The sequence below is a fragment of the Coregonus clupeaformis genome, chromosome 35, assembly GCF_020615455.1.
Source record: "Coregonus clupeaformis isolate EN_2021a chromosome 35, ASM2061545v1, whole genome shotgun sequence".
NCBI classification, from domain to species: domain Eukaryota; kingdom Metazoa; phylum Chordata; class Actinopteri; order Salmoniformes; family Salmonidae; genus Coregonus; species Coregonus clupeaformis.
This window is the reverse complement of record NC_059226.1, coordinates 19,480,469-19,550,625: the sequence shown is the minus strand read 5'-3', so window position 1 is coordinate 19,550,625 and position 70,157 is coordinate 19,480,469. Positions and strand designations below refer to the sequence as shown.

The 70,157-nt window shown below is 44.4% G+C and overlaps 5 protein-coding genes across 8 annotated transcripts in view; 2 read left to right on the top strand and 3 right to left on the bottom strand.

The window, feature by feature from the left end:
• LOC121550571 (histone-lysine N-methyltransferase EZH1-like) overlaps positions 1-16,103 on the bottom strand; it is a 19,145-nt gene extending 3,042 nt beyond the window's left edge. For both annotated transcript variants that reach the window (XM_041862895.2, XM_041862894.2), the window contains exons 1-14: positions 15,832-16,103; positions 14,684-14,873; positions 14,457-14,582; positions 12,999-13,121; positions 12,603-12,720; positions 12,131-12,343; positions 11,269-11,371; positions 10,366-10,529; positions 9,180-9,271; positions 8,903-9,065; positions 2,633-2,814; positions 1,535-1,626; positions 1,300-1,328; positions 1,084-1,209 (exon numbers count right to left, since the gene is read on the bottom strand). In XM_041862895.2, the coding sequence (XP_041718829.1) occupies positions 1,084-1,209; positions 1,300-1,328; positions 1,535-1,626; positions 2,633-2,814; positions 8,903-9,065; positions 9,180-9,271; positions 10,366-10,529; positions 11,269-11,371; positions 12,131-12,343; positions 12,603-12,720; positions 12,999-13,121; positions 14,457-14,582; positions 14,684-14,869 (1,717 nt within the window). In that variant the 5' untranslated portion in view covers positions 14,870-14,873; positions 15,832-16,103. The remainder of the gene's footprint in view (positions 1-1,083; positions 1,210-1,299; positions 1,329-1,534; positions 1,627-2,632; positions 2,815-8,902; positions 9,066-9,179; positions 9,272-10,365; positions 10,530-11,268; positions 11,372-12,130; positions 12,344-12,602; positions 12,721-12,998; positions 13,122-14,456; positions 14,583-14,683; positions 14,874-15,831) is intronic.
• A 9,334-nt stretch (positions 16,104-25,437) lies between these two features.
• On the top strand, positions 25,438-31,843 carry LOC121550570 (receptor activity-modifying protein 1-like). 2 transcript variants are annotated; one of them, XM_041862892.2, is made up of 6 exons: positions 25,438-25,623; positions 26,464-26,526; positions 26,873-26,923; positions 29,001-29,036; positions 29,280-29,451; positions 29,712-31,843. In XM_041862892.2, the coding sequence occupies exons 1-6, from the start codon at positions 25,557-25,559 to the stop codon at positions 29,959-29,961; spliced, it is 639 nt and encodes a 212-aa protein (XP_041718826.1). In that variant the 5' UTR covers positions 25,438-25,556; the 3' UTR covers positions 29,962-31,843. The 2 variants fall into 2 exon arrangements, with proteins under 2 accessions (XP_041718826.1, XP_041718827.1); XM_041862893.2 differs by lacking the exons at positions 25,438-25,623; positions 26,464-26,526; positions 26,873-26,923 and adding an exon at positions 26,953-28,691.
• A 14,907-nt stretch (positions 31,844-46,750) lies between these two features.
• On the top strand, positions 46,751-49,506 carry LOC121551735 (keratin, type I cytoskeletal 47 kDa-like). Its single transcript, XM_041864473.2, has 6 exons — positions 46,751-46,921; positions 47,255-47,337; positions 47,524-47,680; positions 48,036-48,200; positions 48,580-49,008; positions 49,428-49,506. The coding sequence occupies exons 1-6, from the start codon at positions 46,751-46,753 to the stop codon at positions 49,479-49,481; spliced, it is 1,059 nt and encodes a 352-aa protein (XP_041720407.2). The 3' UTR covers positions 49,482-49,506.
• A 2,148-nt stretch (positions 49,507-51,654) lies between these two features.
• LOC121550531 (DELTA-stichotoxin-Hcr4a) lies at positions 51,655-54,086 on the bottom strand. Its single transcript, XM_041862825.2, has 3 exons — positions 54,003-54,086; positions 53,068-53,204; positions 51,655-52,975 (listed from the first exon to the last, which is right to left on the bottom strand). Exons 2-3 carry the CDS (start codon positions 53,169-53,171, stop codon positions 52,528-52,530), a joined length of 552 nt encoding a protein of 183 aa, XP_041718759.1. The 5' UTR covers positions 53,172-53,204; positions 54,003-54,086; the 3' UTR covers positions 51,655-52,527.
• A 1,300-nt stretch (positions 54,087-55,386) lies between these two features.
• On the bottom strand, positions 55,387-57,257 carry LOC121550616 (bryoporin). 2 transcript variants are annotated; one of them, XM_041862945.1, is made up of 3 exons: positions 57,153-57,257; positions 56,709-56,822; positions 55,387-56,170 (listed from the first exon to the last, which is right to left on the bottom strand). In XM_041862945.1, exons 2-3 carry the CDS (start codon positions 56,810-56,812, stop codon positions 55,741-55,743), a joined length of 534 nt encoding a protein of 177 aa, XP_041718879.1. In that variant the 5' UTR covers positions 56,813-56,822; positions 57,153-57,257; the 3' UTR covers positions 55,387-55,740. The 2 variants fall into 2 exon arrangements, with proteins under 2 accessions (XP_041718879.1, XP_041718878.1); XM_041862944.2 differs by having other exon boundaries at positions 56,709-56,846; positions 57,153-57,249.
• Between the last annotated feature and the right edge of the window lie 12,900 nt (positions 57,258-70,157).

Genomic DNA, 70,157 nt, shown 5'->3' with positions numbered 1-70,157 from the left:
CGCTGCCTCAACGATAAAAAAGCTGCTGCTCTGTAATGCACCTCATCAATCACTGACCTCTGCTGGCAGCTATGCTGAAATACAGCTATGCTGAAATGCAGCTGTGCTGAGAGTAATGGAAAGCCTTCTGGGCAGAGGAAGAAGGAAAATTAGCAGCAGACAACTTAAATGTCCCTCTCGTCTCCAACAGGTTTAGCTGGAGGACAATACTCCCTAACTAGCGCAGTAACATTAGTCTTGTCTCTCATCCTTCCTAAGTGTGCTTCCCTACAGTCTGTGTGGCTGTGTGTGTGTGCATCATCGAGCAGTGTTTAGTCGTAGCAGTCTGACTGGTATAAACGTAGGGATGGATGATGTTGTAGCTCAGGCACTGTGCCTGTCACATCTCTTTGATTCCTCTCCAGGGCTGTGGAGCTCACACATGAAACCCTCCATACGCTGCTTCCTCTCATAACTAGGGAGGGGGAGCTGCTTCCTGTCATAAGCAGGGAGGGGGAGGGACAACTGTATTTCTATAAGAAGACTAAATGAGCCAATGCTGCTCTCTCTCTCTCTCTCTCTCTCTCTCTCTCTCTCTCTCTCTCTCTCTCTCTCTCTCTCTCTCTCTCTCTCTCTCTCTCTCTCTCTCTCTCTCTCTCTCTCTCTCTGCGTTGGCCCGGCCGTTCTGGCTCATTTCTCCTGGGATGAATGTGTCAGAGCATTGTGAACACAGCCCCCTGCTGAACAGACGCCCCTGCAGCTAACCAAACCCTGCCTGCCAGAGGACAGCTTATCCTGCGAACACACAGCGAGGAGGAGGATCGTCTTACACACTGCTCCACTGTCTATTATGGCCTGTCCAAAGGGCCTTTTTATCCACCGAGAGAAAGAGAGCTAGTCTTCAGTAGAATTGTTCTGTGAACACATTCCTATTCCCATTACAGAGTAGAGAGTAGAGCTGCGAAACCTCTAGGAGTGTTCAGTATGTAGCTCTGTTTTTATATTGATAAGTCTTGGACTTCTGCAAAAGGTCTGTACGAGTTGGGATGTGGTGTGTGTGACCGTGTACGGTAGCAGTGAGTGTTTGGGTAAGGTGACACTCACACTCGTGCTCACACTGGCAGAACTTCTCACAGAAATTCTGGGTCATCACACAGGGACAGGAGCTGTCACATGGGTGGTCCGGGTGGTCACATGGCTGGTAGTTGTACACCTGATTGGACGAGTTATCTAGAGAGGACAAAGGCTTTAGTTATACAGAAATGCATATGACAATGTTAAGTTGACTATTTCAATACTTCAGTCAAGTGAAGAACTCACCTTTCTTGAGCTGTATCTTTGCCCATAACCTAAATTTAAAAAATGAAAAAAATGAAAAGCACTTTCAATAATCATGTCTTTTTCTGTACAAAGGTATTTGAAAAATAGCAGTTCATCACAGTTACTTTCATTTTCTGCAAGGTTTAATCTATTTCTCCCACTGATCTGTGTATCAGGGTCCATTCTGCAACAGGGACTGGGAGTGAGTGAGTGTAAAAGTCGGCGGCCATCTTGCCTGTGCTTCCTCTTCTTCTTCTGAGGGGAATTGCCACCATCCTCCAACGGAACGCGATGGATCAGGACCTCTTTCACAGCAAACTCATACACCTGAAGGAGAGAGAGCACACACACATTAACACACAGATGCAGGCATATTCGTCCACGCATACACACAGATATGACACATCTATACACAACTATGCAGAATCTTGTGTGGTTCTGGACTTGGTCCCATTGTGTAGTTGAGTGTCACTCAAATTAGGCTGGGAAGCGCATCACTGCATCTGATTACTCTATAAAACATCCGGCCCTCTCCTCCCTACCAGAACCCACCACCATCTCAGTGTAATACACACAGACACACACACACCCACACCCATCCCACTCCCCACACACACCCGCAAAGCCCCAAACCACTTATGCCTGCCAAAAACACCGATTTGGCTTCCTCCCTAAAACAGACAGACACACATTACGCAGAGGGAGGGACTGGGAAGCTCGTAGCAGCAGCGTTTCCATCCAGCCAAACCACAGGCTCTCTGAGGGATAACAGGGCCATGCTATAGAGTCACACTAGCATTGTGTTGGGATCCCTCAGACTGGGGGATGGGATGCTGCTACAGGGGGCAAAGCTACTTTGCAATGTCTGTGGCGGATCTCTGTCGTCGCGCTTCGCGCTCTTTGTCTCTCTGTCTTTGTTTTGGAGGATTGGAACGTGTCTCTCAATGGCTTTGTAAATCTGATCAGAGGCCCTAATATGTTTCCCATACAATACTCCCATAATTCTCCCATATTATAGACACATAACATCCCCACAATACCTCAGCTAGGAAGGGATCTGTTTGCTATAAGCCGGAGTCTCTGAGAATAACAAAGATGTCATGTACGTAAAAGTCCTAATTTACGACAATTTTCCACACAGTATTATGTGTTACGACACTTCTATCAATGGCAACACACTACAACACAGTCACAGCACAACTTTGTTATCTTGTCTGTCTGTACAAGTCTGTAATGTGTTTGGTCGTTTGTGTGTATTCCAGGAGACTTGCTTTAATTGGTGTATCAATAGAGTATATGAGCATCTGCTGGGTGTAGGTTCTTGGTGGTTCACCTGTTTGCAGGTCTTGGTGCTGATGAGGCGAGCGATGGAGCAGAAGTTGTTGTAGTAGGTTCCGTGCAGCACTCTGAACAGAGACTCCTCCGCCCCGCTCCACTGGACAGGAGTTTCCACCTGCTCCCCGTGCTCCTCCCCCGGGCGCAGCTTGGTGGGAGTCTGACAGCGAGAGTTGCTCTCTGACCATACGCAAAAACACACACATGCGCACACACACAGACACACACACACAGCGAGGGGGTGTATTTGAGACTTATGCTCATACACACACTGCCAAAGGCAAAGAGCGACATGTTGCTTGGCAACAGGTTCAAGGCTGTGTTACTGTGACCACATGCTATGACTGGGGAATGCTTATTAGTCCGCTCATCAATCTGTTTTTACACATGATTTGAGCTAGTGGGGAAGGCCGCTGGGCCACCAGCTTAAGTCAGTAGTCTATCTTCAAAATGAAGAGCTGCAGTGACATCACAGTACAGATATTAGTTCCTTCCAAACTGAATGCAAGAGAGAGACAATAGAGAGAGAGAGAGAGTGATTAAGACAGAGAAAACAAGAGTGAGGGGAAAGTGCTCTTTCTCCCTCCCACTGTTCTCCACATGAGTCTCACAACAGAAAGAGGAAACCAAGGGGAGGGGCTGAGTGAAGAATCTGTTTGTTTTGGGGCTGAAGCGTGCAAAACCCATGGTTGGATTGTTGTGTTTGGAAAGCGAGTGAGAGAGAGCGAATGGTTTTTCAAAACTGTCATCTTCAGCCAAGGTTCTCTTTGCTGATGTACTGCATTCAGCACACATGAACCATTCTGGCATGTGAGAATTAGTCAATCCATTCTGTCAGTAATACACTGAGGTATGACAGATATACTGTAATAGCGTAGTAGTTGAGGCATTAGTGTTTTCCTATCTAAGAAGATAGGAAGCTGGTAGTCTCCTACTCATGGGTTGCATGTTTCGTCACAATATTGTTTTGAACGTTCGTTATGGACTGATGCCCAACTGAGCATTCAACTCAATGTATCGTCAATGAGCACTGATGAAGATTTAATCAAAAGTGCATTACAGTGGCTTGGAAATACAATGCCATTCAAAAGGAGGCAAATAATTAGAAGGAAAACCTTATGTCATAATTTTGATCTCGCCAGATTGACTTGATCAAATCAAATCAAATTGTATTTGTCACATGCGCCAAATACAAAAGGTGTAGACATTACAGTGAAATGCTTACTTACAAGCCCTTAACCAACAATGCAGTTTTAAGAAAAATAAGTGTTAAGTAAAAAATGTATCAGTAAAAAAATTAAAATAACAAATAATTAAAGAGCAGCAGTAAAATAACAGTAGCGAGGCTATATACAGGGGGTATTGGTACAGAGTCAATGTGCGGGGGCACAGGTTAGTTGAGGTAAATTAGGTAATATGTACATGTAGGTAGAGTTAAAGTGACTATGTATAGATAATAAACAGAGAGTAGCAGCAGCGTCAAAGAGGGGGTGGGGGGAACAATGCAAATAGTCCTGGTGGCCATTTGATTAGCTGTTCAGGAGTCTTATGGCTTGGGGGTAGAAGCTGTTAAGAAGCTTTTTGGACCTAGACTTGGCACTCCGGTACCGCTTGCCTTGCGGTAGCAGAGAGAACAGTCTATGACTAGGGTGGCTGGAGTCTTTGACAATTTTTAGGGCCTTCCTCTGACACCGCCTGGTATAGAGGTCCTGGATGGCAGGAAGCTTGGCCCCAGTGATGTACTGGGCCGTACGCACTACCCTCTGTAGTGCCTTGCGGTCAGAGGCCGAGCAGTTGCCATACCAGGCAGTGATGCAACCAGTCAGGATGCTCTCGATGGTGCAGCTGTAGAACCTTTTGAGGATCTGAGGACCGATGCCAAATCTTTTCAGTCTCCTGAGGGGGAATAGGCTTTGTCGTGCCCTGTTCACGACTGTCTTGGTGTGTTTGGACCATGATAGTTTGTTGGTGATGTGGACACCAAGGAACTTGAAGCTCTCAACCTGCTCCACTACAGCCCTGTCTTTTTCCTGTAGTCCACAATAATCTCCTTTGTCTTGATCACGTTGAGGGAGAGGTTGTTATCCTGGCACCACACGGCCAGGTCTCTGACCTCCTCCCTATAGGCTGTCTCATCGTTGTTGGTGATCAGGCCTACCACTGTTGTGTTGTCAGCTAACTTAATGATGGTGTTGGAGTCGTGCCTGGCCATGCAGTCATGGGTGAACAGGGAGTACAGGAGAGGACTGAGCACGCACTCCTGAGGGGTCCCCGTGTTGAGGATCAGCGTGGCAGATGTGTTGTTACCTACCCTTACCACCTGGGGGCGGCCCGTCAGGAAGTCCAGGATCTAGTTGCAGTAGGAGGTGTTTAGTCCCAGGGTCCATAGCTTAGTGATGAGCTTTGAGGGCACTATGGTGTTGAACGCTGAGCTGTAGTCAATGAATAGCATTCTCACATACAGTTGAAGTCAGAAGTTTACATTCACTTAGGTTGGAGTCATTAATCCTCGTTTTTCAACCACTCCACAAATTTCTTGTTAACAAACTATAGTTTTGGAATGTCGGTTAGGACAATGACCCCACGCATTACTTCCAAAGTTGTGGCAAAATGGCTTAAGGACAACAAAGTCAAGGTATTGGAGTGGCCATCACAAAGCCCTGACCTCAATCCTATAGAAAATGTGTGGGCAGAACTGAAAAAGTGTGTGCGAGCAAGGAGGCCTACAAACCTGACTCAGTTACACCAGCTCTGTCAGGAGGAATGGGCCAAAATTCACCCAAATTATTGTGGGAAGCTTGTGGAAGGCTACCCGAAATGTTTGACCCAAGTTAAGCAATTTAAATGCAATGCTACCAAATACTAATTGAGTGTATGTAAACTTCTGACCCACTCAGAATGTGATGAAAGAAATAAAAACTGAAATAAATCTCTCTCTCTACTATTATTCTGACATTTCCCATTCTTAAAATAAAGTGGTGATCATAACTGACCTAAGACAGGGAATTCTTACTAGGATTAAATGTCAGGAATTGTGAAAAACTGAGTTTAAATGTATTTGGCTAAGGTGTATGTAAACTTCCGACTTAAACTGTAGGTGTTTCTTTTGTCTAGGTGGGAAAGGGCAGTGTGGAGTGCAATAGAGATTGCATAATCTGTGGATCTGTTGGGGTGGTATGCAAATTTGAGTGGTTCTAGGGTTTCTGGGATAATGGTGTTGATGTGAGCCATGACCAGCCTTTCAAAGCACTTCATGGCTACAGACGTGAGTGCTACGGGTCGGTAGTCATTTAGGCAGATTACCTTAGTGTTTTTGGGCACAGGGACTATGGTGGTCTGCTTGAAACATGTTGGTATTATAGACTCAGTCAGGGACAGGTTGAAAATGTCAGTGAAGACACTTGCCAGTTGGTCAGCGCATGCTCGGAGTACACGTCCTGGTAATCCGTCTGGCCCTGCGGCCTTGTGAATGTTGACCTGTTTAAAGGTTTTACTCACATCGGCTACGGAGAGCGTGATCACACAGTCGTCCGGAACAGCTGATGCTCTCATGCATGCTTCAGTGTTGCTTGCCTCGAAGCGAGCATAGAAGTAATTTAGCTCGTCTGGTAGGCTTGTGTCACTGGGCAGCTCGCGGCTGTGCTTCCTTTTGTAGTCTGTAATAGTTTGCAAGCCCTGCCACATCCGACGAGTGTCGGAGCCAGTGTAGTCCGATTCAATCTTAGTCCTGTTGTGGTGCGTGATTTTGAAGGAGTCAGGCGCAGGAGGGTAAATCACAGAATAAATGGTTTATTCTGTAACACAGCGGTACGCAACAATACGTAAAACACTCCAGTGCTGGAAAACAACAAGGCAGACGGGATATCCCGGCGATACACAATATAAAAGAGCTCCACCAAGCTCCTGAGTGGCGCAGTGGTCTAAGGCACTGCATCGCAGTGCTAACTGTGCAACTAGAGATCCTGGTTCAAATCCAGGCTCTGTCGCAGCCGGCCGCGACCGGGAGACTCATGGGCGGCGCACAATTGGCCCAGCGTTGTCCAGGGTAGGGGAGGGAATGGCCGGCAGGGATGTAGCTCAGTTGATAGAGCATGGCGTTTGCAACGCCAGGGTTGTGGGTTCGATTCCCACGGGGGGCCAGTATTAAAAAAATATGTATTCACTAACTGTAAGTCGCTCTGGATAAGAGCGTCTGCTAAATGACTAAAATGTAAATGTAAATGTATATTAACCTCCACAATAAACAATCACACACAAAGACAAGGGGGCAGAGGGAACACTTATACAGGTACTGATGAGGGCATATGAACCAGGTGTGTGTAATAAACAAGACAATCAAATGGAATGATGAGATGAGGAACGGCAGTGGCTAGAAGGCCGGTGACGACGAACACCGAAGCCTGTCCGAACAAGGAGAGGAGGCTGCTTCGGAGGAAGTCGTGACACTTGTATTGACGCTTTGCCTGTTTGATGGTTCTTCAGAGGGTATAGCGGGATTTCTTATAAGCGTCCGGGTTAGAGTCCCGCTCCTTGAAAGCGGCAGCTCTACCCTTTAGCTCAGTGCGGATGTTGCCTGTAATCAATGGCTTCTGGTTGGGGTATGTACGTATGGTCACTGTGGGGATGACGTCATCGATGCACTTATTGATGAAGCCAGTGACTGAAGTGGTGTTCTCCTCAATGCCATCGGAAGAATCCCGGAACATATTCCAGTCTGTGCTAGCAAAACAGTCCTGTATCTTAGCATCTGCGATTTATATTTGACATTTAAGTCATTTAGCAGACACTCTTATCCAGAGCGACTTACAGGAGCAACTAGGGTTAAGTGCCTTGCTCAAGGGCACATCGACAGATTTTTCACCTAGTCGGCTCGGGGATTAGAACCAGCGACCTTTCGGTTACTGGCACAACGCTCTTAACCACTAAGCTACCTGCCGCTACCTGACCACTTCTTTATTGACCGAGTCACTGGTGCTTCCTGCTTTAGGTTTTGCTGAGGATAGAGTTATGGTCAGATTTGACAAATGGAGGGCGAGGGAGAGCTTTGTACGCATCTCTGTGTGTGGAGTAAAGCTGGTCTAGAGTTTTTTTTCCCTCTGGTTGCGCATTTAACATGCTGGTAGAAATGAGGTAAAACTGATGTAAGTTTCCCTGCATTAATGTCCCCAGCCACTAGGAGCGCCGCCTCTGAGTGAGCGTTTTCCTGTTTGCTTATGGCCTTATACAGCTCATTGAGTGAGGTCTTAGTGCCAGCATTGGTTTGTGGTGGTAAATAGACAGCTACGAAAAATATAGATGAAAACTCTCTTGATAAATAGTGTGGTCTACAGCTTATCACGAGATACTCTACCTCAGGCGTGCAAAACCTCGAGACTTCCTTAATATTAGATTTCGTGCACCAGCTGTTGTTTACAAATATACACACACCTCCACCCCTGGTCTTACTGGAGGCAGCTGTTCTATATTGCCGATGCAGCGTATATCCAGCCAGCTGTATGTTATCCATGTCGTCGTTCAGCCACGACTCAGTGAAACATAAGATATTACAGTTTTTAATGTCCCATTGGTAGGATATCTGTGATCTTAGTTTGTCTTTTTTGTTATCCAATGATAATAAGTTACAAATAATGCGAAACAACACACAAAATAGCACAATTGGTTAGGAGCCCGTAAAACGGTAGCCATCTTCTTCGGCGCCATTCTTCAAACTTTAGATGCAGTATAATGTTAGCTTGTTAGCTAATATTGTTAGCTAAGATTGTTAGCTAAGATTGAGGGGAGTACACCGGATTTTTCCTACTAAACATTTGGCTACTTTAGCAATGTAATCGTATTTCCAGGCACTGTAATTTAGACTAAACTGTCGTTAGCCTCCGTCCAGAATGACTGGGCTTATCACGACTTTAGGGCACCACTAAGGCTTCAGAAGGTTCATAACAATGGCATGACGTGACCGAGTGACGGAGGTGCAACCTATGAATAAATAGTACCTTAGAAGCTAGTCTTTCCCATAATTGAAGAGTTTGTCTGTCTCTTAAAGTACTTACGGACCAGACAGACCAACATGAACATCGGCCGTGCGCAGGGGGTGGCCGTCCTATCGCCTCTGACCTCAAAACATCGGCTGTCATTTTCTGTTAATTTCCACAAGATTCTAAATGTTTAATCGCCACTGTTTGTTGACACCCAGCAGGTGATCTACTGCGCACGGCCGATGTTCGTGTTGGTCTGTCTCGTCCCTTATAAAGCTAGTGTTTCCCCAAGCTACCTGAGGAGCTGGTGGTCTCGTGGTCACTATCCCCCTCCTTGGCCTCCTCAGTGGTGCCTGACGGGCCGGGGCAGCTGGAGCTGGGGGGGCGTGGCTGTCGCCGCCGGCGACGGGACTTCTGGGAGCGCAGCATCTCCTGATCCGCAAACTCTTTGGCCCCTTTCTTTAGAGGAGGGAGCGAGGAAGAGAGGGACAGAAATGAAGAGATAGACGAGTGTTAAAGTAGGGCTGAATGGATCAGTACGTTATCATTGGCTTGTAGAGGATCTGAGCACACCTGTAGCAAAAAGCAGTCCAGACCACAGGGCTCTGTCTCCATGCGAATCTCCTTGCTCTTCCTCTTGTAAACATTGGGTGTAGCGTGAAAAGCTGGAAAGACACATACAGTATATTGTTACTATCAGTATACTAGTAGTATGTTAGCAGAACAGTAATACTAGGGACGTAAAACATTCAGCATGCTGCACAGACCCTATGGATGCTCTATAGAGCGTTCTCAGTGTGGACTTAGAATGCAGCTGTCATTTTCAGACCACAGTGGCAAGAAAAAAAATGGGCGCTCCTCCCATAAACATCTCTGGCATTTCATGAATTAATGGATTTGAGGGTTAAACTATCATTCAAATGAACGCCAACCCCTGTTGCTATTAGAAACCGATGGTGAGGTGGTGATTCGTTGAAATTATCCAGTCCAAAAAGTGTTTCCTTTTCCGTATTGATGACAGGTTGTCATCCATCAACAGATATATGTAGTATACCCAAGTTCATTGAGGTTTGTCTGTTAGAAGAGTGCTAACAGTACATATCGCCACGGTTAATGTCCCAGTTCTATTGATTTCAATACAATATCGATGTGAGTAAACAACCTAATCAATTCCATTCTTCAGTTTGTAAGGCGCTAATTTCGCAAAATACAAGTATTCTGAACATGTGTGACACGTGTGTGTAGGGTGTAACTTTTATGTATTGGTCTTCAAAATATCACCAGTTATTGCTGCATATTGATTATGAATTTGGACATCTAAAACCGGTGTTTTGACACACGGCCATAAATCAAAAAGCCATGACAACAGGAAGCGGCAACAGTGTCATTTTCAATGTATGTTTTAGGGATATAAATGGTACTTTTAAAATGATTTTTTAACAGAATTCTACTTGATCAGGTAAAAACTACTGAATGAGCCCAAAAACGTGTTATGATTTATTGATTTTGATTATATTAGTGAAATCATGCAAATATGTTTGTCCTGGCTAGTAATAATGCATTTATTATAACACTAGAGATGTGTTGATTCCAAGAGAGTCTGAGTGAGACAGAGAGAAAAAATAAAAACAGAAATCTAGAGGAAAAGCCACATGTTGACAGATGTCAATAGGTTAAAAACACAGAGAGAGAGAGAGAGAGAGAGTTAGAGAGAGATACAGAAAGTGAGAGAAAATAGTAAACCCATAGGACACATTACGGTGGAGGAAGCAGTCGTATTTGAAGCAGCGCCTGCAGAAGAGCGTGTGGAAGGAGTGTAGGGACTGCTCCCGCTGGACAGACTTGGCGAACGGCCCGTCTATGTTAGGGGTGCACAGGGGGGGCAGCTTTACCGGGCTGGGGGGCTCCAGGAGGTCCTTGTACCTAGGGAGGTGTCATTTGGGGAAGAAGGGGATAAAACAAAACATAGCCTTTTTATGCATAATATAACTTTGTATCAAGATTGTATTTTGTATGAGCATGGTATATGGCATGATATACAGTAGAAGTGGGAAACTACAGTAAGTAGCTGTATTCTGACTCAAGTAGGCCTATGCCAGGGGTAGGCAACTAGATTCAGCTGCTGGCAGATTTTTGTCGGAGCGGATGGTTGTGGGGCCAGAACATAATTATAATAATTAGTACATTGCAAATTGACCACAACTAAGGCCAAAAACATATTGTATTTGAAAATAACAATCATTTCATACCTTGATTACATTGAGACACTTGGGAACAGATTTCCTAAATGAAACAAATGTTTAGCTGAATTCCAGGTGATTTTAGTCTTTTTTTTACGTAAAACTAAAAATGATTAATGTTTTGTTTTACTAAAAACTTTGAGGGGCCAAAATAAATCACTCACGAGCTGGTTTTGGCCCGCGGGCGGCCTGTTGCTGACCCCTGGCCTATGCTCATTTGCAGGTGGATTTGCATGAGAGTTTAGTTTGCGGTATTTTCTAAGAAAAAGGCTTTTCAGACGGTGATGCAACAACTTCTCTTTTGAGTGTGAGAAGAGAGGGCAGAGAGCATTATTAGCATCTCCCTGAGAGCTCCCATCTCCATGGTGAACACTAAGCAACGCTCGGCTAAGCACAGCACAGTTGTTGGGTACTTTTCTTACTTTTCCTTCAGCTCCTCAGTCGTACCCTTGTAGGGGAACATCGAGGCGATGGCCGTGAATATCTTATCATGCGGGATCTTCTTATTGGCAGGCAAATCCCTCACTAAGGAAGGTGGTGAGAAGAAAAGCAAAGAGCAGATCATTAGCAACTCAACCACCCCTTTTCTAGTTCCCAATTCCTGTTGAGATGTAATTGTGTTGCACTTTTTGCCATGTAAGCAATCATATTGGAACGATAGCAAAGTCCCGGGCCTATTATGAAGGACTGTTTGTCCATGTACTCTGTGTAATAAGAGAGTACCAGTGGCACAGGGTGTTTGTCATACTGATGTGTTCTTACACTGAGTGATAGTGTCTGAAGCCACAGTGTGTAGAGTAGCTCCCCCCCCAGTTCCCATAATCCCTGGTGCTCTCAATGTGCCAGAGGTCACAGGGCCTTGTAACCGGAGCCTGTTCATATTGTATCTGTGTTCTGACCAAACAGGTTTCCCCACCACCCTGTCTGTCCCTGCGGCAGGGACAGTCTCTACGTAAACAATGCCAGGCAGTGCCACTGTGCTGGAACAGGGCGACCTGCTGGCTCCTGTACAACATGGGGTACAGTACAGTCACAGTGATCAGCCTGACCTGTACCCGCTGTTCTCTCATGCCACTGATAAGAATAGGAGGACAAGTCTATGCAAAGACAAATAAGCATGCACACTTCACTTCAGATAATCCAGCATAGTAAAACCAGTAACTCTCATATAAAAAACAGCATGTATTGCCTTTTGTTAGATAAGCATCCAATCATATCTAGGAGACATGAACTATGTTAGTTGTGGTTACATGTGTCAGTCAAAAGGCTCTGGAGGACACTTACCCTCTATGACACTCCTCCTCTTCCTCCTGAAGAAGGCTGTGGGCCCCACCTTGGTCTCTTCAGTCCCTTCCCCAGAGCTCTTCCTCACCCCCTTCTCCTCCTCTTTCCCCCCTTTCTCCTCTGCCGCCTCCTCCTCTTCCTCCTCCTGGTCTGAGTACTGGCTCAAGGCCTCCACTAACTCTTTAAAGATTTCATCGTTGATGAACCCTCCCTCTGGGAGACAAACCACACAGTCAACATGTCAGCGCCTACTGATGACATCACACAACATGCGTCAGCACATATCCCCTAAACAAATAAGATTACCCCAGCAGCACACAGCAACGCACGTACTGTACCGATGACATCAGAGAGCACGCCTAACCCCACGTCTCCAATAAAATAACTCACTGATAAATCAGACTGACAGTGTGCGTAATCAAAACAGGACAGAAAGGATGAGATCCCTAGTCTAGGTAGGTTGCCAGGTCACCTCTGTCTCCATGGACACCGTCGTAGTTGTCGATGAGCTCCTCCAGGAAGGCCTCGTCCTGCTCCAACACCTCGTCTCCCATGTAGGGGATGTTATGGAGGAACGTCTCATCCTCCACCTAGGAAACACACACATACTCACATCTGGCTGTGTGTGTGTGAGTGTTAATGTGGTACATGAATAAATATTAGGGTTTTTACACCTGTGTAATAACAATGTAGTAACGTTAGAAGCGACCTATCATGTTGTTGCACAGTAATTGAGAATTACTTTGTTATTGCATAGAGATGGAGTTGAGCGTTTATTGTTATTACACAAGTGGAATAAGGACGTGGGTTTTTCCTGGTGTGTGTGTATACGTGCATGTGTGTGTGTGTTGTCGGGAAAGCCCCATACCATGAAGTTCTGCTGCAGAGGGGACCAGGAGTACATGAAGGGGATTCCTGCCACGGTCGTCAGGGGCCGCAAGGCAACTGCCTGAGCTTTAAACGCTGGGAAGCCAAACTCCACCATGCACAACTGTGATTGGACCAGAGACAGAGGGGTGAGTATGACAGAGGAGGACAGACCTGCACTGGATTATAACCAACAGGTAGGCTACTATTACCCTACTGGATAAAGACGTCCACTGACACTACACTGAAATGAACTGTGAAACAAATACCAAGACTCTAGAGAAGTGCATTGTGAGAATTTCTGAACACAAGATGCTGCTCAGTCTGCCTCCAGGCTGTTTTCATCATAGGTTCTGAGAGAGTTTCATTATTGACCTCGGTAAGACAGCCTCATGAACCCTTTTTGGCAGCTCAGCATCTCCCTGAAAAGGGATGAAACATCACAGTCCTCTATCAGCCTGATGGGAGAGCAGACCCTGGCCTGGTTAATGAGGAGGCAGGAGTCAGAATAGGCTTGAAAGAGCTAGTTAATTTTGAACATTAGGCAAAAATGTAGATTTCCCCCTAAATACAGATACACAAAAGTAATTATTTTTCATGATGGCCATAAACAATAACTGGTAGTGCTGACTTTTTTTTTTTAGAAAGGTCTAGAACTCACCTTTCTGGTAAAAATGTTTATAAATTGCTGAGGTGTACTCACTTTTGAGGACACAAACTCAAGTACATAGTACAAATATTATGAAAATATGAAACATCATATATGATTTTTTCCCTATTCAACAAAAGTGGCGCAATAGGGCTTGAAATTACTGAAATGCTTTCTAAATATAGTAACAATCAAATTATAAACGACTTACTATAAGATTTCACCTTTCTTATAACTGTAAAATAAATGTGATCAAACTCAGTGACAGTACAATATTGGCAACCCTGGATTGCTGACACTATGTATTGGCCATTGAGAGGCTTTGAAGCCACTGGTCGGCCATATTGGCACTCCGCAGTAGGAGCAGTCCTCCATAGGAATGAAAGGAATTCTAAAGTATTTCAATTAAATGTTTCAAGGACAAAATTACATGTATTCAAGTATTTGGTGCAGACTCGTTACAACCTAATATTTAAACACTAAGTGATTTCGTCCATCTGTGACCAAGAGAAAGTGGTCTTGTTTCAATTCTACGAAATTATTTTGTATTTTTTCCAGTTGAGAGCTATAAATCCATCTGAGAACATCAGAGATTATGTTGATGAAGAGATGATCAGAGATGATGCGAGATGAAACTGTTATTGTTGCATCCGTTAGATTCTCCCGTTTCATAAGACCTATTACAAGTGCAGCTACGAGGTTCAATGGCACAGGAAATCGTTGCTCTGTCTGGATAGGGCAGAAAATGTGACGTGTCGCCCCCTACTGTATGTCTCTCTATCCTTTAGTCTTTCTCTCTCTCTCTTTCACCTTCTTGCCGGGCAGCGGTCCACCTGGGGTAGACAGGGGAACTGACTGGATCCTCAACTTGGACCACTCCTCGTTCAGAAGGTTGGTACGTTCCTCTATCTTCTGCCGGTTGGACATGAACAAGGCCTGGAAAAGACAGGGAATGTAAGAAGAGTTTGGAATACCTATACACATACACACAATCTCTCTCTCTCTCTCTCTCGCTCTCGCTCTCTCATTATCCTCACCTTGACCTCCTCTGCTTTTTTAAAGCGTTTCAGCTGACGGAGGCGCATGTACTCAGACTTCACCCTCTTCCTCCACTCCAACAGGCTACGGGAAGGTATGTTGGAGGCAGGACAAGGTGTTGGGGTCGGGATCAGGGCCGGGTCCGGGGCTGGGTCTGAGACAGGTGCTTCTGGGGCCTCCTCCATTGTCCTGCACCATGATAGAAATGACTGGAGTTACAGGCACTGACACAAAGACAAAACACATGGAAGTGTCCTGGTCAATCGTGCATATGTTTGTGTTGTTAGCAGTAGTATTAAAGGAGGATATCACTGTTTGTGTGAATGTATTGTGTGAATTGGTTGTGCCTGACTCCAAAAACACGTTTTACTAGGTTCTGGGATGTGATAACATCAATGGCAATTGGCAAAGTAATTTTCCAAGACCCCCCCCACACACACACACACACACACACAACCAAATGAAACGCATGACTCAAACTTCTGCATGCGTGTACGTGAGCGAACCACTGCCCCCTTCTGTTAGCAAAAGCACCAAGGACTGCATAAAAAAGGCTTATAGCCTGGTCAGTGCTACAATGTGCCATTCGTACTCTTATCATGTGGGACTAAAACAACGGAATCATAAAATAACGGGCCTATAATAAAGTGAAACCGCAAGCACGTCAAACTTGTCATATACCTACACCAAATGGCAGTCTGAAAAACACGTTTTCCCCTGCACATACAACATTAGTAAAAGTGGGCGTGCCTCTTCTGAAAGCCAATATGAAAACAGAGCAGCTAAGTGCGTAGTACACTTTTCCCAAATTTCATAACCTCTTCTGCTGAATTCTATCCCACAAAATGTTCTGGAATTGGTGAGAAGCAAAACAAATGTCGCGCTGCGTAAAGGCTTTTCGTTTTCAGGGCAAATGAGTCGTATTAACCGTACCAGGCGTCAGCCTTCCTTAGAATCCTACACCAACAGCCGATAACAGAAGTCACATACGATGATGCATAGCCTATCCATTTCAATTATGTTAGTTTTACGCAATGGACAGCTTTCACGCCCAACCAATAACATTATAATGTGATATTTCTAATGCGCTTCTCTGGGATACGCGCACACATGTCTAGTTTTGATACAGTGTCGCAGTTAGAAATACCTTTAAGGATCCTCGTGTCCTCCTATTTGTAGCGACTCAAGCTCGCCACTAAAGCGTTGAACTCCCCGTTTGAGATCCACCATAAAATAAGGATTTCTTCGCTACGGACCCGAAGTAAATAATAGGGTCCGTGTATTTGTGTTCACACGCTGATGAGATCCGAAGATTCCTATGTCGTCCGCAAGCATGCTGAAATTGAAGTTGTACAGTTAAAAGCTGCGCACTTAACTGGCTCAGTTAGAGAGTGACGTCTTTATTATGATCACACTGTGCCTGATAGCTGGACTTGGGTAAAAAGCGTGCGACTTGAAAGTATATGGACATTTGGATAGCCCACATGTAGCTTATGAATGATTCTACTCACAAGGGCTACACGCCTACTATAAGGCTACTACTAACGTTATTACTACTAACAGAATACTATTAGTCTACTATTACATAGGCGACTAGGCTACTATAGGCTACTAATAATAAGAGGATAATACTAATTTATCAAAATGCTATAGTTGATAGGTAGTCATAATAATGATGATTAATATGTTTATTATTTGTTCATATAATGAAGATATATATAAATAAAAACTAAAACAGAGCATCACTAACTGTAAGTCGCTCTGGATAAGAGCGTCTGCTAAATGACAGAAATGTACATGTAAATATGTCTATACCTATATGGATGTCATGCATTTTAATATGAGGGTCAAGTGATGATATTTGGGAAGGCTATAATAACATAATTAGTTAATCACCAACAACCTTTTCTCACATACTGTATATTGGTAAGATACCCTGTTGTATTTTTCCATAATTCATGTATAAATGTAATTCACATTTATACAGGGGTAATAATAAGCATATATTATCAATGAGGATTGTTCCTCAATCAATCATGGAAGAGGAAGACTCCAGCCTCCAGCCTCTAGTCTAGCGCATGTTGTTTTCCATCTCTCAAGGGGCGGATGCGCAGCGCGAGCTTGGGCTGTGGCACGCTACTCATAGTCACGTGATTCTCAGAGGAAGGAGAACTCGCCTGGTCCAGTAACATACATAACCCAGCGGTCCGGCCAGGCCCATGTGAGCTGTGTTCAACAGGCAGTGCTCATTGAACAATAGCCTTGCCTACCATTAGAGACATACTGCTTTTTATGATACACTATGTCTGTTTAAATTAAATGGCAAATAACTGTCTGGAAGATAGAAAGAAAATACTCTATGCAAAGCATAATCTATAATAGAGTGTTCATAAATACCTTAGAAACAATTCATGGATACATATTACATATTCAAGTCCTTCTGATGGCAATATAAATGCTTTATAAATGTACTGTGCAGGTGGGAGTGAAAACTAACAGAACTGCTGAATGTGAACCCTGCTGTCTTTTTTCTATACACAAGATGGCACTGTAGGGCTTAGATTTGATTACAGTTGTACCAATATCGCAATATTGGGCATACATTTCTCCCAGGGTGTAGAATGACAAGTCTACGGCTGGTTAATAGCAACTAGTTTATGATCTGGTTATTGGGTGATAGTGTACGTGATAGAACAGGGGTGGGCAGAATGAGAAGTAGCAGGATGAAAAGGATAACATAATCAACTTGAAAACATCAGGCCCAACCAGAATAAAAGAGTGATTAAGTAATTAAATAATCTTCAAAATGTGTCCAGTTGCTGTCTTTGACAGAAACCATATGCTCAGTCTTCACTGTGTATCATCGGGCCTTTATTCAATGTAAAGCCCCCAGTCCCGCTCAATCTGCCTCAGATAGCTTCTTTGTCCCACCCCCCATACACACGGAGACCGGCTCAATCGGTACCTCCAGTGATGCTATCTCTTTCATCGTTACCCAATGCTTAGGTGTACCTCCACTGTACTCATATCCTTCCATATCCTTGTCTGTACATAATGCCCTGAATCTATTCTACAACGCCCGGAAATCTGCCCAGTTTATTCTCTGTACCCAACGTACTAGAAGACCAGTTCTTAAAGCCTTTAGCCGTATACTTATTCTATTCCTCCTATAATAATAATAATAATATGCCATTTAGCAGACGCTTTTATCCAAAGCGACTTACAGTCATGCGTGCATACATTTATTTTTATTTTTTGTGTATGGGTGGTCCCGGGGATCGAACCCACTACCTTGGCGTTACAAGCGCCGTGCTCTACCAGCTGAGCTACAGAGGACCTCCTCTGTTCCTCTGGTGATGTAGAGGTTAACGCAGGCCCTGTAGCCCCCAGTATCACTCCTACTCCCCAGGCGCTATCATTTGTTGACTTCTGTAACCGTAAAAGCCTTGGTTTCTTGCATGTTAACATCAGAAGCCTCCTCCCCAAGTTTGAGTTATTCACTGCGTTAGCACACTCTGCCAACCCTGATGTTCAAGCAGTGTCTGAATCCTGGCTTAGGAAGGCCACCAAAAATTCAGAAATTTCAATCCCGAACTACAACATTTTCCGTCTAGATAGAACTGCCAAAGGGGGCAGAGTTGCAAACTACTGTAGAGATAGCCTGCAGAGCTCTATCATACTATCCAGGTCTGTGCCCAAACAGTTTGAGCTTCTACTTCTAAAAATCCACCTTTCCAGAAATAAGTCTCTCACTGTTGCCGCTTGCTACAGACCCCCCTCAGCCCCCAGTTGTGCCCTGGACACCATATATGAATTGCTTGCCCCACTTCTATCCTCAGAGTTCGTACTGCTTGGTGACCTAAACTGGGATATAATTAACACCCTGGGCCGTCCTACAATCTAAACTAGATGCCCTCAATCTCACACAAATTATCAAGGAACCTACCAGGTACAACCCTAAATCCATAAACATGGGCACCCTCATAGATATCATCATGACTAATTTATCCTCTAAATACACCTCTGCTGTCTTCAACCAGGATCTAAGCGATCACTGCCTCATTGCCTGCGTCCGTAATGGGTCCGCGGTCAAACGACCACCCCTCATCACTGTCAAACGCTCCCTAAAACACTTCAGCGAACAGGCCTTTCTAATTGACCTGGCCCAGGTATCCTGGATGGAAATTCACCTCATTCCGTCAGTAGAGGATGCCTGGATGTTCTTCAAAAGTGCTTTCCTCTCCATCTTAAATAAGCATGCCCCATTCAATAAATTCAGAACTAAGAACAGATATAGCCCCTGGTTCACCCCAGACTTGACTGCCCTTGACCAGCACAAAAACATCCTGTGGCGTACTGCATTAGCATCGAACAGCCCCCGCGATATGCAACTTTTCAGGGAAGTCAGGAACCAATATACACAATCAGTTAGGAAAGCAAAGGCTAGCTTTTTCAAACAGAAATGTAGCACTAACTCCAAAAAGTTTTGGGACACTGTAAAGTCCATGGAGAATAAAAGCACCTCCTCCCAGCTACCCAATGCACTGAGGCTAGGAAACACTGTCACCACCGATAAATCTACGATAATCGAGAATTTCAATAAGCATTTTGCTACGGCTGGCCATGCTTTCCACCTGGCTACCCCTACCCCAGCCACCAGCTCTGCACCCGCCGCTGCAACTTGCCCATGCCCCCCCACCCGCTTCTCCTTCACCCAAATTCAGATAGCTGATGTCCTGAAAGAGCTGCAAAATCTGGACCCCTACAAATCAGCTGGGCTAGACAATCTGGACCCTTTCTTTCTAAAATTAGCCGCAGAAATTGTCGCAACCCCTATTACTAGCCTGTTCAACCTCTCTTTCGTATTGTCTGAGATCCCCAGAGATTGGAAAGCTGCCGCGGTCATCCCTCTCTTCAAAGGGGGTGACACTCTAGATCCAAACTGTTACAGACCTATATCCATCCTTCCTTCCTTTCGAAAGTATTTGAAGGCCAAGTTAACAAACAGATCACCGGCCACTTCGAATCCCACCGTACCTTCTCCGCTATGCAATCTGGTTTCCGAGCTGATCATGGGTGCACCTCAGCCACACTCAAGGTCCTAAACGATATAATAACCGCGATTGATAAAAGACAGTACTGTGCAGCCGTCTTCATCGACCTGGCCAAGGCTTTTGACTCTGTCAATCACCGCATTCTTATTGGCAGACTAAATAGCCTTGGTTTCTCAACTGACTGCCTCTCCTGGTTCACCAACTACTTTTCAGATAGAGTTCAATGTGTCAAATCGGAGGGCCTGTTGTCTGGACCTCTGGCAGTCTCTATGGGGATGCCACAGGGTTCAATTCTCGGGCCGACTCTATTCTCTGTGTATATCAATGATGTCGCTCTTGCTGCTGGTGCCTCTCAGATCCACCTCTACGCAGACGACACCATTTTGTATACATCTGGCCCTTCATTGGACACTGTGTTAACAAACCTCCAAATGAGCTTCAATGCCATACAACACTCCTTCTGTGGCCTCCAATTGCTCTTAAACGCTAGTAAAACTAAATGCATGCTCTTCAATCGAACGCTGCTTGCACCCGCCCGCCCAACTAGAATCACTACTCTCGGCAGGTCTGACTTAGAATATGTGGACAACTACAAATACCTAGGTGTCTGGTTAGACCGTAAACTCTCCTTCCAGACTCACATTAAGCATCTCCAATCCAAAGTTACATCTAGAATCGGCTTCCTGTTTCGCAACAAAGCCTCCTTCACTCATGCTGCTAAACATGCCCTTGTAAAACTGACTATCCTACCGATCCTTGACTTCGGCGATGTCATTTACAAAATAGCTTCCAACACTCAACTCAGCAAATTGGATGTAGTCTATCACAGTGCCATCCGTTTAGTCACCAAAACCCCATATACTACCCACCATTGTGACCTGTACGCTCTTGTTGGCTGGCCCTCACTACATATTCGTCGCCAAACCCACTGGCTCCAGGTCATCTATAAATCACTTCTAGGCAAATCCCCGCCTTATCTTAGCTCATTGGTCACCATAGCAACGCCCACCCGTAGTATGCGCTCCAGCAGGTATATCTCACTGGTCATCCCCAAAGCCAACACCTCCTTTGGCTGCCATTCCTTCCATTTCTCTGCTGCAAATGACTGGAACGAACAACAAAAATCTCTGAAGCTGGAGACACTTATCTCCCTCATTAACTTTAAGCATCAGTTGTCAGAGCAGCTTACCGATCACTGCACCTGTTCACAGCCCATTTGAAATTAGCCCACCCAACTACCTCATCCCCATATTGTTATTTACATTGTTATTTATTTTGCTCATTTGCACCCCAGTATCTCTATTTGCTCATCATCTTCTGTACATCTATCACTCCAGTGTTAATAATAAATTGTAATTATTTTGCACTATGGCCTATTTATTGCCTTACATCCATAACTTACTACATTTGCACACACTGTATATAGATTTTCTATTTTCTATTGTGTTATTGACTGTACGTTTTTGTTTATTCCATATGTAACTCTGTGTTGTTGTTGTTTTTATCGCACTGCTTTGCTTTATCTTGGCCAGGTCGCAGTTGTAAATGAGAACTTGTTCTCAACTGGCTTACCTGGTTAAATAAAGGTGAAATAAATAAATACAAATTGATAATTTATTGATAATTGATTCACATTCAGCACAGTATGTCCTGTCCACCTACAATGGAATAATGTCCATGTACAATTAGTTCTGATTCTCACTCATAGTTACTGGCTGTGTATTCCTGGGGATGTATGCATTAACCGTCTCAGAGTTGGAGTGCTGACTTGCTAACTTGCCTTTTAGATCCTAGATCAGTACTCCTACTCTGAGATGCTTGATAAATACAGCCCCTGATCCGTAATTCTGACACTGTAGACAGTAAGGCTTTTTCAGTGTGTCACCTACAGTGCTCTTCTACAGTGTGTTTTTCTTTGCCCGCTCTCTCTCTTTTCTGGCACATCCACATTGGTGCTTGATCTGGGCCGTGGCGAGTTTATACTGGACTGTAAAACAAAAGCAAACATGAGAAAGCAGGAAGATAGGCTTGAGAGGGAGGCCCTTATCAGTGGAAAGTTTTTAATTATGTTCTATCTAAACGGCGTGTGTTACTCTTGGCACCTGGGATAGGGGTTTGATATCTTCAGATGTGAGAGTGGAGATGGATCAGTTCAAAGGCCTATCGGTGCAGCTGGTGAAATACATTACACATTTATTAATAATCTCAAATAATTCTCAAATTGAGGTAGCGTACTGAGGTAAGCGTTTTTAGAAATTCCTCAAAATATGCTTGTATCTTGTAGCCCATTTAATGTTTACTTGAGCCTCCCAATGGAATCATTTGGTAGAAGCTGATGAGCTAGAGAGAGAAGAAGTGTAGCTGAGTTTATGGTGAAGCTTATACGATGGCACCAATAGCACAGATGACATGTGTTGCATTATTCCTTGATGGTTCCGTGCAGATTCAGATTAGCTAATGTACTCAAGCCCTTAAACGTTGGAGGTTTATTCAATCAGTTGTATAAATAAAAACAAATCATTGATCTGTATTGAAAAGTCATTTTGGCCCAGAGTCCTAGCAAGCCCAGTCCCAGGCCCAGATGACACAGACAGTACATCAGTGACGTGGATGGATGCATCATGAATGCGTCATTCTTTGTGTGTACTGGAGGGCCCAGCAGTGTCTCAATGTACTACAGCAGTTTTGTGGATACGTCAATGACAGCCTTGCAGGGGGTTAGACATTCCACGGAACTACTGCTGGGGGGAGAGATTTGTCATCAGCCATTACCTCACATAATATAATACAGAAACACAAACACATATCTCCCCTCATCACCAGCTGGGACCCCCCCCCCCCACACTGCTGACAGTGACAGAAAACCCAAATCATATTTGACCTATGTACACTTCACTGTTAATGTTTAGTTCATAAATGTTTCCATACAAACAAAGTAAAGTTGATAAAAGTTTCCTTACAAATTTGATTCACAAGGAGCTCTAGCCTTGAGACATAACAAAATAACATCACATTTTTCTATTGACAGTTTATGTGTTGTCAAAGAGCATGTTAAAGCTATTCATTTCAGTCTTTGTGATCTCAATCACTGTGAATCAACACTGAGAATACATCTTAAAAATCGTTTTCCACTTCAAGCAAGCTACAATGAGTGTACAAAACATTAGGAACACCTTCCTATATTTACATCAACATTTACATAATTTAGCAGACGCTCTTATCCAGAGCGACTTACAAATTGGTGCGTTCAACTTATGATAGCCAGTGGGACAACCACTTTTTTTTTTAAATGTTATGGGGGGTGGGGGAAGAAGGATTACATTTATACTATTCCAGGTATTCCTTAAAGAGGTAGGGTTTCAAGTGTCTCCAGAAGGTGGTCAGTGACTCCGCTGTCCTGGCGTCGTGGGGGAGCTTGTTCCACCATTGGGGTGCCAGAGCAGCGAATAGCTTTGACTGGGCTGAGCTGGAACTGTGCTTCCGTAGAGGTAGGGGGGTTAGCAGGCCAGAGGTGGATGAACATAGTGCCCTCGTTTGGGTGTAGGATCTGATCAGAGCCTGAAGGTAAGGAGGTGCCGTTCCCCTCACAACTCCGTAGGCAAGCACCATGGTCTTGTAGTAGATGCGAGCCTCAACTGGAAGCCAGTGGAGTGTGCGGAGGAGCGGGGTGACATGAGAGAACTTGGGAAGGTTGAACACCAGACGGGCTGCAGCGTTCTGGATAAGTTGTAGGGGTTTAATGGCACAGGCAGGGAGCCCAGCCAACAGCGAGTTGCAGTAATCCAGACGGGAGATGACAAGTGCCTGGATTAGGACCTGTGCCGCTTTCTGTGTAAGGTTAGGTCGTACTCTGCGAATGTTGTAGAGCATGAACCTGCAGGATCGGGTCACCGCTTTGATGTTAGCGGAGAACGACAGGGTGTTGTCCAGGGTCACGACAAGGTTCTTTGCACTCTGGGAGGAGGACACAATGGAGTTGTCAACCGTGATGGCGAGATCATGGAGCGGGCAGTCCTTCCCCGGGAGGAAGAGCAGCTCCGTCTTGCCGAGGTTGCACCACCTTTTTCCCTCAGAACAGCCTCAATTTTTCGGGGCATGGACTCTACAAGCTGTTGAAAGCATTCCACAGGGATGCTGGCCCATGTTGACTCCAATGCTTCCTACAGGTGTGTCAAGTTGGCTGGATGTTCTTTGGGTGGTGGACCATTCTTGATACACACGGGAAACTGTTGAGCGTGAAAAACCCAGCAGCGTTGCAGTTCTTGACACACTCAAACTGGTGCACTTGGCACCTACTACCATTTAACAAGTGACATCAATAAGGGATCATAGCTTTCACCTGGTCAGTCTATGTCATGGAAAGAGCAGGTGTTCCTAATGTTTTGGACACTCAGTGTATATCCACTCCAAATGAATAGACACCCACACCTATTTGACAGCTGAAGACTAGCAGGCTGTATGTTTGTGTTTCAGAGAAAGATATCTGTGTAAAAAATGCAACTCAGAAAAATGTCCCTGGAGCGTACATATCCATGTTGGCTGGACTTCAAATTGGTAAATTACTGAGCTGACATGATACCACTCTAACCCAATGATTTTAGGTCAATGTCAGTTGAATTTGAGGGACCAGTTTACAACTAAACCATTTATTTCAGAGGCTGAAATATGATGCATTAAACCAGATATAGCAAAAAAGTAAGTGGATTTGCTCTAACCATTATTGTTTATCTGGTCTGTGGTTAGTCAGTGTAGATTTGAAAGAATCCACTGTCTGGTCCATTAATTGAAACATGACTGAAACTGGAAAGGAGTCAAAGTGAATAACCATTAACATACTTTACTCAACCAAACTAAGAAATATAACTGGCATCTGTCAATAACAAACTCATTTAATCTATATTATAGTTCAACTTCGCGTCTCTTGGCATAACTGCTAAAGTGTTGGGTTGACAGTCGTTGGACCAGGGTTCGTGTCCTGGTCGGAGCTATGCCCCTAATTCGCTACACTGGTTCAGCTTAAATATGATTTCTAGTTTGCTCAACATTTGGGCATATTATTGTAGCTGAACCAACATCAATTCTCAAGTTGAATTGTATGTTACACTCAACCTAAAATTCAGTTGAGTGAACATACAATTCAACTTGAGAATTGATGTTGGTTCAGCTAATATGTAAAAATAAAGAACGTCGCACACTCTAATTATGGTCCAACCAACGTTTTAACGTTGTCGATAATATGCCCAAACTGGAAATCGTATTGCAGCTGGTTGCTGTGAATATTTTAAGTTGAATCAAAACATCTTTTTTATTTTTTAAGTTTGATATTGTATTGGAACACATATTAGTCTGCTCATCAGTTTACTCACAGGATTTGAGCAAGAGAGAAAGGCTACTGGGTCATCAGCTAGTCAGCAGTCTATTTTCAAAATGAAGACCTTCAGTGACTACTGTACAGATGTCTGTTCCTTCCAAGCTGAACATCTAATAGAGTGTGAGGAAGAATAGGAGAGAGAGAGACAGAGAGAGAGAAACTAGGAAAAAGAGTGTGAGGGAGAGAGTGAGAGAAAGAAAGAGAGAGAGAGCAGTTGAGAGAGAAGGAGAGAGAGAGATAATAGGAGAGAGATGGATTGTATTGTAAGTGGTAGTGGGCTACAGTAGCTCTCCCCTTATCTGGGGCTCTCTGTCCCATTGTGGGAACCCGCCCAAGCCGCCTAGGAAACGAGAGCTTCCTGTTGTTTTATAGAGCTTTCCTGCAGAAAGGTTGAGATGTGTAATCTGGGTCCACCAGGGAAGACGGACAGAGCAGTGTCAGGCAGAAATGAAAGCCCCTAATCTGTCTCCCGTGTCTTCTTGTTCTTGCTGTTTTCTGCCTCTTCTTCTCTGGGGTAAGTTGATGATTTACAGAGTACTATATGTATATAAAGAGGGCCAGGGGTATGGAGGAGTATGTTGGATTACTGAGAGAAAAAGTCTGCAAAACATTGCCCTAGATTTCACCTCCTACAGTAAGTGGAATGCTTAGAAGCGCACAGTGAAGTAAGGGATTGTAGTAAGAGTTTGGCAGATCTAATATTAGATTATTGTTTTAAGTAGCCTAAACTAAGTAATTTTGATTTGTTAAAAACATTTTCATGCTCCAATGGTGAGGAAACAGAGGTTAAATATAGGTATGATGATGGTATGGATCTGGTGTAGTTTTCGAAGATTTTAAGCAGATTGCTGTTCTAATTTAGATTATCTGTTTTTACCAACAAACACATAAGATATGTCATTGAGATCATCACAGTCTTCACAGAACACAATGTCACAATAACTGTTTAATAAGGAATACCTCAACTTTAGACTCAATTTCCCAGACCAGATCACTGTCCTTAAAAAAAAAAAAAAGCAAGTTATTCAAAGACTACATTAAATAGTTTGTGTTTGAGGAAATGGCTGAACTGTTTCAGATTCAGAGAACAAAGGGAGGATGCACTCCCTGCCACTGACCAGCTCTCTCTCTCTTCATTTGTTTCTCTCTTTCCCAGTCCTTTCTGTCTGTCCTATATGTTCATCAGTCTTCTATATGTACAAATACATATCTGTCTACTAATTTCTGTATTTCTACTTGCTTGTGTTTGTCTTTGTCTATTTCTCTGACTGTGCACGTGTGAGAATGTGAGTATACACTTTTCTGTAAAGAACTCTCCAGTAACATTGGCCCTGTTTCGTGTCTGTCCCTGTAGCACTGTGCTCTATAGCAGCTGGTCTGATAGGAGATTATGAGGCGCCACAAGCTACCACTCCAGGTAACTAACTGTTGTCCTTTTCTCATGGTCTCTACATCAACTAACAAAACTCATCAATGTCACAACTAGTGTTAAAGACCAAGGGAACAACAACACATGTATTTTGTTAGAATATCTTCACTTTGATGGGGGTCCCATGGGTGTCCCGTGTGGCTCAGTTGGTAGAGCATGATGTTTCAACGCCAGGGTTGTGGGTTTGATTCCAACAGGGGACCTGTATGAAAATGTATGCACTCACTACTGTAAGTCGCTCTGGATAAGAGCGTCTGCTAAAGTATGTAAATGTAATGATGAACACATTTACATTAATACTTTGATTAAACAGTAGGTTATTCTCATCAATTAGGTTTCACTTCACGGCATGACTCAACAACAAATGCAAACTACCAATCCCACGGTAAGTTACCAGATTCATTTAAAACTTTTTAGGCAACAGTTTAACACCTATTTCACAATATTGGTATTACACAACATAATGATCATAGATGGATTATGTTTGAAATGTTTGTAAAGGTGTAACACCCCATTCATGTTCTAAACAAACATTACCGTCGAGGTTTGTCCTTCGTCATTGCTATCGCGCAACGCTTTGATGTGAAATTATATTTGAATCCATGGGGGACTCTGTTGGACGAGCACTGTAAACACATGGGTTCAGAACAGAACTGGCCAACCTCTTTAAAAAAAAAAGACAACCGAGATGCCAAGAGTCCTAGGCTTCTAGCATAACGTGAAGCCAAGACAAACCTGTGGGGAGGTCCCCAACAGTGTGGGGTCAGCAGCAGCTGACACAAGACCCATAATTATCTGGAGTCAAAGGTTAACTGAAACCTCGTTACACCTCGTCTGCACGTCCTGTATTTGTTCACCATTTGCCCCATATGACGGCTATGTTCAACGCATGAACTCTAGAGTTGTGAAACAACTGGAACTTTGGAGCAGCAAGCCCCCCTTCACTGTTCCTCACCCTACGATTTCCTTTTTCTCTCTCTCCCCTACAACTCACCCAACTCTGAGCTCCTCCTCTGCTGAAAATACACATTTCCTGATGTCATTACTAAATCAAAACCGTTGCTCAGCAAACAGATGTGTTCAGGGGCCCAACCACATTGTGTAGCATAGATTGTCCTGAGAAGACATCTTCTAAATCTTTTTAAAGTCACTTTAAAGGTTTTTATTTCATCCCAGTAATCGACAAAGACTTGTTCTTTTGAAAAACTGCATCTCTACTAAGGAGCTTGAGATATGAATAATTGTTTTAGTGATGATGAAGAGATGGTCTAATGCGTTGTCTTTGAAAAGCAGTATGAAACTGAGACAGTAGTCTGCTGAGGTAACAGTCATGCAGCTCCACATGGCTCAAGGTACTACATAAAGATCCAGGAGGAGTCCACCCATATACCCAGGCTTATCCTATTGTGTGAACGCTGAAAGTCCTAGTGAGTCGGAGATTTGCATTACTTGCCTGTGGCTGTGGGGTAGATAGAGAGAGTAGGTCTTTGCAAACAGCTGGCTGACTCTAATAACATCTTCCAGATATAATGAAATTAACCCAGATATGAATCCACAGCCGTCTGCACAGCACACCCGTGCGTAAACGCCCTAGTCCTAAATGTTTACTTATGTTTCCGATTTGGCAGAGGCAGCCCTCAAGGCAAATAAATCACCAGCTGCATGTCGGCCAGGCCTTTGACTGTGAGAAATTGAGACTTAAAAGCAGAACTAGAGTTAAAGAGTAAAGGGTTTTCAGATGTGAGTCCAGCCCAACTTGGGTGTGCTCCCTTTTATTTGAGAGAGAGAGAGAGAGTGAGAGGACAATCTTTTGAGCCTCCACCCCTTTAAAAGGCAAGACAATCCTAAAGAAATGCACTGGAGAGGGGAAGAGATTGCTGCCAAGGCGCAGGGCAGACTTACAGATCCTCGAGGAACATCTGGTAACCTAACCGCGGGTAACACCTATCTGACATCTGGTAACCGGGGGTATGCCGCGTCTAGCTGCTTCCACCCCTGTCTAGTGTCCTGTTATGCCTTCTAGGGCTTGGTGTAAGAAGTTCAGGCTCAGTCTAGATGGTCGTCAGTCAGTGGGGAAAACTCTCCTATGTTCACTTTCTCTGACATGAAGGGAGCGCTTGGCTTCTTTGGGGTAATCCTCTCCGTTCTCTCTGGTGAGTGTGTGGGCTCGCCCCGGGCGGCAGCGAATGCGCGTCTCGCGTTGCTGGACATTCAGATTGAGTTGCTGACACGATGTGCAGCAGTAAAGATAACATTTATTGTATGCTTCGTTTTGATTGGTATCTTAAATGTTACATTGATAATTTGAAAACAAGATTTTATCATTATTTAAAAAAGATGTTGAATGACACAGCTGTTCAGTCTGTCGGTTTGAGAGGGTGTTTTTAACAGACATTTCTGTTGTGATTATAACCATTGGTCACTCAAATGTATACAAATGTATTGTCATTTTTTCTTCTTAGGTGTTAGCCACGAAGAGAGAGTTACCAGTGGATTAGGTGGGCCATTATTACTTTTCTGACACTACACGTAGGCTAGTTAATAGTGTTGAGGTGACAATGCTGTTTCTGCTTGCTGTTCATCAACATAAGATTAGACAGGGAACTGTTAGTAATAATGTGTAACCATGAATCTTCTAGACATTCTTCTAATCCTTAATTTTAAGGATTCATTTTAGATGATTGAATCATTTTAAAGAACTGATTTTCTAATGTTACAATACTCTCTCTCTTATTGTCCAGGTTGTGGGAATACTTCTGTTGACTGTGATACCTACTGTGCTTTTTGTGAGTATTTTCCCACAAGGACGGAGTGCTACGCTGCTTTCTTTGAGATAAAGTGCTACAGTCCTTTTGTAGGTGATATGGAGTCATTAAACAACACAGATTGGTGCAACTGGAACAATGTGAAGCGGTAGGCCTAAATGCTTCTTTTAATCCACTTATTATTCTGTTTAATTGATTTCTGATCCAATGTATCATGCCATTGGTCTTGCACATGCTTAGTTCAAACAGTCGTTTTGAGAAACCCAACACATAGTCAAGTGAATTCAGAGTTAACTCACTCATTAATGGTAAATCAATACCATGAAACTCTTAATAATGGCTTTCAGAGCACATAACATTGCCCTCTGTTGTACTAATAGTACCTCTCCCTCCTATCCCTCCCTGTAGGATGTATAACACCTTCACCCTGTGCACGGAAGAGATAGCAGAGTGTCTGCTGATCCCCTGGCCCAACAGGATGGTGGAGAATGAGTTTGTGAACATCCACTCCAGGTTCTTCCTGGACTGTCCCAATGAGGCGCTGAGCGACCCCCCACCCAGCATCGTATTTGCCCTGGTGATGACCCCCATCTGCCTCATCCCCATCATGGTGGTCCTGGTGGTGCTCAAGACCAAGAACGGAGATGGCAGCTCCTGATAGGACGTCCTGGATCAGTCCTCATCCACCCTGCCTCACCTCCATGTTCAGACTCACTCTCTCTATCCCCTGAGGATTCAAGACTGGGGCCATTGACTCAACTATCTTACAGAGAACTGCTTATCATCTTACACCCACTGATGATTGGCTTAGCTCTGTGGAGTCCTATCAAAACAATCTCACAGCACAAACACCTTACACATGACCTTTTTGGATGCACTGATACAGAATAAGTAGTACCACATGGGCATCATCCAAGGATTTACATTATACGCTTTAGTACTTACAGGGGTTCGAGAAAGGGTCTGTCTGTGTTGTGTAACGTGTCAGGTCAATATCCTCAGAGTTGCTTCTTGAAAACTCATCTTCTCCTCATTCGTCGATGCTCCTCTAACTAAAAGTGGTGACAGCTATGTAAATGTTTAAACTCCCTACACATCTTAGCAAAGTATTTAAGATAGTAGGGTTTATGGACTTCTCACTCAGACATTCCATGTCATTCTTGACAATCCATTCCATGACCATCTCCATCCTGTCCCAGATCTGAACCCTAACAGCGACTATGCTAAAATAGTTACATGTTTTTAAATAATTGTTTTATTTTTATATATGCGATTAAAGAATGGCAAAAGTTGGGATATTCTTCAGCACTTGTGGAATTGTTGTGGTTAGGGGAGGATGACAGAAGCTGTAAAGCTTGCTAAAATGACGTCAAAGAGATTTTGTTATTGGAATTCCTACCCTCTGGCTGGGAAAACGTGAGTCTCGCATTGCTGGACATTCCGATTGAGTTGAAAACCAAAGACAAAGGCATTCTGTTTGAGGAATTCCCACTCTCCATTTACTGTACACTCAGAAAAAGAGGTGCTATCTAGAACCTAAAAGGGTTCTTCGGCTGTCCTCATAGGAGAACCCTTTGAATAACCCTTTTTTAATTCCAAGTAGAACCCTTTTGGGTTCAAAGTAGAACTCTTTCCACTGAGGGCTCTACATGGAACCCAAAAGGGTTGTGCCTAGAACGAAAAAGGGTTATCCTATGGGGACAGCCGAAGAACCCTTTTGGAATTTTTTTTTCTAAGAGTGTAGTTATCCCTATAGGATCTCCATCATGTCTATTTCTATATGTAACTACAGAACAAAACGTAATGTACCCTCTCACTTGGCAGCTTTCCTGTCTTTGAATGTGTTGTGTGTATATTGGAATTGTATGAGGCTTCTGGAGAGCCCTCCTTGGCCTGCCTCCGAGTGTAGGGTTTAGAATGTATGGGGTGTGGGGTGGGCGTAGGAAGGCCATGAGGAAGGGGTTTGGCCAAGCATCAGTCTGTGAGGAAGGTTGGGGTCAGGAACTAGACACAATGGGTGGGTAGCCTACGCCCAACATGTACCCTATGAGATCTGTTTCCAGGAATTGTCTATTTCCTAGCCTCAACCCCTCTCTCTCCCTCTTGACAATGACGGTCCCCACTGTCGCCCATGATGAGCCAGTCGACGCATGCCTGAAAGATGAATCAAGCATTAAATCAAAAGACTACAAACATTTGGTCTCCCCCCTGGCTCAGTGTAGCAATGAGCACTGACACTGACTGAAGACAGAAGGAAAAACAAATGTCTATCTTTCCTCTACTTAAACTGTGTAAGAACTGTTTGTTTTATTTTTTATTAAACTGTCGTGAATGACACTGAAAGCATTGTAGTGCATTCAGTTTCAGAAACAAAGAAATATGTATGCTTATGTATTGTATTTCTGCTCTTACTCTGGTCATAAGATTTACTGGACTGTCTGTGAGAGGGGTGTGGGTCTTAGTCAAAGCATAGCCTCTTTTCTTACACATAGTACTGTATATAATTATATTTTGCAATTAAATACTATGTTAAAGCCAAATGCCTAATTGCTTGACTTTGTTTAGTGCGCTACGGAAAAGGATTGCAGAAATAGATATTGTATTTTTGTGAAGTTTGCAGAAGGTCCAAAGTGAATCTCCTAACTGGATCTAATTGGTTTAAACCCCCTGCCTTAATGGAATGCACAGCTGATAATGGCATGGATGATTCATCAAGTTTTTCCTCATTCAGACCCAGTGCAGAGATGGGTGTTATTGTGAATTCCAAATAGACCCTTTGCCCTTTCACCCTATAGGGCACTCTTGTAGATACACCCCCCCCAAGAAAAAAAGTGTATTTACTTGTGACTGCATGGGTGGCATTTTCACCATTCTTCATTGCAGTCCTACAATAGTCCATTGAAGCTCTTTTACTCACATACATTTGCTTGTGTGTTTCTGTGTGAGGTCTCCTCTCTAAGGAAGAAGTAACAGCAGCAGTATAATCCCCACCCTTATCTAGCATAGACAAGACTGCTGGGTGGACTTCTGTGTCTGTCTGGCTGGGTGGGGTGGGAAAGTGTGTTTGATGGCCCTCTTCCTCTCTAGAAGTCAGGTCATCCTCACCCCTGCCCTCCTGGTGACGTCACCCACCTCCCGTGTCACTCTTCAGGTCCCAGTGGGTCCATTCTAGAAATGAGGATTTCTAGAATGGATACTCCCATTGTCAGAGGGCATACCGAATGTCCATTCTGTGAACTATATTTGTATGGTCATAACACACCTTACCCTGCAGGACCAGCCAGTTAGAGCTGCCCATGTTTCTGCAAGGACCCAATATGCAGAGATCTTATAATACATGCAGATATCTACATGAGCAGCTGTCTTCCCACCTCTCCTCCTTTTGCCTTTGCTAAGGTTTTTGCTCCAACCCCAAGCCGTTGTGAGGTGTGTGTTTGTGTCAGTGGTTGTAGGGGTCATTAAAGAGACTTGAGCTTCAGCTGGCGGATGATTGGAGAATGATTGCGCTCATAGCCTAGAAGCTCTGCAAGCCACCCTCAAAGCAGCAGGAGAATGGGGCTGTCTGTTAACATCCCAAAACAGAGGTCCTATGTCAGTGGTCATCTGATTCTCCACCTGAACCACCCGCATTCTCCATCTCAGACTCCTCACTTGCCATTGTACCACATTTTAAATACCTTGGAAGCAGTTTTTAACAACAGCAACCTGCACCTAGACACAAACGCTGCAGTCTACCAGGCAGTGTGTGTATCTACACTCCTTTATGGATGTGAAACATGGACAGTCTTCAGTCAACACTTAAAACAACTGGAGTCCTTTCACATAAAATGCCTCCAACGCATTTTGAAAGTGACCTGCCAGGACCGTGTTTCACTCTTAGAGATCATGCAAAGAAACAACTACAGGAGCTTTGAGGCGTCCATCACACACCAGCAGCTTAGATAACTCGGCCATGCCATCCGGATGCTAGAGGACCGCCTTCCGGGAAAGATGCTGTACAGAACTGGTTCTCTAGCAAATTAGTAAGATTGTCTCACCCAATGTTCAAGAATGGCCCTTTTCCCTTTATTCAGATTACAACCTCTCACTTCCAGTTATTTGAAAAGGAAATCATCTCCCAAATATCACTATTTCTAAAACAAGCCATAGAAAGTTGGTTGCAATTTCAATTTAATCCTCCAGAAACGACAGAACAAATAATGCAACAAATATTATGGTTAAACTCAAATATACTAATTGACAAAAAAACTATTTTTTTTTACAAAATGTTTAAAAAAAGGTATAATCTTCGTAAATGATATAATCGGTAGGACTAGTGGAATTATGTCGCACATGCAGCTAACAAAAACATATGGAAATGTCTGCTCTACCCAAAATTACAACCAAATAATTGCAGCCTTACCGCAAAAATGGAAGAGGAAAGTGGAAGGGGGAGAAAGTAAGGAACTTGTCTGTCGGCCTTGCATTAAAGAACATAATTGGTTAAGGAAAACTGTGATAAATAAAAAAGTATACCAGTTTCATTTAAGGACCAAAGGATTGACAGCCGTCCCATATAGATTGCAAAATAGTTGGGAAGAGATTTTTGACGTACCGATCCCATGGCATAGTGTTTATGAACTGATACGTAAAACGACACCGGATTCAAAACTTAGAATCTTTCAATTTAAATGTTTATATAAAATTATTGCTACCAATAGAATGTTATTTATATGGGGGATACAATCTTCCCAGCTCTGCAGATTTTGCTGCGAAGAGACAGAATCATTAGATCATTTGTTTTGGTACTGTCCATTTGTAGCTTGTTTTTGGACACAGGTCCAGGAATGGCTAAAGGATTGCAATATTTACCTGGAGCTAACCTTGCAGATAGCATTACTGGGTGATCTGAAAAGTCATAGTCAATCGATCAATAATATAATAATACTTTTAGCAAAAATGTTTATTTTCAATTCACAATCTGTAGAAACAATGAGAATAGAAAGGTTCAGAATTTTTGTAAAACATCACAGTACAGTTGAAAAATATATGGCAAATAGAAATCCTATATGGATGGTGTTAAGAGATAGACGGGAGGTGTTGAATGGAGTTGAAGGATGGGACTAATAACAACTAACAACAAATAATAACAAGATAACTAATAATGTAAGCATACTGTGTCCATAATAAATAATAAGTCTATATGTTGTAGGTTGGGAGCTTTTGTGAAAGAGCACAGTTAGAAAGATATGGCATATAGAAGCAAACCGGATGGACATCATGAAAATGATTGGATTGAGAGTAGAAGAAAAAAAAAATATATATATATATAATTATTGTAAAATTGACTGTGTCCATAAAATGTAGATAGTAAGTATAAGCTGGAAGTAGAGGCCTAAGCATTGTTGTTCACTAGTTTACTCCAAGAAGGGAAAGGGTGGTGGGGTTGGAAAGTAATAAAGGGGAATATATATATTTTAAAAGATATGTATGTGTATGTATGTATGTATGTGTGTATGTATGTGTGTATATGTATATATATATATATATGTATATGTATGTGTATGTGTGTATGTATGTGTGTATATGTGTATATATATGTATATATGTATATATATATATATATATATATATATATATATATATATATATATATATATATATATATATATAAAAACATGGGGGATTGGAAGTGATGCAGACAATTACATTGATGGAAGTTACAATCTATCTGCAATATTAAGCTAATCTACCCCCTTAAAAAAAAAAAAAAAAAAAAAAAAAGATGCTGTACAGACAGCTACAACTGCGCCGTCGCTCTGCACAGGTGGGCAGAAAAACCACTCTAAAGGATCACTTGAAGACCTCACTAAAGAAGTGTGGGGTAAACCCTGCCTCCCTCGAGACTGTTGCCGCGGACCATTCCACCTGGCATAGGCTCTGCCGTCAAGTTGTGCAGTTGGCTGAGGAAAAAAGGACTGAACAGGCCATTGTGTTCTCTGTCTATGGCAGACAGTGCATACCACATCAGATTATATAGTCATCAGTGAACCCACAAGCAGTAGTGTAAGTCATCATCGGATGCGATGGACTACCTTAAGCAAAGTAAGTAAGGGGAAAGTAAGTAAGGGGAAAGTAAGTAAGGGGTCATTTAAGAGGCTTGCTTGGCCAGACTACTTGAAAAAGTTATTTGTTTCTTCTTGCAAAACATTGCCCTCTAGAGGTTAGTCACTCAAATGACATTTCAAAGCTTTTCCATCCAGACATTCAAAAGGATTGAGACTTATTGACACTTAAATTAATCTGATTTTGTTTTAATTTGTACATTTCTAAAAAATTAAAAAATTAAAATTAAGAAGTTACATATGTCATTTAACATCAAAGGCTGAAACCCTTTGAAATGCAAAGACACTTTGGGTCTGTGTTCAGTCACACATTCATTCCATTCAAGATTATTACAAAATATTAAATTAATTTTGATACATATACCAGATCTATCTAAATACCTTGTTAGTATAGTTAACTATTATGTAATTAAACATACATGATTAATCTGAATCCCAAACTGATTCGATACCAATAATGTAAGCAATTTTAGATAGCTCTCTGAGCACATCTTTCTTTCACAAAATACTCAGTTCACTCTAACACAAGGGGGGGCAAAGTACGGCCCGCGGTCCGTATCCGGCCGCGCCGGGCACTTCAATCCGGCCAACGAGACATTTTAAAAATGTATTAAATAGAATTATATTTGAGTCTAAAATTACTCATTCCATGATATACAAATAATCTCCAATAGATGGCGCTGTAGCCTGGCAGCACGCTCTGTATTTGGGCCTACAGTCAGATTCAGAATGCGCTCAGTCATCATAACCACTTCATTGCTTGATGACTTTTGAAGTAAAAAAATGAGTGCTGCGAAAATGAGAAAAGTGGACTCTGAATGTCGTGTGTTTAAAGAAGAATTGACAGCAAAATACTTTTGGACTAATATTGGACAAGAAAGTTTTGCCGTTTTTAAGGAATATAATCTCAATAGTCATTTTTTTTCAAGCAAGCATGCTAACTAAGCAGATGGCTCCGATCTTTTTTCTGTAGCACTGGATGAGAGTACTGACATCAGAGACACCGTTCAATTTCTAACTTTGAAATAACAGAGGAACTTCTTGCGATGGAATCAATGATGGGAACAACCAGGGGCTCTGATTTATATGACAGGGTGTCTGCCTGCTTGGAAAAAAATGGATCTACTGTGGAGAAAACTGACAAACGTCACAAAAGATGGATCACCAAACCTAACCGCTAAAAACATTGGCCTACTAAAAAGATTACAAGACAAAGTAAAAGAAGAAAGCCCTAACTCGGAGGAATTGATATTTCTTCACTGTATTATTCATCAGGAAGCCCTGTGTAAAAGTGTGTTAAAGCTGGAAAATGTTGTCAAAGTGGTTGCAAAACTTGTCAACTTTATACAGGCAAGGGGGCTTAACCATTGTCAGTTCATTCAGCTGCTCAATGACACAGAGGCAGAGCACCAGGACTTGTTGTACCATTCAAATGTGCGCTGGCTAAGCCTGGGGAAAGTATTTCGCCATGTGTGGGAACTGAGAGGGGAGATAGGTATGTTCCTTGATACGGTTGGTAAAGCTGATGACTTCTCAGAGTTGAAAGACACAGACTGGCTGGGCGACTTTGCTTTCGGTGTGGACATATTGAGGCATCTGAAAGATCTAAATGTGAAACTGCAGGGAAATTGTGTTTTTGTGCCTGAACTGTATTTAACGTGAAAGCATTCAAGGCCAAACTTATGTTGTTCTCCAGACAAATGAGCAGCCGGTCTCTCGCTAATTTTCCGACACTGGCCGAACTGAACGCGCCCACATCGCAGTGCCGCACTGAGACATACAGTAGCACTTTGATCGACCTGCATGCTGAGTTTTCCCGCCGTTTCTCAGACTTCACCAAGATTGAGACTGAGCTGGAGGTTGTATCATGCCCCCTGTCTTTCGACAGTGAGAAAGCAGCAACAGACACACAATTGGAGCTCATTGACATCCAATGTGACAGAGCTTTGAAGGAGAAGTACAAAACAGCAACAATAGACCAGTTCTATGGCTCACTGAATTAAACAACGTTTCCAAAGATTAAAAAGCACGCCCAAAAGATGCTTGTGTATGTGTGTGAACAAACGTTCTCAGTCATGAATTACAACAAATCCCATCGCAGGTCAAATTTAACAAATGACCACTTGTCAGCTGTTCTGAGAATCTTCACATCAAAGATGACACCAGACTTTGATGCCCTTGCCAAGAGAGGTGACCAGACCCATTGTTCACATTAAGACTCGAATAACCGTGACTGGGGTAGACAAGGATTATGCTTTTTCATGGTGATGGTTATGCAGTAAGAATGATCCAGTAATGCACTTGGATACAGGTAACAACTAATCAGTCAGATTTGGGCTGAGGTGATTGGATACTGTAAATATGGCTCACAATGGAGATGAGAATTATTCCTTAATATGCTTTCAAAAACAGACCATTTCAAATGAAACGGATGCGCTTACCATATGTTTCACACAAATTTTAGACGCATATGTTTCACACAAATATTAGACGTTTTTTTTTTTTTTACACATTTGCTGTTACATTTTGCATGTCTCCAGTCATATAATATATATCAATATTGAAGTTTGCATATTGTGACTGTAAGTTTGATTGTACTTTACAAGGGTAGAATTGTTCTGCAAGCATATGTACACCTACAGTACACTAGTAGTTGCATGTCAATGTGAAAATGAATAAAGGCTTCACATGTTTTGTCACGCATATAGTATGTGGCCCTTCACTTGGTTTCAAAAACTCAATGTGGCCCTTGAGCCAAAAGGTTTGCCCACCCTAGACTCTAGGGTTTACCGAGAATGGTGCGACAAACAAAAAACATCCAGTCAGCGGCAGTCCTGTGGATCAACACAACTCTTTGATGAGAGAGGTCGAAGGAGAATGGCAAAAATTATGCAAGCTAACAGGCGGGCCACAAACAGACAAATGACGTGGCAGTACAACAGAACTGTGGTGTGAAGAACGGCATCTCGGAACACACAACTCGACAATCCTTGTCACAGATGGGCTATTGCAGCAGATGACCACACCGAGTTCCACACCTATCAGCTAAAAACAAGAAGAAGCGACTTGAGTGAGCATGCGATCACCAACACTGGACAATTGAGGAGTGGAAAAACATCGCCTGGTCTGATTAATCCCGGTTCCTGTTGCGTCATGCTGATGGCAGAGTCAGGATTTGGCATAAGCAACATGAGCCCATGGACCCATCCTGCCTGGTTGCGGTGGTGTACTGGTGTGGGGAAGTTTTCCTGGCACACGTTAGGTCCCTTGATACCAATTGAGCAACAAACGTTTCTGATGATACCGATGAATTAATCCATGCACACAATGTGCTAATTTCCCATTTCCTTTTTGATCAGAAACAATATTTGATTTGATGTGCATGAAATTGTTTGGTGAAATACGCATGAAGGACAGTAGGAGCCAATGACTCTGCACCTTTTGATAGTTGTTTTTCCTATTTTGATTATCATGATGTGACTGCAATGAAAATCTATTGCTATTGATTACATTGGATGCAGACTAACTTTCTTTTTTCTCCCAGCTTGACTCAAGAGGTTACATTTGGAAAATACATTTACTGTTATGCAAAAGACCACAGAGTTCTGTGCCGTGTGTACACTGTTTTGAAGATCGACAACATTGTTCCAAAAAATGCTTGTATGCAGATGAGAAAAAATGTAAAAGGCTGTGTAGTTTATCTAACACTATGACCCCACAGCTATGGTATATACCATTACATAATGTTGTGAGACGTCTCAACGTGCAGATTAAAGTGAAGTGATATAGAAGAGAGTTCTCCCGGCCTCATAGTTTCCTAGATCTACTGCTGATGTAACAGTGTTGCTTCCGTCCCTCTCCTCGCCCCTACCTGGGCTTGAACCAGGGACCCTCCGCACACATCGACAACAGTCACCCTCGACGCACCGTTACCCGTCACTCCACAAAAGCCGCGGCCCTTGCAGAGCAAGGGAAACAACTACTTCAAGGTCTCAGGGCGAGTGACGTCACCGATTGAAACGCTACTAGTGCGCACTGCTAACTAGCTAGCCATTTCACACCGGTTACACTGACATAGGCTGACATGTTGCTGGCGGGCTGTTCTCTTCTCTTCTCCTCTCCCTGCCTCCCTCCCTGGAAAAGGACCAGAGGGGTATACTACAAAGCAGGATCAATAAATTAGCTAACTTTGATAAACAACCAAAAATAACAATAGATTTGATGTTTCATTAAGAAAGCTAAACTCAGATATGTGTATTTGATTGTTGATTCAATTAGACCATGCCCATTCAAAGCGCATCTTTATAAAAAAGATGAAGTTATTTCAGAATATGTTGTCAAGCTAGATGGCTAAGTCATCAATCAACTCATCTATGGACCCGTTCACTTATGTAACACCTGTCACATCTGACATATACTCAGATTAATTTATGCTTTTCAAATCCTTTCATTTCACGTTGGTGGGATAACCTAAAGGCAGAAGAAGCTTAGTCTGTAAACATATCCAAACAGATCCTAGCAACGTGTTTTAATGCAATATGCAAATGATGACATTAAGGTTACCAATTGCATTAGGGAACTAAATCTGTGACCAAATAGGTAGGTACAAGATCACGAACGATGTAAACATTATCTGGGTATTTGCATTTCAATGCGAGTTCAACCATAATTTGTCTGTGGGATTGTACCCTGTTTATTCTGGTGATAACTGGATCACTGGCTGTCTCATGGCGTGTGTGTGTGTCATGATCGGGATGGCCTGAACTCGCAGCCTGATAGAATACCAAGGCAAACCGCATTAACTGCAGTCAAAACACGGTGGAACAAAGCCAGAGTGCAGTAACTTCACTTAGTAACTTAAGTTACTGCTGTTTACCTTGGTTTTTACTTGGATTTTGTAGTTACTGGAAATTTCACACTCTTATTTTCTCTGAAACTGAAGATAATTGAACCAGGACAATTTGTCACAAGATAAAACAGATGCTACAAAGCCTGATTTCGGTCTTAACTCAATTTTGACCAAATGTGCAGTTACTGTAGTTTGCAGTGTACAGTAGTGTCAGTGGAGACTGCTGAGGGGAGGACGGCTCATAAATATGGCTAGAATGGAGTCAATGGAATGGCATCAAACACATCAACGATGTGGTTTCCATGTGGTTGATACCATTACGTTGACTCCATTCCAGCCATTATTATGAGCCGTCCTCCCCTCAGCAGCTTCCACTGAGTAGTGTTGGCCTATGACCCTATCATTCTTGTTTGCACGTCTGGACATACAAGAGTTGGAGGAAGGGGTGAGAGGAGGGGTGGCATGTTTGTGAGTGAAAGGGCTAGAGGACATCCTGCAGATGGGTTGACTGGCTGACAAAGAGGACTGAGTGGCATGCCCACTGGGCACAGACGTCAATTCAATGTCTATTCCATGTTGGTTCCACGTAATTTCATTGAAATTACATGGAAACAACATTGATTCAACCAGTGGTGCCCAGATGGTGGGTTGTGTTGGGGGCTTAAGAGAAGGAAAAGTCGATGCACAGAACAGAGATGGGATGGGCAGTGGTTTGTATTGATCTCCTGTCTGTTTTGCTGTCAGATGATCAGTCCCAGACAGAGTGCTGGCGTTCATCATTTAGCCAATGTGAGGATGAGAGAGCTATAAATACATAGCAAACTATTGAATATAACCTTTTTGCTTAGTTACATGCAGATACAGTTGAAGTCCGAAGTTTACATACACTTAGGTTGGAGTCATTAAAACTCGTTTTTCAACCACTCCACAAATGTCTTGTTAACAAACTATAGTTTTGGCAAGTCATTTAGGACATCTACTTTGTGCATGACACAATTAATTTTTCCAACAATTGTTTACAGACAGATTATTTCACTTATAATTCACTGTTTCACAATTCCAGTGGGTCAGAAGTTTACATACACTAAGTTGACTGTGCCTTTAAACAGCTTGGAAAATTCCAGAAAATGATGTCATGGCTTTAGAAGCTTCTGATAGGCATTTGAGTCAATTGGAGGTGTACCTGTGGATGTAGGGCGGCAGGTAGCTTAGTGGTTAAGAGCGTTGTGCCAGTAACTGAAAGGTAGCTGGTTCTAATCCCCGAGCTGACTAGGTGAAAAATCTGCCGATGTGCCCTTGAGCAAGGCACTTAACCCTAATTGCTCATGTAAGTCGCTCTGGATAAGAGTGTCTGCTAAATGACGTAAATGTGAAATTATGTATTTCAAGGCATACCTTCAAACTCAGTGTCTCTTTGCTTGACATCATGGGAAAATCAAAAGAAATCAGCCAAGACCTTAGAAAAAGAATTGTAGACCTCCACAAGTCTGGTTCGTCCTTGGGAGCAATTTCCAAACGCCTGAAGGTACCACGTTCATCTGTATAAACACCATGGGTGTCACGCCCTGGCTCTAGGGAATCTTTTAAGTTGAGCCAGGGTGTGTAGAGTTTATGTTTTGTGCTCGTTGTGTCTAGTCTAGTTTTTGTATATCTATGTTGGCCAGAGTGGTTCTCAATCAGAGGCAACGAGTATCAGCTGTTGCTGGTTGTCTCTGATTGGGAACCATATTTAGTCAGGTGGTTTTCCCACAGTGTTTGTGGGATCTTGTTCCGTGTTGGATTGTGGTTTGCACCTGTGGACGTCACGTATCGATTTGTTGTTTTGTTCGTGTATCATTTAATAAATAAGTACGTTCACCTTCCACGCTGCGCCTTGGTCCTCTATATCCGACGATCGTGACAGAAGATCCCACCAATACAGGACCAAGCAGCGTGCCCAGGCAGGAGAGGAGAAGCGGCGCCAACCGGGCAGTCGTCGGACAGGCGAGGGGCACCCCCAAGAAATTTTTAGGGGGGGGCACATGGAAGGGACGACGGGGCCACTGGAGGCAGATAAGGGGCGAGTTGGTGGACGAGGAGAGAAGGCCACCGGGTTACGGGAGCCATTGGTGTATAGAGGGAAGGAAAATGTAGAGGCACGGCGAGAGGTAGTGAAGTGTGTTGCCAGTCCGGTCCGGCCCGTTCCTGATCCCCGTGTAAGGCCAGTGGTGTGTGTTCCCAGTACGGTCCGGCCTGTTCCTGTCCATCGCGCCAAGGATATGGTGCGCGTCGCAGGCCCGGCCCGGCCTGTTCCTGCCCCTCGCACCAAGCCTATGGTGCGTGTCGCCAGCCCGGCCCGGCCTGTTCCTGCTCCCCGCACCAAGCCAATGGTGCGCGTCGCCAGCCCGGCCCAGCCCGTTCCTGCTCCCCGCACCAAACCTGTGGTGCGCATCGCCAGCCCGGTCCGGCCTGTTCCTGCTCCCCGCACCAAGTTAGTGGTGCGCGTCGCCAGCCCGGCCCGGCCAGTTCCTGCTCCCGCACCAAGCCAATGGTGCGCGTCGCCAGCCTGGTTCGGCCTGTTCCTGCTCCCCGCACCAAACCTGTGGTGCACATCGCCAGCCCGTGCCCGTTTCACCGGTGCCTGGTCAGGTACCGGTCAGCTGCTCCACACCGGAGCCTGAGCAATCCGCTCCACCGAAGTCCAGTCCAGCTCCAGCCAGTGGGGCTAGACCAGACCAGGGGCACTACGGGGGGGGTAGTAGAGGGTGGTGGTCAAGCCCGGAGCCGGAACCGCCTCCGAGGAGGAATGCCCACCCAGCCCTCTCCTGTTCGGTGATGTTTAGGCGCGGTCGCAGTCCGCGCCTTTAGGGGGGGGTACTGTCACGCCCTGGCTCTAGGGACTCTTTTAAGTTGAGCCAGGGTGTGTAGAGTTTATGTTTTGTGCTCGTTGTGTCTAGTCTAGTTTTTGTATATCTATGTTGGCCAGAGTGGTTCTCAATCAGAGGCAACGAGTATCAGCTGTTGCTGGTTGTCTCTGATTGGGAACCATATTTAGTCAGGTGGTTTTCCCACAGTGTTTGTGGGATCTTGTTCCGTGTTGGTTTGTGGTTTGCACCTGTGGACGTCACGTATCGATTTGTTGTTTTGTTCGTGTATCATTTAATAAATAAGTATGTTCACCTTCCACGCTGCGCCTTGGTCCTCTATATCCGACGATCGTGACAGAAGATCCCACCAATACAGGACCAAGCAGCGTGCCCAGGCAGGAGAGGAGAAGCGGCGCCAACCGGGCAGTCGTCGGACAGGCGAGGGGCACCCCCAAGAAATTTTTAGGGGGGGGGCACATGGAAGGGACGACGGGGCCACTGGAGGCAGATAAGGGGCGAGTTGGTGGACGAGGAGAGAAGGCCACCGGGTTACGGGAGCCATTGGTGTATAGAGGGAAGGAAAATGTAGAGGCACGGCGAGAGGTAGTGAAGTGTGTTGCCAGTCCGGTCCGGCCCGTTCCTGATCCCCGTGTAAGGCCAGTGGTGTGTGTTCCCAGTACGGTCCGGCCTGTTCCTGTCCATCGCGCCAAGCATATGGTGCGCGTCGCCAGCCCGGCCCGGCCTGTTCCTGCCCCTCGCACCAAGCCTATGGTGCGTGTCGCCAGCCCGGCCCGGCCTGTTCCTGCTCCCCGCACCAAGCCAATGGTGCGCGTCGCCAGCCCGGCCCAGCCCGTTCCTGCTCCCCGCACCAAACCTGTGGTGCGCATCGCCAGCCCGGTCCGGCCTGTTCCTGCTCCCCGCACCAAGTTAGTGGTGCGCGTCGCCAGCCCGGCCCGGCCAGTTCCTGCTCCCCGCACCAAGCCAATGGTGCGCGTCGCCAGCCTGGTTCGGCCTGTTCCTGCTCCCCGCACCAAACCTGTGGTGCACATCGCCAGCCCGTGCCCGTTTCACCGGTGCCTGGTCAGGTACCGGTCAGCTGCTCCACACCGGAGCCTGAGCAATCCGCTCCACCGAAGTCCAGTCCAGCTCCAGCCAGTGGGGCTAGACCAGACCAGGGGCACTATGGGGGTAGTAGAGGGTGGTGGTCAAGCCCGGAGCCGGAACCGCCTCCGAGGAGGAATGCCCACCCAGCCCTCTCCTGTTCGGTGATGTTTAGGCGCGGTCGCAGTCCGCGCCTTTAGGGGGGGGTACTGTCACGCCCTGGCTCTAGGGACTCTTTTAAGTTGAGCCAGGGTGTGTAGAGTTTATGTTTTGTGCTCGTTGTGTCTAGTCTAGTTTTTGTATATCTATGTTGGCCAGAGTGGTTCTCAATCAGAGGCAACGAGTATCAGCTGTTGCTGTTTGTCTCTGATTGGGAACCATATTTAGTCAGGTGGTTTTCCCACAGTGTTTGTGGGATCTTGTTCCGTGTTGGTTTGTGGTTTGCACCTGTGGACGTCACGTATCGATTTGTTGTTTTGCTCGTGTATCATTTAATAAATAAGTATGTTCACCTTCCACGCTGCGCCTTGGTCCTCTATATCCGACGATCGTGACAATGGGTCCACGCAGCCGCCATACTGCTCAGGAAGGAGACACGTTCTGTCTCCCAGAGATGAATGTACTTTGGTGCTGAAAGTGCAAATCAATCCCAGAACAACAGCAAAGGACCTTGTGAAGATGCTGGAGGAAACCGGTACAAAAGTATCTATATCCACAGTAAAACGAGTCCTATATCGACATAACCTGAAAGGCCGCTCAGCAAGGAAGAAGCCACTGCTCCAAAACCGCCATAAAAAAGCCAGACTACGGTTTGCAACTGCACATGGGGACAAAGATCATACTTTTTGGATAAATGTCCTCAGGTCTGATGAAACAAAAATAGACCTGTTTGGCCATAATGACCATCGTTATGTTTGGAGGAAAAAGGGGTGGCTTGCAAGCCGAAGAACACCATCCCAACCGTGAAGCACGGGGTGGCAGCATCATGCTGTGGGGGTGCTTTGCTGCAGGAGGGACTTGTGCACTTCACAAAATAGATGGCATCATGAGGAAGGAAAATTATGTGGATATATTGAAGCAACATCTCAAGACATCAGTCAGGAAGTTAAAGCTTGGTCGCAAATGGGTCTTCCAAAAGGACAATGACCCCAAGCATACTTCCAAAGTTGTGGCAAAATGGCTTAAGGACAACAAAGTCAAGGTATTGGAGTGGCCATCAAAAAGCCCTGACCTCAATCCTATAGAAAATCTGTGGGCAGAACTGAAAAAGCGTGTCTGAGCAAGGAGGCCTACAAACCTGACTCAGTTACACCAGCTCTGTCAGGAGGAATGGGCCAAAATTCCCCCAACTTATTGTGGGAAGCTTGTGGAAGGCTACCCAAAACATTTTACCCAAGTTAAACAATTTAAAGGCAATGCTACCAAATACTAATTGAGTCTATGTAAACTTCTGACCCACTGGGAATGTGATGAAAGAAATAAAAGCTGAAATAAATCATTCTCTCTACTATTATTCTGACATTTCACATTCTTAAAATAAAGTGGTGATCCTAACTGACCTAAGACAGGGAATTTTTACTAGGATTAAATGTCAGGAATTGTGAAAAACTGAGTTTAAATGTATTTGGCTAAGGTGTATGTAAACTTCCGACTTCAACTGTGTGTGTGTGTCAATGTTTAAATGTAATTCAGTAAATAGCCTACACATGCCACTAATTAGTAATTGTGTAATGTAGTGTATTGGCCTTGCAACAAGGAAGAGCAGAGGAAAGCCAGAGAGAAAGAGAGATCTTACTCATCCCCAATATGACAAGTTAGCAGAACACATAGTAACCAAAGGGAAACAGATTTGTTTTTACTTCATAGCCCTTTTACATGGACTCTGGAAAAACAAAGATACTCCCAGCAGGGTCAGAGTGTATGAGAGAGAGAGAGAGAGAGAGAGAGAGAGAGAGAGAGAGAGAGAGAGAGAGAGAGAGAGAGAGAGAGAGAGAGAGAGAGAGAGAGAGAGAGAGAGAGAGAGAGAGAGAGAGAGAGAGAGAGAGAGAGAGAGAGAGAGAGAGAGAGAGAGAGAGAGAGAGAGAGAGAGAGACCGTGTGATCGTGAACATGAAAATACAGAGATGGCTCAAGGCAGACCCCAGTCAGCACATTCCACATGACCATTAATAACAGTGTTTCCTTGTCAGATTGATGTCCTGATATAAGTCATCATGGCCACATTCTCCATTCGCAGAAGCAGCTTCTCTAGCATTGGAGTCGGGCTAAGCTCAGGAGCCTCCATGGGGAGCTTCAACTCCTCACGCTCTGACATGGGCATGTCCATGATTTCCGGGAGATCTGGAAGTGTGTACACAGGGACCGGGGGTAAGGGCATTCGCATCTCCTCCATTACAGCCTCCCTCTCCGCTGGTGGGGGCCGATTCAGCTCCATGGGTGGGGGCTTTGGCTCTTGAGGTGGTGGAGGGATGAGCTTCGGTGGCTTCTCCATGGATGGTGGGGCCGGGGGAGGCAGAGGAGCGTCCATCACAGTCAGTGAAAAGCCACCATGCAGAACCTGAACACGTGCCTGGGTACGTACCTGGAGAAGGTTGCCACCCTGGAGGAGGCCAACATCAAGCCGGAGCTGCAGTTCAGGGAGTGGGGGCACAGCCACGTCAAGGTCGACACCAGGGACATCAGCACCCACCAGGTGGCCATCGATGAGCTCCGCTCCAAGGTATGTTCCTTGTTGGTTTACTATGATGGACAAAACATGCATAAATGAAGATGGATAAAACTCACAAATACTGATCGATTTTGTGGTATTACTGTACATGGCATTAATATAATTTTTTTGTGCTGGTTGCCTTTATTCATTAAACTCCCAGGTTATAACAGCTGCCAGCCAAGACCTTTACAATGCATTTACTGAGCACTGATGCATTACATATTGTGACATATGCAAAATAACATTGGTGTAATGCCAAACTATTTAATGATGCAATTGAAAGGCGTCTCCAGTGGTGTGAGATAATATAACCAGAAACCTGATACTTTTCTCTGTGTGAAGTTCTTGGCAACCACCACTGTAGCGGCTGAGTTGGCCCTACAGGTGAATAACATCAAACTGGCTGCAGATGACTTCAGAATAAAGTGAGTCTAACATATAAGCTGTTAGCAATTAGTTACCCTTTTTTTTCCAAGATTGATCTGAATATTTCATGAATGAATAAAACAATATTATTCCATTGCATTACAATTGCTGAAATGTCAGATATCGTAGAGATATTTATAGTATATCTTGATCAACTGGAGTCCAAACTAAGTGTCAACCACATGGTTTGAGAGTGAGTTTGGCCTGCGCCAGTCTGTGGAGGCAGACATCGGGGGGCTGAAGAGGATGCTGGGGGAGATGTTCCTGGCCAGCAGCGACCTGGAGATGCAGCTGGAGGACCTGAAGGATGAGGTGGTTTACCTCAAGAAGAACCATAAGGAGGTGGGTCTCGTAGTAGGGTAGCCTGGTCCCAGATCTGTCTGTGCTGTCTTGCCAACTCCTACAGTCATTGTCACGCCACATGACATGACAATGACCATAGGAGTTGGCAATACAGCAAAGAGAGATCTGGGACCAGGCTAGTAGTAGTGCACAGCATGGATAACACTGATATTAGACCAAGTCTGCATCTGAAATGCTACCCTATTCCCTATATAGTGCACTACTTTTGACCAGGGCCCATCAAAACAGCCCAGGGCTCTAGTCGAAAGTAGTGTACTTTAAGGAAAAGAGTGCCATTTTGGACCAATCAAAATGCTGATACTACTGTAACGTTGTTGTTGATGTTGTTTCCTAGGAGACCATATCGTTCAGTGCCCCGATGAGTGGTCAGGTGCAGGTGGAGGTGGACGCCGCCCCGGCCCAGGACTTGAATGCTGTCATCACTGAGATCAGAGAGCAGTACGAGGGCATGGTGGCAAAGAGACGTAGAGAGACCGAGGCCTGGTTCAAGAACAAGGGAAGGGGACAAACACACAGACATAGATGATGTCCCAAATTGCACCCTATTTCTATATGGTGCACTACTTTTGACCAGGGCCCATAAAGCTCTGGTAAAAAGTAGTGCACTATGTAGGGAATAGGGTGCCATAGGGTGCCATTTGGGACGCAACAATAGTGTATGACTACAGGGACCTGAATACATAACATTTCAAGATTATTTTCTCTATTCAAGAAATAACAGTATTGATGCTCAATAATAAATACTTCTGTGGGCTTTCATTTTTTTCTTTACTATTGATTATTATGTTTTCATATAATATATTTTATATATGTCTTATACTGATTAAATATTTATTAATGAGTTAATTATTTTGACCTGTGTGTGTTGGTCCCCTCAGGCTAAAGTGGTGCAGACCACCAGTGTAGAGCTGAAGAGCGGCCAGTCCACCGCCAGAGACCTGGGACTGGAGCTGCAGTCTCCCCAGTCCACCGCCAGAGACCTGGGACTGGAGCTGCAGTCTCCCCAGTCCACCGCCAGAGACCTGGGACTGGAGCTGCAGTCTCCCCAGTCCACCGCCAGAGACCTGGGACTGGAGCTGCAGTCTCCCCAGTCCACCGCCAGAGACCTGGGACTGGAGCTGCAGTCTCCCCAGTCCACCGCCAGAGACCTGGGACTGGAGCTGCAGTCTCCCCAGTCCACCGCCAGAGACCTGGGACTGGAGCTGCAGTCTCCCCAGTCCACCGCCAGAGACCTGGGACTGGAGCTGCAGTCTCCCCAGTCCTCCGCCAGAGGCCTGGGACTGGAGCTGCAGTCTCCCCACTCCATGGTAAAGTGGCACACCCAGCACGGCAGACTTAGAACTTCTTGGATAGAAGCACTTTAGTTTCTCATTTACCTATCACATTATAAGACTCTCAGTTTGGACCCTATGATTTACTATTACAACATGCATCATGTTACTCAGAACAAATAGGCCTAAAGAGTTTCAAAACTTTTACGTTTCGTCCCCCCCAAAAAACTATCCAATGTGACAAGCCACAAATTATTTTTACAGTTCCAAGGATCACTTAAGCTAAAGACATCACAACCCTTGCTCCTTACTTATCTGCTGTAGGGATTGAACATACATTTATTTGGAAAATAAAAATGGAAAATGACCTCCAGAAACAAAGTGTCCAAGTCAGACTTAACCAAAAATAAGTTCAGCTCAGTTCTCACTGTGTGTCTGTGGCCCTACCCTTGTAGAAGGCTCTATGGAGGGGAACCTTGCGGAGATGGAGGCTTGCTACGGAGCTATGATGATGAGCCTGCAGGCGTCAGTGACAGGTCTGGAGAGCCAGCTGACCCAGATCAGGGCAGACACAGAGCGCAGCTCCCAGGAGTACCAGGCCCTGCTGGACATCAAGACCACAGGCTGCTGAAGGGAGGAGACATTGGGTGAGCTGACCTCTCAACTCTGACCCTTTGACTCTCAGTATGACATCAGTCCTCCTCCTCTCTGATGAAGGCTGTCTTGAGGATATTGTGTCCTTTGAAATATGTTATCATGAGATTTTGGTTCATTGTGCTGACATTTGGGATTTTTCTGAACTTTTCTCCTTTTGTTCAATGGCAGCTAACCATCATGTTAGATGTACCTCTATATATTGTGCCCAGTATTAGTTAGATAAATGCTCCCTAATGTGTGAATATGTTCTGTTGTAGAACAGTGTGAGTCATTCCCTTGGGCAGCCTCTAGGTGGCAGTCTTTGAAAGCAGATAAAGACAGAGCACTAGGATAACACAACAAATTGGTAACATTAGTTCAGACCAGTGAATGTTTTAGCAGATGAAGGTGCATTATTTTGTCAGTATTATTCACTTGAATCACTTCTGATTGTGTTCTTTTGTTTCTGTAGGTATGCAGTAACCAACACAGGAGTAAGCCTAACCAAACTCGGTGTGACCAAACTCGAATTTGATCTCTTTTGATCATTCTGTTTGGGAACTCCCATATTGAATCAACACACTTTTATTACCCAGATTAATAAGAATGATATGAAGTACACACAGGTGTGAACAGCAAATAGAAATTAACTGCATATTACATTTGTAGTTGACACTGTCTCATCAAATGTCTGGTGTCTGTCAGAGGACCACAATTCTCTCTCTCTCTCTCTCTCTCTCTCTCTCTCTCTCTCTCTCTCTCTCTCTCTCTCTCTCTCTCTCTCTCTCTCTCTCTCTCTCTCTCTCTCTCTCTCATTTCAGTTCCAGCTCGTTAAAGTGACAGTAATAGAGGAGCTGGTGGATGGAGAGGTTGTGAGCTCCACCTCCTCTACAACCACAGAAGAGGTGGCAGACTCTTATCTCAACACTGTTTAACACCAGATACAGGAGAATGTTCAGCTCTAATCAACTGATTCTCTTCAAATAAAACAGTTCAAGTACATATATGGCTTTGTATATGTTGTTGTGCTTTGGCTGTTTTTGAGGAAATATACTAAATGCCAAGCTTACTATTCTATGAGTCCATGCACGCACGCATGCACACACACACACACAAATGCAGGCACGTACGCACGCACCCACACAAAACACAATCACATACAACACAATACATGAAAGCATGTATATGCAGGTGTATGAGTGAATACACGGGGGAGATTGAAAGAGGGAGAGTGTGAAAAGAGTGAGGGAGTTGATCCTCTTTCAAAGATGTAACAGACAAAAATCCCTGCTTAGCGCGCCGAGTGGCCCCATCTGTTATAGGCGGCTGTGCCTGTCGCTGTTTCAATGCACCCCTCAACAATGCTTCTGAGATTGAGCCTAAATAGAGCTAGTTTATGCTTCTATACTATGTAAATGCTACAGCGGCAAGAGAAACCTTCGATCAGGGCCTTTTTGTGTGGCAGTAACCAGTTAATGCAGCTAAAGCATAATTAATCTACTGCGCGGGCGAAACAGAGTTGGAATTGTAAATGGAATTGCTGTTAGAAACGCAATAACTTCTGCCTGGGATGTGATTTAAGAGCTTATGCAGTTTTCTCTCTTAGCAGTACCCTTATTTTCACATTGCATCATTATAATCGTAGCAGTACTATTACCATAATAAGTGTGTACTCTATGTGTGTGTGTGTGTAAGTCACTCCCATTGTGGGGCTGGTGCAGTATTGTTGATCGTCTGATAGCATTTCAAGAAATACCCATGCCTCTGCCTATAGGGCTAGGGAAATAGAATTAGACTGTAAGTAGAAGTGATAATGGTTTCTTCTCTGTGTTGGTATTTAGTGAATGATAGCTGTTAGTGGGGAAGAGACTTCCTATTCACTGGCTGTCATCTCCTCCGTCAGGCCCTTGAAGCTCTCTGTGCGATGACAGGCACAGCCTTACAGTTCCTCTGAAGAGACTTTGAAATGCTACATTTGCTTTCAATAGAAGTTTAATATTGACATGGTTGTGCTTATCAAGGGTGAGTATAATGCAAACTGTGCATTATGCCTTGAAACATTTTAGGAAAACACAGTGTGGTGGAATAGGGTGCACCAGCCATGGCCATTGACTCACTACAACCCTGTGAATCACGCATCTTGTTACAGATACACTATAGTTTAGGTGATCACAGGTACCCTCTACAGACTAAGCCCTGTCTAAGCCAAGGGGGTCTACTAAGCTACAGTATATTGAATTGTTTTGAGAAGGTCATACCAAGGATCATTTAGCTATTTGATTTGGAATTTTAAGACCCCTTGAAGCATAAAAAATATATAGGAAAAAATTATTTGATGAAAAATGTATTTTGGCCTTACATACTGTATCCATTAAAAGCCTGTATAATTTTCCTTCAGGGACAATGTTGCATAATTTTTCCTGGCTCAATCAATAGAGAGAAACTCATCATACACAAATAGCTTTAGCAAAACAACAACATTTATTCCATAGACTATTATTGCCATAAGTAGATACAGACAGAGACAGCTCCTGGCTATATGTTGTTAAGTAAGCTATGCACCCTCGTCCTCTGGTGAGTCATTTTGATTTACATTTCTAGAGAAGATGCCAGTTGAAAGAGGATGGTACTGAGAGATGAAGAGAACAGTGACTTCTACAGAAAATAGAAGATATCGCTTCTGCCTGGATTCATAAACAAACTAAACTGTGATCTTAAGCAGATTTACTGAAAGGTAATGTCTTGAAATTCAGACATTTCAGCAACAAAACATGGGTTAAATCATGCATACAGACAGACAGTAGCAGTATAGCAGGGTAGTAATATCTAATGGTGGATGGATTGGTTTTGGCACAGAGGTACAACACAACAGAGGTATACTGTAGTGCTGGTGAAGAGGGTGGAGGCTGGAGGTTCCCCTTAGTAGGCCTGCTGGTTGGGAGTGAACAGCTTGTCCCACACCTCCACCTTCATGATGGCCCTGCCCATGGGGGACATGGTGACCTTGATGTCCAGGTGGTTCCCTTCATAGTTGATCCCTGAGCCATTGGCTTCCTCTCTAATGAAACCTTTCTGGTTTTTTTCATAGTACATCTCTTTATACAGTGACTCATCACAGGCTCGGCCCTTGTTGAAGATGCCCACAGCGAACCAGTTCTTGTAGATGTTGTAGTCCCAGGGCACAGCGAACATGAGGGCCACTGTCTCGATGTAGTCGTTCCGGGACCTCTCAAAGAGGTCATAGGTCAGAACGCCAATGCTGCCCGTTGCCTTGGCGCTTGATTTGCTGAATGTGCAGATATTGGTCTTTAGGGGCCGCACTGTGGGCTGGGGAGGGTTGTAGGTATCCCCACTCTCCAGGAATACCCTAGTGAGAACACACACACAACATGATACTTTCAACATTTCCTTGAATGTACAGTGTGACAATAACAATAGTTTGGTAAAGTGTGTACTCACTTTGGGTTTATGAGACAGTAGTTGTTTGTGAGATTGGTGATCTCAATGGTGACATTCCTCTTGCTGCTCAGGTTAGCTACCACGGCCTCGGCTGACTCTGCCATTTTGGAGTGGTTCTGATATGTACTTCTTTATTTCTACAATACAGAGACTAGCAGGGTTAAGCCTTTCAGTCAGACTGCTGTGTAGCAGTACATTTGGGGTTGACCCCCTGGAATGCCAAGAGGATCTGTATTGATATCTGATCCAATTCTGTCCAAAAATGTACTGTAGAATACAGTTACTGTAAGTGTCCCTCTGAAAACCTTAACTCTTTGTTACAACATGCCCTGCTCATTGTCAAGAGGTTTTTCTCAGAATCAAATACAGTAGAGAACATTATTTTCACATTTCAACAGCAATTTCATCTTCTCTGTTGGCCGTTTGCCTCATGACACACGACACGCACAGGTATTAAACAGCCAGTTTAGAATGGCAGATGTAAGAAAAGCCTGAGAGCCTGTGTGTAGTGAGGAAGATTTCAAGGCAATTCTCAACAATTACAGAATGGCTGCTCACTCTGCTCAGCTCATTAGGAAGCCTGGCTCTTTAATTACATCACTAAGTAACTGTGCAATAACCAGTTTAGAGAGGGGAAACCTGGAGAAAATCATCTCCACTTTCATTTGCAGGGAAACGGATACAAATCAAATGGACGTCTCACATGTAAACTGCACAAATAGATTCACATATGCCAAATAATGAATCTATAAATTGTCTTCATACCAATGGTTAGCGGGGGAGAACCAAATGGAAATAAGATTTTTGTTAAAAATGATCATGGAAAGGGAACAAATGTAGGTGGAATACTGTCACCCTTACAATATCTACATAACCTCTAATTATACTTATTCCAGTAATACTCATAGTTGTCATGAAAAGGACTAATATCTTACCCGTAAAAGACTTCTGAAGCGTGTTCTCTCAGCTCTAGAGTTTAGTTTAGTGAAACGCACCTGAAAGGAGGGACCTTTTTTTTCAAAAACCAGGAACAAGTTTCACTACTCTGTCCAACACCCTCAGTAAACCCTCCCACCAACCACACAACCACCACACACAAAAACACCCTCCTCCCACACACACAGGTACAGTGAGGGAAAAAAGTATTTGATCCCCTGCTGATTTTGTACGTTTGCCCACTGACAAAGACATGATCAGTCAATAATTGTAATGGTAGGTTTATTTGAACAGTGAGAGACAGAATAACAACAAATAAATCCAGAAAAACGCATGTCAAAAATGTTATAAATTGATTTGCATTTTAATGAGGGAAATAAGTATTTGACCCCTCAGCAAAACATGACTTAGTACTTGGTGGCAAAACCCTTGTTGGCAATCACAGAGGTCAGACGTTTCTTGTAGTTGGCCACCAGGTTTGCACGCATCTCAGGAGATTTTCTGTTCCACTCCTCTTTCCAGATCTTCTCCAAGTCATTAAGGTTTCGAGGCTGACGTTTGGCAACTCGAACCTTCAGCTCCCTCCACAGAATTTCTATGGGATTAAGGTCTGGAGACTGGCTAGGCCACTCCAGGACCTTAATGAGCTTCTTCTTGAGCCACTCCTTTGTTCCCTTGGCCGTTTGTTTTGGGTCATTGTCATGCTGGAATAGCCATCCACTACCCATTTTCAATGCCCTTGCGGGCGCTGCAGGATTTCAGTCCTTCACGGCGTAGTGTGTTACCAATTGTTTTGCAAACGTACAAAATCAGCAGGGGATCAAATACTTTTTTCCCTCACTGTACCATGTGGCACACACTACCACCATTACATATTGGGGCTCATATTAAAGTACAGTATAATGTCTTATAGCCAACATTATTTTGTCTAGCTCTGGGGGAACGAGTCCCTACCACACCCTAATCTGGGTTGGAGCTAGAAGACCAGAACAATAGATGGTTCCTGGTAGATAAAGGTTCATTATGTAAGCAGGGAGTAGTCACTCTGCAGTATACTCAGTTTCTCATGATAGATTATGTGTGACTGGATGATTGACTGACTTGGAGGAATTGGATAATTCGTTGCAATGGCATTGTGCAACAGAGGCACTGAATAGGGTGAACAAGTAAATACATGCTCCTCTAAAGCTACGGTCATGTCTTATATGGTGCAGTTCTACAGGACGTAGGACAAGGCAAGAGACCAAGAACCATATAAATCCTGAAAGAATAATGATAGAATCTGAGCCAATAGTCACTGAATCACATGGGATTATTGTATTATGGCCAGTGTAAAGTCTCATAATGATTCATTAAAAACTGACAGTTCTAGGAAACTGAATACAATGTATAACCATTTATTCTTAATGGTAATTATTAATGATACATGAAACTGTTACAGTAGATCGGGTGAGTTAGTGTGTAAGTACATGTTAAAGGTTATCACCAAAACATCTTACACCAATTCATTGTTAAATGTTTTAATAAAACAAACATGTACAGGTGCAGAAAAATACACTGAATCGAGTGTTGTGAACAATTAGACAGCAATATCTTCCAGTTGATAAAGTTCATTAATTGGATAACATAAACCACCTCAGTTGGTTGATTCATTCATTATTATATTTAGTACATGGTTATGTATCAATATAAACTCTTTCCCTGCTGTGAGTTGGTAAAATGGCTTGTTTTCCCTTATTAGTGCCCCATTTTATCATAGAGCTCCACCTTAATGATGGACTTCCCAACATTGGACATGGTGGCCCTCAGGTCTACGTGTTGGGCCTTGTACTCCACCCCTGACCCACGGGCCTCTGATCGGGCAAACTTGCTGAAGTCCTTCTCATTGTACATGTGGTTGTACAGTTGCTTGTCGCAGGCGCGTGCCACCTCGAAGACGCCCACCCCCAGCCAGTTCTTGTAGAAGTTGTAGTCATAGGGCACGGAGAACATGATGGCCATGCGTTCTGAGCACACACGGCTCTGCATGTGGAAAAGGTCGTAGGTCAGGACCCCCACTGCGCCCGTGGCTGTGTCGTCATCCTTGGTGAAGGAGCACACCTCTGTCTTGGTGGTGCGGACTGTGGGCTGGGGTGGATGGTAGCAGTAGCCACTGGACATATACACCCTGGGGGGTAGTAATGGGGAAGGGGTGTCATTAAGGTTCTAATTAATTATCTGAACATTCATGTTGCTGAAGATGGTCATTTATTCAAAATGCAAAACCTTTCAAATGGACTTAAAGTCATGTGAAAATACACTTTTAAACTTGTATAACTTTTACGATCACTGTCCCTCTACTTTTAGTCATTTCATTCTTCCTTTCTTTCTGTCCAGCCACTCTGTGCTGATGGATGGAGTGTGAGTGCTGCTATGGATTCGTAAGCAACACAGAGTGAACCAGCATGCAATGTGCAATGAGCCACATTGTGTCACTTCATGATGGATAGGTGGATGTGTTCAAAGCCACCTTACACATGAAAACCACCCATCCAAGAGATGCCTGCCATAAAATATATTTACTCTGAGAAATTCCACCGAAAAGTAACAGACAAATAACAATCTGGGGATGGTCAGCTGGTTTGCTATTTAGTTATGTAATTTAATTTCCATAGTGGTATACTGTATGTAATGTAAGGAGATTAGAGTATTGAATGCCAACATACTTGGGGTTGATGAGACAGTACCCGGTGGTGACATTGGTGATCTCTATAGTACAGTTCCTGTTGGTGGTTAGAGTGGCTGAAACGGCCTCTGCGTTCTCTGGCATCTTGGCTGGTCTGAGGGAGTTACAGGGAAAAAACCCGTATAGTGGCATTTAGATGAGTGGAAACAGAGTAAGTCTGGAGTGTAAAGATAATGACAGCTGAAGAGTAGCTTTGAGAGTAGCTTTGAGAGTAGCTTTGCCAACAGAAACAAAATAACATTCATTTAAAATCTCTTTAATCTTCCCTTCAACCTCGAACCTCGAGAGTTTGCAGGCAGACGCACGTTTCTAAAAGTCTAGGCAAGGTAGCAAACAAACAGTCCTGATCCCAATGCATCACACGCTAAATATTCTAGCAGGCAGAAGATGTTAATTATGATGAAGACAATGTAAAGATATTCACCTTCTAAGTTCAGAAAACTTCAGCTGTGTCAGGCAGTGGAGAGTAGATTCCTGTTTCCACAGACTCGTAGAGGAGAGGAGGAATTGGCTGAAGTCACGCCTACTCTAATTACACTTTTGCTTGTTCGTGCACAAACCCAGGTGTGGCACGGAACCCATAGAAAATGAGGCAAACCTTTGAACGAGCCAAGGAAGGAGTGAAGAACAGGAAATACTGCATTCCAATGTAATAGTTTGGACTTCTCCTGTATTTGCTGGTGTTATACTGGCTGCTGTTAGTTCTATTACATACAATACTATGGGAGAAGATATTTTAGATAGAAAAAATAGTAAGGGATTTGTGCCAATGAGATTGTTGTAACAAATGCTATCCATACAGCCAGCTCTACAATACTCATAGCACATTCTGTAGTACTGTATGTTGTGTTCTGACATGATGAGGGAGAACAAATGAAACATTGTTGCTGCGATCACTGCAGGTCTGGGAAAGTTGTGGGTTCTGCACCTGTTTATGTACTGACCTGTAACACATTCCTCACAGCCAGGTACCACCCTACAATGCATTGTGACACATCCTTTGACACACCCCAGCTTCACAAACCTCACTCACACTTTTCAATGGAAAAAGAAACACACCCTTCTTTTAATGTAAAAACTGAGATGGGCAATAATTACTCAGCATCAATTAAGAAACTCAGTGGATACTGGATGTCCTAAACATCTGCAGGTTATTGGTGGCTGGGAATGACAACTGAATGAAAAAGAGCTACAAATGTGTGCTTTGGAAACCCATGTAATTATCTAAGGATACATCCCAAATGGCAGCCTATTCCCTATATAGTGCACTACTTTTGACCAGAGCCCTTTGGTCTGTATTAGTGCTGCCAGATTTCAGACTTCACCAGATGGCGCCAAACATGCACTTACAGTTTGAATGGTCAGCCAAATAGAACTTGTTTTACGGAGGTCACAATGCTTTTAGAAATGCACTGCTGCTTCTGTGTTGTAATTTGACAATAAACCACACCAACAACTTTTACCTTTATATCAGAAATGAACATTTATTTCTGCACAGATTTTATACAGTACTGTGAACATTTCCTCTGAATTTCATGTTATGGTCAATACCAATAACATGTTTAGTTTTTTTTTTTTTTTTAATTTAACCTTTATTTAACTAGGCAAGTCAGTTAAGAACAAATTCTTATTTACAATGATGGCCTACACCAGCCAAACCCGGACGACGCTGGGCCAATTGTGCGCTGCCCTATGGGACTCCCAATCACGGCCGGTTGTGATACAGCCTGGAATCGAACCAGGGGGTCTGTAGTGACGCCTCAAGCACTGAGATGCAGTGCCTTAGACCGCTGCGCCACTCGGGAGCCCAAGGTTGGTGGCACATTAATTGGGGAGGATGGGCTCGTGGAGCGGAATTAGTGGAATGGTATCAAATACATCAAGCACATGGTTTCCAGGTGTTGATGCCATTCCATTCGCTCCATTCCAGACATTATTATGAGCCGTCCTCCCCTCAGCAGCCTCCACTGCTGTGGACACAGGACACACAGCAACCTTCAGCCATAAGGACTAGAACAAGGCATTATTTATCTTTCTGTATGAATGAGTCAGATCGTTAAACACATCTTGGTGATTGTGTTTGTGTAAGTGGGATATGTTAATCAAAAATTCTCAACCTAATCATATTAGTCATACAATTTACATTCAAATACCTCTTTAAACTCACACACCTAAAACTAAAACCACAACCGGATGAGAGCTGAAGACACAATAGACATTCGACAAGATGCAGTGAAAAGTCAATAGTCACAGTAATTGTTACAGTGTATGTCCTGATTGTCTTTTATCTTTGTCGCTAGGGTGACTGAAGAACTGCATATTACATTATTATTACTCATGCATAGAAGCTCAAAGTTGCTGGAATATCATTGTTCTGTAAATAGAACCATTTCTTATTGACCTAACACACCTACTGTATATCAATCTTTGATGAAAGACAATCACATGGTCTGCTTGGTTGATGGCAAATTGCTCTGGAATGTTCTACACAATTGAGAGAGAGGGAGACAGAGAGAGAGGCAGACAGAGAGAGAGAGAGAGAGAGAGAGAGAGAGAGAGAGAGAGAGAGAGAGGCAGACAGAGAGAGAGGCAGACAGAGAGAGAAGGAGACAGAGAGAGAAGGAGACAGAGAGAGAGGGAGACAGAGAGAGAAGGAGTCAGAGAGAGAGAGAGAGAGAGAGGCAGACAGAGAGAGAGGCAGACAGAGAGAGAGGGAGACAGAGAGAGAGAGAGAGAGAGCAGACAGAGAGAGAGGCAGACAGAGAGAGAGGGAGACAGAGAGAGAAGGAGACAGAGAGAGAGGCAGACAGAGAGAGAAGGAGACAGAGAGAGAGGGAGACAGAGAGAGTGACTGCAGCACTCAGACTACTGACTCACTGTCCGCTGGCTTTCTGAAATCGTTTGCTGTCTTTGCCAAACTTGGATCTTTCCCCATCCCTGATGCACCATATCCAAGACTGATACTAGCAGTCACAGCCATCTATAGTACAGTCGTGGTCAAAAGTTTTGAGAATGACACAAATACTAACTTTCACAAAGTCTGCTGCCTCAGTTTTGATGATGGCAATTTGCATATACTCCAGAATGTCATGAAGAGTGATCAGATGAATTGCAATTAATTGCAAAGTCCCTCTTTGCCATGAAAATGAACTTAATCCCCAAAAAACATTTCCACTGCATTTCAGCCCTGCCACAAAAGGACCAGCTGCCATCATGTCAGTGATTCTCTCGTTAACACAGGTGAGAGTGTTGACGAGGACAAGGCTGGAGATCACTCTGTCATTCTGATTGAGTTAGAATAACAGACTGGAAGCTTTAAAAGGAGGGTGTTGCTTGAAATCATTGTTATTCCTCTGTTAACCATGGTTACCTGCAAGGAAACACGTGCCGTCATCATTGCTTTGCACAAAAAGGGCTTCACAGGCAAGGATATTGCTGCTAGTAAGATTGCACCTAAATCAACCATTTATCGGATCATCAAGAACTTCAAGGAGAGAGGTTCAATTGTTGTGAAGAAGGCGTCAGGGCACTCAAGAAAGTCCAGCAAGCGCCAGGACCGTCTCCTAAAGTTGATTCATCTGCGGGATCGGGGCACCACCAGTGCAGAGCTTGCTCAGGAATGGCAGCAGGCAGGTGTGAGTGCATCTGCACACACAATGAGGCAAATACTTTTGGAGGATGGCCTGGTGTCAAGAAGGGCAGCAAAGAAGCCACTTCTCTCCAGGAAAAACATCAGGGACAGACTGATATTCTGCAAAAGGTACAGGGATTGGACTGCTGAGGACTGGGGTAAAGTCATTTTCTCTGATGAATCCCCTTTCTGATTGTTTGGGGCATCCGGAAAACACCTTGTCCGGAGAAGACAAGGTGAGCGCTACCATCAGTCCTGTGTCATGCCAACTGTAAAGCATCCTGAGACCATTCATGTGTGGGGTTGCTTCTCAGCCAAGGGAGTGGGCTCACTCACAATTTTGCCTAAGAACACAGCCATGAATAAAGAATGGTACCAACACATCCTCCGAGAGCAACTTCTCCCAACCATCCAAGAACAGTTTGGTGACGACCAATGCCTTTTCCAGCATGATGGAGCACCTTGCCATAAGGCAAAAGTGATAACTAAGTGGCTTGGGGAACAAAACATTGACATTTTGGGTCCATGGCCAGGAAACTCCCCAGACCTTAATCCCATTGAGAACTTGTGGTCGATCCTCAAGAGGCGGGTGGACAAACAAAAACCCACAAATTCTGACAAACTCCAAGCATTGATTATGCAAGAATCGGCTGCCATCAGTCAGGATGTGGCCCAGAAGTTAATTGACAGCATGCCAGGGCAGATTGCAGAGGTCTTGAAAAAGAAGGGTCAACACTGCAAATATTGACTCTTTGCATCAACTTAATGTAATTGTCAATAAAAGCCTTTGACACTTATGGAATACTTGTAATTATATTTCAGTATACCATAGTAACATCTGACAAAAATATCTCATAACACTGAAGCAGCGAACTTTGTGAAGACCAATACTTGTGTCATTCTCAAAACTTTTGACCACGACTGTATATCTGGAATGTCAGACTAGCTTCGTACAACTGCCAGGCATTTCCCTTTTCTATCAATTCTGCAGCTTCAACTGAAACTGGTTGGTGTACAATGGTGTAGGATGATCAACAAGTCCAAAGTCAGTTTTGTGTTTGCCTCCTAAAGATTATTGTTTGGGATGGGTTTTAGGTAAGTTTGTCCTTGACATGCGTTTATTTATTGTATTTAACCTTTATTTTAACAGGGAAGACATATTGAGACCTAGGTCTCTTTTACAAATGTGCCCTGTATACACAACTTAAATATACACATTATACCCATATCAGTCGCGGTCAGTGCTGTTTATGATGAGGGAGGACAATTTTTTTTTTTTATGAGCATGGCCTTATTTTTATTACAGCATATTGGATGACTGTCATTCATATTCCATTCACCCAGTTCAATGTAACATCGATAGGTTTAGGCTCCTACGTGATAGTCGAATTTGTCCTATACCCATCATGAAGTTGTTACAACCTAGCCTATGAATGAAAGTTTACAACGACTGTAACACCCTGGCTCTGGGACTCTATATGTTGAGCCAGGGTGTGTTCTTTCTAGTTTGTTTATTTCTATGTTGGCCTGAGTGACTCCCAATCAGAGGCAACGAGTGTCAGCTGTGGCTGGTTGTCTCTGATTGGGAGCCATATTTAAACTGTCTGTTTTTCCCTTTGTGTTTGTGGGTTCTTGTTCCGTGTTGGTCTATGTTACCTAGGACGTTACGAGTCGTTTGTTGTTTTTGTTTACTGTCCGTGTTTATCGCTAATGATAAATAAACATGTTCGTTCATCACGCTGCGCCTTGGTCCTCCTCTCTTAACGACGATCGTGACAGAAGAACCCACCATACAAGGACCAAGCAGCGTGTCCAGGAGCAGGCAGACTGGACATGGGAGGAAGTGCCGGGAAAGGAGATGGAGAGGTTGGCGATGGCCCAGGTGGGCAAATCGTGGTCCTGGGAGGACATGCTCGGGGGCAAAGGGCCATGGGCTAGGATTAAGGCCCTGGCGAGAGAGGAGCAGCGGCGTCAGCAGTGTCATCGTCGGACGGACGAGAGGCAACCCCCAAAAACACACGGCATGGGCGGCTGGGCAGCAGGAGGCTGCCACAGGGCGATTTGGAGAGGAGGCCACCGGGTTTGGGGGGCCAGAAGGCAGGTTGGCGGAGCCTGGATGGAGAGCAGAGCCAACTCCCCGTACTCAGGCATGGCAGCATGAGACTGGTCAGGTTCCGGGGTATGCGGAGCTGCGTACTGTGCCACGAGTGGTCCGGCATAGTTCGGTACGTCCTGTGAGAGCACCCCGCACGTGTTGTGCGAAGGTGGGCATGCAGCCAGGACAGAGTGTGCCGGCTCAGCGCTCGTGGCCTCCAGTGCCTCTCCTCGGTCCCGGATATCCTGCGCCAGTGTCACGTGCTGTTATGCCAGTACGGGTACACAGCCCTGTACGTCCTGTGCTGATGCCTCACACAGAGTGTGTGAAGGTAGGCATTCAGCCAGGACGGGGTTGTGGCAGCTCTTCACTCCAGGTCTCCTATCCGTCTCCACAGCCCGGCCCGGCCTGTCCCTGCTCCACGCACCAAGCCTACGGTGTGCGTCGCCAGCCCGGTCCGGCCTGTCCCTGCTCCTCGCACCAAGCCTACGGTGTGCGTCGCCAGCCCGGTCCGGCCTGTCCCTGCTCCTCGCACCAAGCCTACGGTGTGCGTCGCCAGCCCGGTCCGGCCTGTCCCTGCTCCTCGCACCAAGCCTACGGTGTGCGTCGCCAGCCCGGTCCGGCCTGTCCCTGCTCCACGCACCAAGCCTACGGTGTGCGTTGCCAGCCCGGTCCGGCCTGTCCCTGCTCCACGCACCAGGCCTACGGTGTGCGTCGCCAGCCCGGTCCGGCCTGTCCCTGCTCCTCGCACCAAGCCTACGGTGTGCGTCGCCAGCCCGGTCCGGCCTGTCCCTGCTCCTCGCACCAAGCCTACGGTGTGCGTCGCCAGCCCGGTCCAGCCTGTCCCTGCTCCACGCACCAAGCCTACGGTGTGCGTCGCCAGCCCGGTCCGGCCTGTCCCTGCTCCTCGCACCAAGCCTACGGTGTGCGTCGCCAGCCCGGTCCGGCCTGTCCCTGCTCCACGCACCAAGCCTACGGTGTGCGTCGCCAGCCCGGTCCGGCCTGTCCCTGCTCCTCGCACCAAGCCTACGGTGTGCGTCGCCAGCCCGGTCCGGCCTGTTCCTACTCCACGCACCAAGGCAGGGGTGCGCATCGTCAGCCCGGTCCGGCCCGTTCCTACTCCACGCACCAAGCCAGGGGTGCGCGTCGTCAGTCCAGCACAACACGTGCCTGGGTCACCGGTGCCTGGTAAGGTACCGGTCAACTGCTCCACTACGGAGCTGAAGCTAACCGCTCCTGCTACGTCCAGTTCGGCTCCAGCCAGCGGGGCCAGACCGGACCAGGGGCGCTATGGGGGGTTTATTGGAGGGTGGTGGGCAAGGCCGGAGCCAGAACCGCCGCCGAGGAGGAATGCCCACCCAGCCCTCCCCTGTTTTGCTCTAGTTGAGGCGCGGTCGCAGTCCGCGCCTTTAGGGGGGGGTACTGTAACACCCTGGCTCTGGGACTCTATATGTTGAGCCAGGGTGTGTTCTTTCTAGTTTGTTTATTTCTATGTTGGCCTGAGTGACTCCCAATCAGAGGCAACGAGTGTCAGCTGTGGCTGGTTGTCTCTGATTGGGAGCCATATTTAAACTGTCTGTTTTTCCCTTTGTGTTTGTGGGTTCTTGTTCCGTGTTGGTCTATGTTACCTAGGACGTTACGAGTCGTTTGTTGTTTTTGTTTACTGTCCGTGTTTATCGCTAATGATAAATAAACATGTTCGTTCATTACGCTGCGCCTTGGTCCTCCTCTCTTAACGACGATCGTGACAACGACGTAGCTGCACACAGGTCGAGAGAAAATGTTGAGGTGACAGACAGTGACACATGGACAGACAGATCTAGGGTGTTAAGAAATGTTTTTTAACAGAGTCAGCGGAATGAATACACCCGTGATCCCGCGTAAACACAGTTCACTCATCTTTTCCCTTCATTTGTGGACTTCAATGCACAACACATCAGCAGTATGTGACCAGCCGAAAAAACATTTTCAGGCCAAACCATATCCTAACCGCTACACACAGCCTACATCGTTGTCACCATATTAGCTAAAGTAACGTCCTAGTTAACATAGCTAATAGAACTAATGCGTTAGTAAACCCCCTACAATCATGCAGTAACGTTACAGTCACTAAGCAGTATAGTGGTTACACCGGCGGGCCCCGGTGGAAATAAATTAATAAAACCAAAAGCTTACCTTGACTTGGAAGAGTTCCAGTGTTGTGTTCGATAGTCATAGCCAGCAAGCTAACATGGCATCCCTCTGTTTGAGCCGGGTGTTTTGAGTAGGCTAAACTAGCTAGGTGCATTTACTAGCTAAGTGAAACTGAAAGTGATTTAAAAAAAAAAAAAATGTCTCTCTCTCTCTTGCTTCTCCTTCATTTTTGAAGAAATTAATTTGTTCAAAACTGTTCCAACTATTGTCTTTCTCTCTCTTTGAGTCAACTACTCACCACATGTTATGCACTACAGTGCTAGCTAGCTGTAGTTTATGCTTTCAGTACTAGATTAATTCTCTGATCTTTTGATTGGGTGGACAACATGTCAGTTCAGGCTCTGATAGGTTGGAGCACGTCCTCTGGAAGCTGTCATAATTACTGTGTAAGTCTATGGAAGGGGGTGAGAACCAAGAGCCTCCTAGGTTTTGTATTGAAGTCAATGTACCAAGAGGAGGACAGAAACTAGCTGTCCCCCGCCTACACCATGGTGCTACCCTACAGAGTGCTGTTGAGGCTACTGTAGACCTTCATTGCAAAACAGTGTGTTCTAATCAATTATTAGGTGACGTGAACATATTTAGTATAGTTTTATCTAAAAAGTATAACCTTTTCAATGTTGTACTATTTTTAGTTTTATGAAATTCACTGAGGAGTATTTTGAATTTTGTTCCAGCAATACGGTGCATTAAAACTAAAAGACCCTAGGAACCTCAAGAGTTAACCAATCCTGTGAATGGGTTAGGCAACTCAGGTGTCTATACTTCAACAGCAAAGTTAGATAAGAAGGAAGTTTATGATGTAGTGCCTTGTAAACAAAAAGGGAGTAATGTAGAGATCTACGGGTCTTTAGCGAAGTCCAGACAACCTTTTGATACAGGATGCAGTGGTGAGTATCAAAACTGTCACCTGTAACAAAACGACGGGCACTATGGTAGCTGGCATCCAAAGGTTTAAGAGTAGTAGCAGCTGCACTTTGATAAATAATATCACCATAATCAAGAACAGATAAAAAGGTTGACTGAATAATCTGCTTCCTATTGCTTAGAGAAAGGCATAATCTGTTTATGTAGAAAAAGCCAACTTTAAATCTTAGCTTCTTAACCAGCTCGTCTATATGTTTTTTAAATGTCAAATCCATATCAATCTAAATGCCTAAGTATTTATATGCGGGAACACATTCGATTGGAGAACCATGTAATGAGTGAACATGTAGTTCATCTGAAACAAGAGTTTAAAAACAACATGCATTTTGTTTTGCCTGGGAACTTCAATTTAGTGCAAACAGTTTCAGTCAGCCTGCCATTACCTGGCACTTACAGTGGGGAAAAAAAGTATTTAGTCAGCCACCAATTGTGCAAGTTCTCCCACTTAAAAAGATGAGAGAGGCCTGTAATTTTCATCATAGGTACACGTAAACTATGACAGACAAAATGAGGAAAAAAAAATCCAGAAAATCACATTGTAGGATTTTTTAATGAATTTATTGGCATATGATGGTGGAAAATAAGTATTTGGTCAATAACAAAAGTTTCTCAATACTTTGTTATATACCCTTTGTTGGCAATGACACAGGTCAAACGTTTTCTGTAAGTCTTCACAAGGTTTTCACACACTGTTGCTGGTATTTTGGCCCATTCCTCCATGCAGATCTCCTCTAGAGCAGTGATGTTTTGGGGCTGTCGCTGGCAACACAGACTTTCAACTCCCTCCAAAGATTTTCTATGGGGTTGAGATCTGGAGACTGGCTAGGCCACTCCAGGACCTTGAAATGCTTCTTACGAAGCCACTCCTTCGTTGCCCGGGCGGTGTGTTTGGGATCATTGTCATGCTGAAAGACCCAGCCACGTTTCATCTTCAATGCCCTTGCTGATGGAAGGAGGGTTTCACTCAAAATCTCACGATACATGGCCCCATTCATTCTTTCCTTTACACGGATCAGTCGTCCTGGTCCCTTTGCAGAAAAAACAGCCCCCAAAGCATGATGTTTCCAACCCCATGCTTCACAGTAGGTATGGTGTTCTTTGGATGCAACTCAGCATTCTTTGTCCTCCAAACATGACGAGTTGAGTTTTTACCAAAAAAGTTATATTTTGGTTTCATCTGACCATATGACATTCTCCCAATCCTCTTCTGGATCATCCAAATGCACTTCAGACGTGCCTGGACATGTACTGGCTTAAGCAGGGGGACACGTCTCGCACTGCAGGATTTTAGTCCCTGGCGGCGTAGTGTGTTACTGATGGTTGGCTTTGTTACTTTGGTCCCAGCTCTCTGCAGGTCATTCACTAGGTCCCCCCCGTGTGGTTCTGGGATTTTTGCTCACCGTTCTTGTGATCATTTTGACCCCACGGGGTGAGATCTTGCGTGGAGCCCCAGATCGAGGGGAGATTATCAGTGGTCTTGTATGTCTTCCATTTCCTAATAATTGCTCCCACAGTTGATTTCTTCAAACCAAGCTGCTTACCTATTGCAGATTCAGTTTTCCCAGCCTGGTGCAGGTCTACAATTTTGTTTTTGGTGTCCTTTGACAGCTCTTTGGTCTTGGCCATTGTGAAGTTTGGAGTGTGACTGTTTGAGGTTGTGGACAGGTGTCTTTTATACTGATAACAAGTTCAAACAGGTGCCATTAATACAGGTAACGAGTGGAGGACAGAGGAGCCTCTTAAAGAAGAAGTTACAGGTCTGTGAGAGCCAGAAATCTTGCTTGTTTGTAGGTGACCAAATACTTATTTTCCACCATAATTTGCAAATAAATTCATTAAAAATCCTACAATGGGATTTTCTGGATTTTTTTTCCTCAGTTTGTCTGTCATAGTTGACGTGTACCTATGATGAAAATTACAGGCCTCTCTCATCTTTTTAAGTGGGAGAACTTGCACAATTGGTGGCTGACTAAATACTTTTTTTCCCCACTGTACCTATGACTAAGCATTCAACTTTCAGGAAACATTCAATCTTTGCTGTGTCTAAACCCTATCTATCTATACTACACTTTAATGTAACTTTTGAGTCAGTTAGTGGGCATACAGGCTTAATGGCCACCAGTTACACATTGAATTCTTGACTTGCTTTCATTCCAGTATAGAATAAATGATTATTATTATGGCTGTGCAGAAGTCGTATAAATGCATAGGTCTCTGTGAATGAGAGATTTTGATTAATCCTTCAAGCCATCGGAATAGTCTGTAAAAGGTAAAGGTTCTCAAACATGGGGTAATGGGTGGAGGGGGAGGCGGGAGGAGATGGGGATTATGCAAACTTCGGGGTTTGATTAATTTTGGCCTGAGACCTATCTCTGGTGATGGCGGTAAAGTGGGTAGAGGAGAGAGAAGAGAGAGGAGCGTGCTGATTGATTGCCGCAGGGGGCGCAAGGTTCTGCACGTTACCTTTTTGATGAATAGGCTGTCAGGGCATGCGAACAACCAAATATGGCCCTGTAGATTAATGTTTAAGCGATTATGCTATAAGTATAAATATTAAACGTCCATTAAGGGGGATTACACTTGGTGCCACTTTGAAAAGGGGATAGAAAAAGGATGAGGGGGAAGGGGGGAGGAAAATAACCCTGAACAGAGCAGGTGCATGGTTGCCTGTGTGTTTGTAATTCTCCTCTAACAAATGTTAGAATTCTCAGCAGAGGGAAAAAGTCCTTGACATTAATCTCATTTATTCTGTGTGTGTGTGTGTTTGCAAACCTGTGTGTGTTTTCAAGAGGGCGAGGAGAGGAGGACTAAAGATAGGGAGGCTTTAACTTGACAGAGCATGCCAGTGCATCCCCCTTCTCAAATTACGGAGCGATTAAAAGCATCCACGGTGGTGCACTTGGAGTGAGAGTGTGAATAAATGCCTGGTTTAAATATTATTTGTGCTCAGCATGGATTAATTCCCCCTCCAAAGAGAAATCAATAGCGCGCTGTGCAGTATGAATATATTTGTGTCACTGCCTGCCGAGGGGACAAGGAGAGGAAACCTTGCTCAGGAAATGGGTTTAGACAACACACATCAAAACGACTAAAACCACAACATCCAAACGATCAGTGCTGATCCAGGGAAGGAAGCCTGGGCAAGTAAGAAGACATTGGGAGTAAAACCAATTCAATATGCAATTTAAAATCATAGGCCCAACTGTCTTCAGTCCATTTAGTGACAGGCATAACAAGACATAACATTATCCTAATTGAATACTAACAGCTCTGTTTCACATACATAGCCCTCCCAATGTGATGTCAATCTGTTAGAACTCAGTAAGATAAAATTCAAATTGGCAGCTTAAGAATCAGTAACTTTTGAAGCTCCTGCATTTGATTTGTCTAAATATGCAAATATATTCAACAAGCATTGTTCAAGTAAGCATATTCCATCTATGTTTGGCAAGCATCTTTTTTTTCTCACCCCCCTCCCATGAGTGTTTTTCACCCTCATTTGAGCAATGGCTATTCTTTTTCAATTGGGCACAGATCTTTTCTGCTTAATTATTAATTATTAATGCTTAACTACGCCAAAACAAAAACAAAAATGCACACACACACAAACACACTCTCTTTCTCTCTCTCTCTCTCTCTCTCTCTCTTCTCTCTCTCTCTCTCTCTCTCTCTCTCACTCTAGCTCTCCTCTCCTCTTCCTTGTTGCAAGACCAATACACGACATTACACACTTAGTAATTAGTGGCTTGTGTAGGCTATTTACTGTATTACATTGAAACATTGACACACGATCTGCGTGTAAGCAAAAAAGGTTCTATTGAATATTTTGCTCTGTATTTCCAAATCCTCAGACTGTGCTCTCTTATCCTCACATTGGCTAAATGATGAACGCCAGCTCTCTGTCTGGGACTGATCCTCTGACAGCAAAACAGACAGGAGATCAATACAAACCACTACCCATCCCATCTCTGTTCTGTGCATTGGCTTTTCCTTCTCTTACCCCCCCCGCCAACCCAACCCAACACATGCCCTGCCACTCTGTCCCTTCTACAAACACATGCCGTCCCCTCCCCTCCTTTCAACCCCTCCTCCTCTACTTCGCTCAGCCCTCCATCCTGCTTTCTAAGAAATATAATCCCATTGATCCAAAAGCCGATGGGAAGCGTTGCTCTGTAAACAGACTGATGCTCAATAGGAAGCGCTGAGCACCCCAGGGAGGGAACGACTGCTGGAGTGGATAGGTGTGTTTCTGATGGAGGTAGGGGAGGGGGGTGGGAGAGGTGTGTGTGTGGGGGGGGGACAATCTAGCATCTGAGTAGTTTGGCATCATTTATGAGTTTTATTGCTTTACCCCCACTGCCCCTCCTGCCCCCGTGACCCCTGTTCCTACGCCACATTCCCTTCGATCACTCCATGTTCCTCCTGTGCAATTAAGCGGTGGCGGAGGGCGGGTGGATGAAAGGTGTGACATTTTGCTTTTGACTGCAGATGAATTCGGAGCGACGGATCGGACGGATGAATCCAGGCGTAAATATGGATTTATTTTCCCTGCGTTCCCACACTACTTCTCCACTTTCCTCCCT

Excerpts from the sequence above, each read along its gene's own strand:
- LOC121550531 (XM_041862825.2), bottom strand. The coding sequence starts at position 53,171 with ATGGCAGAGTCAGCCGAGGCCGTGGTAGCTAACCTGAGCAGCAAGAGG. Across the intron at positions 52,976-53,067 it reads TACTGTCTCATAAACCCAAA|GGTATTCCTGGAGAGTGGGG; the intron begins GTGAGTACACAC and ends TGTTCTCACTAG.
- LOC121551735 (XM_041864473.2), top strand. The coding sequence starts at position 46,751 with ATGCAGAACCTGAACACGTGCCTGGGTACGTACCTGGAGAAGGTTGCC. Across the intron at positions 47,681-48,035 it reads TCAAGAAGAACCATAAGGAG|GAGACCATATCGTTCAGTGC; the intron begins GTGGGTCTCGTA and ends GTTGTTTCCTAG. Across the intron at positions 48,201-48,579 it reads CCTGGTTCAAGAACAAGGGA|GCTAAAGTGGTGCAGACCAC; the intron begins AGGGGACAAACA and ends TGGTCCCCTCAG.
- LOC121550570 (XM_041862892.2), top strand. The coding sequence starts at position 25,557 with ATGAAAGCCCCTAATCTGTCTCCCGTGTCTTCTTGTTCTTGCTGTTTT. Across the intron at positions 26,527-26,872 it reads GCCACAAGCTACCACTCCAG|GTTTCACTTCACGGCATGAC; the intron begins GTAACTAACTGT and ends CTCATCAATTAG. Across the intron at positions 29,037-29,279 it reads GAGAGTTACCAGTGGATTAG|GTTGTGGGAATACTTCTGTT; the intron begins GTGGGCCATTAT and ends CTTATTGTCCAG.
- LOC121550616 (XM_041862945.1), bottom strand. The coding sequence starts at position 56,812 with ATGCCAGAGAACGCAGAGGCCGTTTCAGCCACTCTAACCACCAACAGG. Across the intron at positions 56,171-56,708 it reads TACTGTCTCATCAACCCCAA|GGTGTATATGTCCAGTGGCT; the intron begins GTATGTTGGCAT and ends ACTACCCCCCAG.